At 34.5% G+C, this 72,089-nt stretch overlaps 3 protein-coding genes across 7 annotated transcripts; all 3 read right to left on the bottom strand.

Moving 5' to 3' along the window:
* Positions 1-1,126: 1,126 nt before the first annotated feature.
* Positions 1,127-7,920, bottom strand: LOC117914348 (casein kinase 1-like protein 10). Of its 2 annotated transcripts, none has more exons than XM_034829651.1 (14): positions 7,189-7,920; positions 7,070-7,110; positions 6,182-6,251; positions 5,921-6,069; positions 5,743-5,838; positions 4,855-4,925; positions 3,954-4,015; positions 3,762-3,825; positions 3,591-3,675; positions 2,917-3,043; positions 2,686-2,759; positions 2,539-2,602; positions 2,099-2,232; positions 1,127-1,895 (listed from the first exon to the last, which is right to left on the bottom strand). In XM_034829651.1, exons 1-14 carry the CDS (start codon positions 7,262-7,264, stop codon positions 1,614-1,616), a joined length of 1,395 nt encoding a protein of 464 aa, XP_034685542.1. In that variant the 5' UTR covers positions 7,265-7,920; the 3' UTR covers positions 1,127-1,613. The 2 variants fall into 2 exon arrangements, with proteins under 2 accessions (XP_034685542.1, XP_034685543.1); XM_034829652.1 differs by having other exon boundaries at positions 2,539-2,599.
* Positions 7,921-28,481: 20,561 nt separating this feature from the next.
* Positions 28,482-43,323, bottom strand: LOC117915061 (uncharacterized protein At4g14342). 2 transcript variants are annotated; one of them, XM_034830626.1, is made up of 5 exons: positions 43,183-43,323; positions 34,206-34,291; positions 33,997-34,120; positions 31,259-31,319; positions 28,482-28,822 (listed from the first exon to the last, which is right to left on the bottom strand). In XM_034830626.1, exons 1-5 carry the CDS (start codon positions 43,186-43,188, stop codon positions 28,791-28,793), a joined length of 309 nt encoding a protein of 102 aa, XP_034686517.1. In that variant the 5' UTR covers positions 43,189-43,323; the 3' UTR covers positions 28,482-28,790. The 2 variants fall into 2 exon arrangements, with proteins under 2 accessions (XP_034686517.1, XP_034686518.1); XM_034830627.1 differs by lacking the exon at positions 31,259-31,319 and having other exon boundaries at positions 28,502-28,822; positions 43,183-43,317.
* Positions 43,324-44,262: 939 nt separating this feature from the next.
* LOC117914387 (serine/threonine-protein kinase tricorner) lies at positions 44,263-70,019 on the bottom strand. 3 transcript variants are annotated; one of them, XM_034829717.1, is made up of 14 exons: positions 69,821-70,019; positions 68,698-69,063; positions 57,760-57,934; positions 48,988-49,071; positions 48,662-48,903; positions 48,342-48,561; positions 47,903-47,982; positions 47,728-47,812; positions 47,121-47,252; positions 46,914-47,027; positions 46,774-46,821; positions 46,019-46,103; positions 45,563-45,619; positions 44,263-44,727 (listed from the first exon to the last, which is right to left on the bottom strand). In XM_034829717.1, exons 2-14 carry the CDS (start codon positions 68,913-68,915, stop codon positions 44,615-44,617), a joined length of 1,653 nt encoding a protein of 550 aa, XP_034685608.1. In that variant the 5' UTR covers positions 68,916-69,063; positions 69,821-70,019; the 3' UTR covers positions 44,263-44,614. The 3 variants fall into 3 exon arrangements, with proteins under 3 accessions (XP_034685608.1, XP_034685607.1, XP_034685609.1); XM_034829716.1 differs by having other exon boundaries at positions 68,698-69,059; XM_034829718.1 differs by having other exon boundaries at positions 68,698-69,034.
* Positions 70,020-72,089: the final 2,070 nt, after the last annotated feature.

Genomic DNA, 72,089 nt, shown 5'->3' with positions numbered 1-72,089 from the left:
GACTGGAAATTGTCAAGGAGGCTTAAAATCAAGAGAAGTGCGTTTCGACAATAAACCAATGTCGGCATTACTTGTCATCAATTTGAAACACGACAAGTCCTGGAACAAAGCCATGGAAGATGAGTAGTGTGATTAAGAGGCTGAGACATAAATGTGAAAAAAACTGTGACATATTTAGAATAAATGGAATTCTACTCCTGTAAGATCAAAAGGCGGTACCGCTGTCAAGGACAGCAGGAATGAATTAATTCTGGTTAATAGTTCAAGTACCCTTAGTTACTTTGTACTTGTAATAACCAGCTTTAGAGATTTTTTACTTTGCTTTCATTTTTAGTTTATTTTCTTTCCACACTAGTACTAATCGTGGATGGAAGGTGGCTGAGAGAGAGATGTTGTAGGTAGATTACAAAGACGACCCGATCAAGTTGTATTGGAGGGAGAAGACCAAAATCAGCAGTCATAATGCCCCAAATTCACCCTCATTTCATATTCAAAGATCGATGAGGGAGCTATGAATCCACCACCCAACATGTCCCCATCAGACCACAAATCGTGCAGAGGCACAAAGAGTGAGAATCCATATGCGCATATCAAGGACTTAGAATAAATTTGTTTCAACTTCAAAAAATGTTCAAGTGAACCTGACGAGGATGAAAGTTATTCTCAATCACTCTAAAAGGTGAAGGCGAAGAAATGGTTCGATACCTTGAGGTCTAGACGTGCGAGGAACAGGAATTACTTCAAGCTGCTTTTTATCACAATGCGATAAGTATAGAGTGAATTGATTAGAAACGTAGATACAAAAATTTATTAAACATTTAATTATAGCTTATAGTTGAAATTACTTAAAAAGAGAATATTATAAATACTGAATTGATATAGAGATGGTAAGAGGATAACTTTTATAATTCAGCAAAGAATATTAATCACACATAATTTCCAAGAGCAAGTAGTGCAACCTTGCCTGAGAATGAATAGGGTTGTGACCACATAAACAGAAGAGGTGAATGGTCGTTATCCATGACAAACCAAGGAGAGGCTGCAACCAACCTACTTGCCTGTTGAGGAGCAGCCCATGTGGCTGACAAAGGTGATAAGACGAAAGGTAATATAAGCAGAATTCTAGTGACGGACCAACAAAATAACCCATGTCATTAAAGAAGTAGGACCCATAGAGCCAATACCATGACCTGCATGAGACCGACAAGAAACAACGTAAAAAACATCAAGAAAAGACGACTGCGTCTCACGTAGGGGGGGCGTCGAGCGCTGTGACCCTTCAGATAAGTTTCTCATCATCATATACCAGAGGTATTTATTACAACTACTGAAGTCTCAAATATATAAACAATTCCCTGAAGTGAGATATTTTCTCTGTTTCTTGGATATAGTCTACAAGGCAATATAATGGCACGAACTCTCAAAGAGGAAGAAGGAAGAGTCTTGAGTGCTTTGACTGAGCTTCTAACTGCGCATGTGAGCCCAATAATGCATAATTCACATATACAGAGCCATGGTAAAATTATCAAGGGTGCTGAGATTCTGATAGGACACTAGCCAGGGGAATTTCCCCCTCCCAATACAATCAACTTCTTACAAGATCAATCTCTCCCTCATTTCTTCTTCCCAGAGCCAATCGTTAGGAGCTCAAAGCTCCGTAGCGGATCTTCGCGCCCACCTCTTGCTGCAGAAGCACGAGTGAAAGATGATGATTTCGATTCAAAACCAGGTTGGATCCTTTGAGTCGTAGACAGGCGGCCACTGCCTGAGACCAGACGGCTTGCACGAGTCTCAGTAGGTTCACCAGAGGAGCTTGGGCGGCTGCTTGATACAACAGCCCTCTTTGAAGTACTGCCATTTCGAGAGGAGCTCCGGGGTCTTTCAGAATCAGTTTGCTGAAAGAAACAGCCCAAGTTTAGAAAAATGGGCAAGGGTTGATGGTGTAGTTAAAACATTTGGACTTCTTTTCAGGGGAAAATGACAATTAGGGTGTCTGCTACAACTTAAAACCAGAACCAAGTACAGAAATGGAAGGGACAAAGTAATAAGAATTTAACTTCATGCACAATGTGCACATCTTATTGTTGCAGCAACTCACCACATCCTTTGAAGATGGTACATCCTCCGAACCTCTGTGCCTGGACTGGTCACCATGATAACCAGAACCTGAGTTGTTCCTTCTAGAAAATGCCTCAACTGCACCTGAGAATCTATCTCGAATCTCTTGTCCCACTAGATGAAAGAAGTATTTGAATCAGAAATAGGAAACAAACAGAAGTTTTTTCAAAATAAAATGAAAGCACTATAGACCACACCATCAGTGATGTTCAAACCATCTCAGAGAAATACCAAATTCTTCAGACACATCAACTCAATTATAGAAATGTAAATTTAAATCCATGACACAGAAAAAGAAAGCAAGTAGTTGAGAGAACACATCCATAACTTAGAATCTAAATATCTAGGTTGGCAATTAAAATTGATTAAATAGAAACCTTGACCAACACATTTCTGAACCTTTCTGTGAAAGAAACAAACCTGATGGCCGCTCCATTCTTTCTGCAGATGGTCCAGGATTTAAAGCTGGTTTTCCACTAGGCTGCTGGAAAGGGATGTGAAGAATAAGAGAAACAATTTATAAAAGAATAGTAAGTTACACAAGCCAAGCAACTAAGAAGAGCTTACCCGCACTCTAGAACTGGATCCAATTTGCGGATACTTGAGTACGGTCCAGTCAAATACATAATCAAACTGATAACCTGCACCAATTGTCATTCTCAAAACTAAGATTAAGCAATTGCAGCACTTCTATCAGTCTATAGTTAAGATCAACTTGCAGAATAAATATTTAAAATAAAAATAACAAGAAATGAAAATAATATTCAGATATTGGAATACAAATGTCTATAAGTCTACCTTCACGAATAAATAGGTCCCGGAAAAGCCTCTTCAGGTATGAATAATCTGGTTTGTCATCAAACCGCAATGATCGACAGTAATGGAAATATGATGTGAACTCTGATGGATATGATTTGCAAAGTACCTGTGAAATTAGCATTCCATGTAAATCCGGTTAATAAATATGCAAGAGAAGCTAGCAGTGGGGATATATAACTCAACAACCCAGTGACTTAGTAATCATACTTAAGACCTGTTTGGGAGAGTGTCTTAAAAGCAAAACAGAATGCTCAAAGGTAAAATGCAAATTTTAAAATTTCTTGAATAGAATTTCTCAAACTTGGGCTACACATTCCCAACATGATTCGTAGACAAAAAGTAGGGAACACAATGTGGGGAAGCAAATATTTATTTCATTAAATTCTTTAAAATGCCAAATTTTCTAATAAAAGCCCTTTCTAAAATACATTCCAAATCATAAAATCAATTTCATAGAAATAATGGTTACTTCTTCCCCTACTTGTACTGCTAAAAGTAGAAGTTAAAAGTTAATCTAAACAGGCTCTTAAAATATTCAACATATTACTTGCTCCTACTTCTGCTGCTAAAACTAGAAGTTAAAAGCTTAACCCAAACAGGCTCTTAATATATTCAACATATCATAAGTGTCCTATCGGAGCAAAGAACGGCACCTCTATGGGAGTCAGCATCTTCTTTTCACTGATCTTGTCATATTTCTGTTTTTTAGTACCGGCTTTCAAGCCCTGCCATGGAAGGCTGAGGCAGGAATATAACAAACTGAGTTAGAAATGCGAAAAAAGATTCAAAAGAATACAAAAGTGACGTCGTTAGTCATTTTCAACCTTCCCCTCAAAAAATACATTAGCACATAACCAAGAGATTCCAGATCATCTCTCCTGCTTTGTTCTGCAAGCAACATTCAATCACATCAAAAAACAATCATACTAATGCAAGGTTGCAAGAATCTGAATATATGATAGCATGAGCAAAAAGCCATGTTTTGTTACAAGTTGCAATAAGTCAACTTCACTCACCAACTCCGAGGTGTGTGTTAACACTTGCATAGCGAGCTGTTCCAGTGAGATTCTTGTTTTCTCTGAAAGAAAAAACAAAATGAATATGCATGATGTTTATCAAAGGCCAATCATTTTGCAGCTAAAACATCCTAACCATGCATTATAGCCTTCATCATCAAGGTCTAGATACTGTTGTCTAACTTTTCTTTAGCCTTTTTTTAACAGTAGATCATTTGGTTATTGCAACTGGATTATACAGACACCAAGGCCTACCTGCTTGATGGCAAGTAACCCTGAATAATGACAACCCACAAGTACACATAATAAACAAGTACTAAAAGCAAAAATCCCCATTCATCAGTAATCTAGGATCCGTTGCAACAATCACCATCCATTTAATCTGGTTTTTGTTTGTGTCAGAAGGATAATAATCACATCTCTTTGACATATCAAAACTCTTAAATAAGCATAATAGGCTCAGAATTTCAAACTTCCTTTGGAAGTAAGATAAAAAATGACTACCAAATTGAGGGTTTTCTCTAGTTCAATAAAAACAGGTGCTTGAGAACCTGGAAAAGTATGTCATACCCCTGGGATGCTTAAAATCAGCAATTATTACATGATAGAAAGGAAACGCAAAAAACGGAGGAAACATTACATTACTCTCCTCTGTTCCTTCTCCCTAAAATCATTATAACAAAAATTAAAAATAGACATGCATGCCAAGCATCTCGCCATGCATATGGATATAGATATATGGAAACTTTCACATAAGAATGCATCAGAAAACAGAGACTAGCTTGCATATAGAACAGCAATATTACAATTGGAGTTTAACAAAATGGGACACAAGGTCCTAAACAGAACAGCGAGAAATGGTTATATCACATTCCCTAGAAAACTAAGGAATGTCTCCCACCTGTAAGGTATGTGCTTGTGTGTCTGAAAATCCCGGTACTTCTTAGCAAGGCCATAATCAATGATGTAAACCTGTGAGAATGTAAACAGGCAAAAAAAGTTAATCTGCATTTATTCAGAACAATTTTTATGACAATATTGGATAATTATTTTTTGGGAGTACTATATAGTTCTAGACAGCCTTTGCATATATAGCTTGTAGTTCTGCAGAAAATTCCCAGTTGGCATGGGCCAAGGTCATTTCTCAAAGCAGCATAAAATTTATTGTCAATCAGATGAGCTCAAGAAAATTTGGGTTGATCATATGGCAAGCATGTATTGGCCTAAATATAACTAAAAACAAGAATTAGCAGACAACAGAAATACTTACATTCTCATTATGATAATAAAAATTCAATAAAAGCCCCATTATCCCACCATTCATTTCCTAAACTCACATGCAAGGTGCATTAGTCACCTAAACATCTAGAGATGAGTATATATAATTAAATAAAAATTATGCAAAATATTTGTCCAGAATTTTAGAACATGAGATATTTGCTTTGTCACTTTAAAATTAATTCTAAGGAGACAATTTAACTTCTCAGCATTGTGAATAATTTTGTGCCAGAAACCTCTCAGACCATACAAATTATTAAACTCCAAATGTGAGTATGCTAAAGAAGTTCCACTATAAACTTTAGCAGTTTATCTCATTAATTCTTACCCATATATGTCAAACATAAAAGTGACATGAGATTTCTGGCACTTTTTATATTCAAAAAGATTTTATTGCCAGTGAACATCAAACAGAGAATCTTACAACCAACTGAAAGTGGTCAAAACACTTCTATGTATGGAAAATGCAGACATTATGCAAGCAATCAAAGTATTCAATAAAAGAGTGTACCTGATTTGCTTTTCGTCCTAAACCCATTAAAAAGTTATCAGGCTTTATATCACGGTGAAGAAAACCCCTTGAGTGCATATATTCAACTCTATTAATCTACATAAAACAGAGGAAAAAGTGTAAGTATAGAAGCTACACAAACAAAACACAACTATGTTGGAAATATCAGCTTGCTTACTAGTTGATCTGCGAGCATTAAAACTGTTTTCAATGAAAATTTCCGATTGCAGTAGTTGAACAAGTCCTCAAGGCTTGGTCCAAGAAGGTCAATGACCATGGCATTGTATTCACCCTCAACTCCAAACCATTTGAGATGGGGAACGCCAGCTTCATCCAAAAAGAAATAAAATAAATACATATGTATAAAATAGACAAATAGAATTGACTTTGACTCAACAAAATAACCAGACATGTATGAATAGAAAAAATAGGAACTTACTTCCTCCTTGAAGAAGCATATACAATTTGGACTCATAGTGAAGTTGAGGGTGCTTTGTCTTTACAGGTTCCTACAGAAAAGAGAGAGTGTTAAGTTAGTAAAGTGGAATGAAAAGAAAATAACCATGGAGAATTATTAGTGTCCAAGGGCATTTACAACCTTTATGACAAACAAGCAAAACTATGATCAAAATCAAACTGAACAAAAGCTTAGCCTGATACTGTTCTTAGGAGGAAACTTATACTATAAACTGCAAGTAAAAACTAGTGTGAGTTCAACTCACAAGCAATTTACAAGTGAAGGACTGCTTCTTTTGTGCTGTACCCAACATTGTTCATTGGATAAAGCTCAAATCTTATTAAACTTGAAACTTCTATAAACACCAAAAGTAGGAGTAGCATGCAATTAAAATGGGTATCATCTAAAAATATCTATATTGCAGAGATGATATCAAAACAGACCAACTAACTTAACAATACCCTCTTTAAGAATGCACATTTGAAAAAAAACGATAGTTAATATGTTTAACTCAAAGGTTCAAACCATCCATGTCCATAGGCTAGTCATCTCTTCATGGGTCCTCTAGACTACCATGTTTTATCTGCTCTTTTAAACCGCTCACAAACAAATTATTTTGCAAGGCTTATTCTATTCCAAAAGAAGATCATTCCTTTCTTCTGATATTGCTACGAGCTAAAATGAATAAAATTAAACTCAACAAAACCTTATCTCAACCATCTAGAAACAATTAAAGAACTTGCTTCCAGCCAACAATTCTCTTGGATATAACATCAAACAGGAGTTGTAAACAACATTACACTTGATCGTTCAATCTCAATACCATCAAATAAAATAAGGAAATCTTCAGCATATAAAGAATTCACGTACCAGCTTAACAGCCACTTCTTCTCCAGTTTGTACATTAATCCCTGAAACAAGTCAAATCACCATTAACACAAACAATTCCCAGACCAACAAAGCTACATTTGATGGAAAAGAATCCCCACCTAAGTAAAGCTCTCCGAACGATCCACTCCCGATCTTGCGGCCGAGCTTAAACTTCCCACCAATCACATGATCCATGATGCTAAATCCCAATTAAAATCAAAGCCCCAAAAACAAAACAATCTCGACCCTTTCCCTCTTAACCCAAAAGACCATTCACCATTACAAATCACAAACAAACCTTTCCCCTCGATACAATTTCGATGCCCTTCTCGCAGACCGATCAAATCTCCCAACAACTCTCAGATCCATCAATTCCCAACACACACAGTGGCACAATAACCTTCTTAATCGCCCACAAATCAACAAATCTGCACATATAGTTTCACACCAACACAATAATAATCAAAACCTAACATCGATTCCGCATCGTCGGTGAAGAGAAACCCTAAATCCCCGCCGCCTACAGGAAGCGGATCGAAACCCTAGGTTTAGGATCAGCGGACCCACATTTTCTTAGCAAAGAATCTGCGGGGAAAAGAATGGGTTTTATACAAAGATTACAGGGAATGCAAAATTTGTGGGAAAATAGAAAAGTGGGAAAAGAATCTAAAAAGAAAAAAAAAACAAAGATTTTGGATTCGAAAATTGAAGCTTTGGATCTGTATGGAGAGAGAAAGACAGAGGGTTTCTGGAGATTCTGAGGAAAAGAATTTTGAGATGAGATGAGGAAGAGATGAGGAGGAAAGCAAGGAAAAGAGATGGAAAATGGAATGATAATAAAGAAGGAAAGTGGAAAAAGCCTGGCTGCTGATATTGTTGGGTTTTCATATTCTTTATTTCATTTATTTATTTATTTATTTAATAATTTCGTAAAAGAAGAGGAAATGTAAGAGAAGGATCTACCCTCTCCTTTTTGTAACACATTCTTTTTATTTTTTATTCTCAACAAAAATTGTAATGAGGTTTAAAAAAATAGTCTAATTTCTAAAAACCAAAATTAATTAGAATGAAATATTCATTAGAATAGAAAAGAAGTAAAGAAAGAGAAGTAATGATGGAGGAAAGGACCGGTGAGGAGCTAAATTGTCTCACCTTCCTGCTTTTGGGCGAAGACAAGGTGGAGCAAACAAATCAGTACTATCCATCTCTCCCATCTCTCCCTCTTTATAAAAATTATTATTAATGTTAACCTATAGAGAAGGGTATTTAATATTTGGGCAATTTTGTTGGCATTTGTATTGCTTGCATACCAAAAAAATATGTAGTGTTGTTTTCAATGGTTTTATAGATGGTGAAATAGTTGGTAACCGATATGTTGTACAAATTTTTAAGTGGGGATGAGTTGTGTGGTCCAAATTTTGACCCTTTTTATAATTCATATATTAGGCCATGGACCCTCCTCCTCTCTCTCCCTACCTTTTCCATCTGCATTATTATTATATCTTGTCTGCATTCTAGGCCTCTCTATCTCTTCATTTACATCATTTTTTTCCAACCCTAAATATGTCCATTTGCATGATTAGTAAATTTAATGGTTGGATGATTAATTTTGTGTGTTGTATTAAAAATGGGTAAATTGCTACAAATGTTGTGAAAAATATGAATAGAAGAAGCATTGGCTTTTCATATGATATGTGAGTGGGGGATCTCTTTCTTTATATGTTCAACATTTTTTATATAGCCATTGAAATTATAAGATGAATTTTGTCCTGTTTGTATTGAGAAGTTGGGGTGGCTTGCTCTAATGTGTATGGCATCTAGCGTAAGTCTAGAGTGCAAGCCTAACTGTTGGTTGAATTGGGCTAGGCCCGGGTTAAAGCAAGTTGCACCGTAAGCCCAAAGGCAGGAGAATCGTCATTTATAAGGTTCTCCCTTGAATGAGCTAGGCCATTAGGACCACCTAAAGTTGGTGAGAAGTGTTAACAAATATAGAACACGCATTCTTATATAGTTTGTTGGTTAGAATACTTTAAATATAGAGCCAGTGATGATTATTAATTAAACCATTTTCTATAATTCTATTGACTCATTTAGTAGCTTTTTACTAATCCAATCATAGGATTATGCCACCACAATTTTTTTGATGTATAGATGATGACAAAAAACATCTACTATGGGAGTTTGAGTAAATTGGGTGGATTCTCTTAATTAGTCATTTTTCTTTTAAAGCAACTTTTATGAATTCTACATTCTAGTGTTTGTTTGAGTAGAAGGGTTGAACTAATTGAGAAAAATTAAGAAAAATATATTATCTTTCATCATTTTTATTTAATTAATACTACTATTATTACTACTACATTGTTAGTGTGGTGTGTGAAGAGGCATGTGCGCCCTCTCCTTTAAAGATAATATTGACTAATTGAAGTGAGGTAGCTGGTTAGGCCAATAAGAGGAGACAAATGATAAGAGAGAACATAATTGGGAGAATCATGTTGTCCCCTTTTATATGCAACTTACATGGAGTGTTAAAGGTTAAGATTAGGTTTGTTAGAAGTTATGACCATACCAATGGTTGAATAGTACATGCCATCACACCTTGTTAATGCCCAATCAAGAAATGACTATTGGTCACTTGATTTTGAGGTAAGGTCTTATTCACATTGTAAGCATGAGACAGGCATCCAATCACATTAAATACGCAAATTGTCTTGTCACTTATGGGATCTAAAAGAGACAACATTGTGAGCAGAGACAACATTGTGGGCACCCCCTACCTGCTCATCCTAAAGCATCCTCTCTTGGGCTTACATGTACCCTTATGGTGATAGGCTTGCCAACCTTCTATATCCTTATAGTTCCTATTACACCCCAAGATTTAAGACTATGGTCTAGTATAATGTCCAAGGTTCACCTAAGTATTTTAGAACTTAAAGTGTGAATTAAGGAAAAAGTTAAGAGTTTGGGCTCAAATTTTTTTACTTTCATGCCTTTGGAACATAGTTGTTTAGATTAAAAAACTTCGAGTCTGCTCTATATATTGACTTAGTTGTGTTGAAATTTCACTATGTATGAGAAATAGGCTATTTGTAAAACTTTCTCAATTTAAGATAAAAAGTGATGGATTTTGTTGTTTCTATGTTGGTAGAACTAAAAATAATCTTTTGGAAATTTCATTTTTTTTTGTAAATTCTACTCATGCAAGCCATTTCCATAATTTTTTTTTTTCATAAAAGTTGTCATTTAAATAATTTTCATAACTAGACTAGAAAATCAAATTTTGATTGAATTAAATTTGGTTTTTGAAAATATTTTTATTTAATTCAAATAGGGGTACTCCATTATTTACGTTATAAATTAAAGTAAATGGAAATATAAATAACAAAGTAAGGACATTTATTTCAATGTTCACAATGTAGGGGCACATAAAGGTTGTCTCAAAGTCGTGTGGGTTATCTATGCAAGTGTGTGAAATTTTGGAAGAATGACAACTTCGTATAGGCTTGCATTGGTACGTTGCTCAAAGTTCCTTCCACAAGGTCAAATTGCTTAGCGCTTAGTTTGCATAATGTAAAATGCTTGAGAAACTATGTGGACTCAACTTGTTCATAGGTTTGTGTACACAAACTTAACTTTCTTAAAGGTTTGCATATGTGGACTCAACTTGCTCAAAGGTTTGCATACAAGGATCTAAGTAGCTCAAAGGTTTGTGTACACAACTCTAAGTAAACTTTTAGGCAAGTTTGCATTTTCTGCTATTTTTCATTTTCAACCATTTTAAACTTGTTTTTTCATCCTTGTAACACCTAAAATCTAGATTTAAATATTCATTCAATAATTTTAACTATGATAAGTTCTATTAACATCCAAAAACTTGATTTACATAAATCAAAACCAAATTTACAACACAAAAAGAAGAATCGCCATCTCATATTCTATTACACAATAGTATAGTACATTACCAAAATTACAATTCTCATTTTTTTTTCCATATATGACAATAGGTAGCATGAAACACTCAAATAGGGAAACCACCCTAAACACAACCAACAAGATGTTTGTAAGTTTCACATGATACTTCAACTATTTTTCTCCTCTTGAATTCCTTCAACTATGTCTAAAAAATCATTTTTAAAAAGATGAGCAATAACTTAGTGGTGTAGAGTTATTTTACAAAAATTGAAATATATAAAATACCAGTTTAATGATTTTCAAACAAGAATTTATTTAGAGGCAAGTGAACTTTTGAAGGCATGCATTTATTTTCACTACTATCAATTTTCAACCTATCAAATACTTTCTAGAAGACTTTCATATACCTTTCTTGGTATCTTGTTAGTTGTTTGTAGAATTTCAAATAGTAATTTATCTACTTATTAAGCAAGTTGATTATTCTTTAGCATTTAGTTTTTTACTTTGATTTCCCTTTTCAATTGCAACTCTATGTTTAGAGAGAAGTACAAAATTCCAGTGTTTTTTTTTTTTTTTAGTTTCTCTCTCACATTTAAGACTAATTATTAAAGACAATAATTTCAAGCTAGCAATTGAATCATCTTTAATTGTTGTCGTGTGTCATTTAGTCCTACTAAGTGTCTTAAAACAACTCTCTCCTCACACTTGCCTTAGCCCCTTTTTGGATAAATCTTGATAATACAAATGACTTCCAAAACATCCACTAAAATGTAGAAAGGTTGGCTAAAATTTTCAATCACACAACCATGCTAGTTGTTGACTAAGCTACCAACTTCTCTACTACTAAAACAAGTAGTTTGTCTTTAAAAAAAAAAAGAAAAAAAAAAAAGAGAAATCTCACTACATTAATCTACTATTAAAGTATTAATTTACATCAAAAGACTAAAAAAACAAAAAACTAATATTAGGTTTATAATAACTTCAAGACATTGTAGTTACTCCCTCATTAGAAGAAAAAATTGAAAGTTAACATGGTGATGGGCATGTTTCCTAAGAGATTTGCTAGGTGTAATGCAATGATTACATCCCTTTCGATTTCCAATGCCATTTTTCTTCACATATATAAGGTGTTTTCCCACTGATATTCTTTTTCTTTTTGTATTCTCTATTTCTTACTCTCCATTTCTTTTCACCCATGTATCGTTACTTCTTGAGTAGTTTTTCCTATTCGCTACACTTTCCCCCCAACTTCAAGGTATCATCCATGGCTTTTGGGTTGTTGCTTCCAAATCCCACCTTTTGTAAAGGTTATGAGCTTGTATTGTAAAAACTTGTTGTGACCTTTGCATGCAGAGGAAGGATATATCTTGTAGAGTATTTAAAGGTTGATTCTTGCTTGTCTCTTCCTTCCCTTTTAAAACATTTCTTCAATTTTACGAAAGTTTCATTACATTGCATTAACCCTAATACCTTCGATGATTTCATAGCAGTTATTATGATGAATATGACACTTAAGTACCGTGGGGACTATGGGAGCTTATGTTCATTTACTAGGTCAAAAGATATAGTTCTAACACTTGGTACATCTCCATTAAATAGGAATCAAGTTTGATTTCTAATATTCTCAACTCCTAGAAGAAATTGGAGAAACAAGGATTCCTTCTAATCATGGGAAAATGTGAGAGGTCACATAGCCTTGATAAAGGCCCTTCTTTTTCCCTTGGATATTTAGTCTTCATTTTACTCATTTGGATTTTGACTTGTCTTTCATGTTTTATAAAGTACAAAGGATAACTTGTGACTAGTATCTAGCACAACTATTTCAAGAGATTAGGTAGGTCATTAATTTTGATGTGTTCTTCAAACATTTAGCTTTTAACTCTCGTCTCACCAACTAGATAGGCTATAAGCCATTTGTATGGAACATATCCTAGTTGGCTTAGTTTATGGTGTCACCATGTCAAATTTTAGGCCCTTATCTCAAGTTCCTACTCTTGTCCTTAGTTTTAAGGAATTTGTGCTACTTTTCCATAGTAGCATGCCTCTAAAGGAAATGGAAACACTAATCCTTATTCTCCTTAAACCACTCGGGATCTAAGGGCTTGTTTGGTTTCTATTTTCAAGAATTATTTTCTGTTCTTGAAAACAAAAAACACAAAAAACTTGTTTGGGGAAAGGGGTGTGTTTTTGTTTTTTATGTTTCCTGTGTCATCAAAAACCATTTTTTTTAGAACAATAAAAATATGTTTTCATTGTTTTTTCATTGTTCAAAGAATAGATTGTCTTTCGTGTTTTCTCCTCTATTCTTTTTGTGTTTTCTTAGCTATTTTTTTGTATTTTCATAAAGGTGAGTTCCACCCAACCACCACACCCCCACCCGCAAACTCTTTCTTCTTCCTTAAATTATTGAAATTAATATACTTACACATGGTGACAAACTCATCCTTTGTTTAAGAAAATTATAACTAGTGTAAACATTTCAAAATGGAATAATTTTTTTTTCAATTTAAATGAATTGTGCATATGAAAATTATTTAAATATTTATAATATCAAGTTAATGGAATAAAACACTTTATTAATTAAAAAAAACTTTCAAACATGTTTTTTATTTTACTTATTCTAAAAAACTTTTTTATTAACTCAACTAAACATGTTTTTTTTAGAACAAAAACTATTTTCCAGAATTCAATTCCCAAATGCAATTTTTTTTTTTTTTCTGAAAACACAAAAAACTGTTCTCAAAAACTGTTTTCCAAAACAGTTTTAAAAAACAACAATCAAACAGGCCCTAAGTCTCATACTCTAAGAAAGTGGTTAACTTAATACCTCATCCTTTAGCGATATTTCTATTGGGATTAAGCCTCTAAACACAATACATGATGTAACAAATTCAAACTTAATTGTCTTCTTGTTATCCCTTTTATGCATTGACATTGATTTGAGCATTTAGTTCATATATTTTACATTGTGCATGACATGGGTGCATTAGGAGTTACATGGAGGATAAAAGTTATGAGTTCTTTGTAAATAGATAAGTTATTCACAGTTAGTTTATGGATTGATTTGGACAATCCATTAGAGACTATAGTATACCACCTCCTAATTGGAATGATGACTTGTCTTGGTCATCGGGATGAGTTTTCCATGGTAAATGCATTAGTGTATGTCATGCACAGTAGACATGACCTATAGTGAATCATGATGTAAGGCTATTAATTGTTATAATCTACTAAGTTATTACATTGCATGGACTCTCAACCTTAAGAGGATATTGAATCTATGTCAAAATCAATAAAGTGTTTTGACCTATGGATGAGATCTTAAAATGGTTATATATTTCTATGAATTGGGTCATTATTAATGGAAGTTGTTGATAACAGGTATTCTCAATGATATCTCATTGGTTTAGGACTATATGTCCCCTTAGGTGATACAAAGGACATGTGATCATGAAACATGTGGTCGTAGTAATTCCTTTAATGGAATTTGACATATGCTCCTTGAAGTTGGAGTATGTCAATTGATGACATAATAAGTAGATTTTTAACTCAATGATTTGAGAGGTAATCTTGATAGGCGATAGCACTGCTTTATTATATTATAAACACCAATTCATGGAGGGTTTGCATGCAATGGATAGTAGGTTACAAACCTGAGTTTTGTCTCATTATTATCTATATAAGATACTGAAGTGCAGTTAATTCTCTATAATGGGATGTTGAATTAACTTCAAAATTATATTCTAAGGGAGCCAATACTCCTATGGGTCCCAATGGTCCCCTATCTAAGTTCATATACCATGTTGGCATGGTGTATGAGGGTTGGATTAACTCTTGGTTCACTCTTGTGCATAAAGGCATTTTAGTAATTATGCAAGGTTGCACATGGGATAGTGAATAAGGTCTTTGGATTGAGAAAATTGATCAATTAGATGGCCTATGTAGTTAATTAATCAATTAGGACCCATTTTAGGTTAGAGTAAGTGACCCAAACCCATGTGGGCTTAAGTTATTTAAACTCGGTACAAGAACCCCATAAATACCCCTTCATGGGGTTAAGGTTTCCTAATGGCCTTTTGACTTTTGTCTTCCAGATCCAAAGAGAAAATGAGAGTCTAGACATCCACATTTCCAAAGTTCATTCTTTAGAGTGTCATGGACATGGTTCTAGTTGCCGGGCAAAAGACTTTGGGCATAGGACCTCTAGAGCATTCATGCACATTCTTCATCAGATGGATTTCAATCTAGGAACATCAAGATCGTAGGTATGAGTTTTAATCTCTATATTTTTATTATTCCATATTTTTTAAAACCATTTATTTCCATTGTGTTAGATTTAGAGATCCTTAGGGATAGATGCATGCACCCTACAAGATCCAAGGCATGGGAATTGAGTAATCCAAGTTTCCTAGATAACACTTTCTTGCTTATTGAGAGTATTCGACTAGCATGTTTCAACTACTACCTCTTATGCCTTTCCCTCACTCCTCTACCTCAACCCACTCTTCCTTGGAAAAGAAAAAAAAATCCTCATGATTGATATTGAGGCCATGAAGGATCTCATATATATAGTAGAAGATTACTTCATTCTCATGTTAGAAGGTGGAAAGTCAATTCCTTCTCAGTTTAAACCTTTCTAAATAAGGGCAAATCATGCTTAAATCAAGTCTCTCTTGTTCCCTTGAGAAGAAGGTTGCCCCTTATTGATAACTCCTCATTATAAAAGGAAGAGTTATTATAGCATTATCCTTGATCATCAAGGATTGCCCAAGAAATGGATTTTTTTTATTCTTTGAAAAATGAATCCAAACGCTTGATCCCTAAAGGGATAGATGCATCTATAGATCTTAGGTGTAATGAAAACTAAATAAGTCTTTTAAAATTTATTTTAAGGTGATTAAAAGTAGAATTCATACATCAAATTTAGTTGTTCCCAAATCATTTTTCCAGTTGATTAAAAAAGACGTCGAAAACCTAGGGATCTTTCATTCGATAGCTTTCTCTTAAATCTTGGTAATGGAGATTGGTAGACTTTGTTCTAGAAGGATAAAGGCTAGGGTTTGCTCTCTTTAGAAGATAATAATGAATCATGATAGTCTATCCATAAACCTAAGAGGATTTATATATGAGTTCATCTTAGGCTTGGGTCACTTAATCTACTTCATTGATTCCTAATGAATTTATTAGCATGATTAAACTCCAATTAATTAATTAATTAACCAAATCTAAAAAAACCATTCATAAGTTGTGCAATCCTATATTTTTACCAAAATGCCTTTATGCACACATATGAGTGAAAACCTAAATTTCCCTCAAAATAACATGTCATTAAAGAGTGTCAGTTTGAGTAAGGACTATTGGGACCTATAAGAAAATATCTCCCTTATAATTCGATTATGAAGTTGACTCAACATTCCACCACATCAAGTCAACTATACTCTAGTATCATATGATATTAAATCAAGATGTAAATTAATAATTTAATCAATTTCTCGAGTCTATTACCTACTAAACATTACATGTAAGCTTGTCATAAATAGGTGTTCATAATTTAATGAGGTAAAAATTATCAACCTCTTAATATTACCTCTATCATCCTTGAGTCCTCTTATTATGTGATTGACTGATATACTCAAGCTCATAATGGGAAAACATAGTACTAATAGCAAAGGCAATATTTAAACAAAAACAAAATGAAATCTACTAAGAGTAAACAACTCATTTAACTAAGCAATTAACTACTCCTAAAAACTAATACATATGTTGAACTAAGAACTAATACTAGCAATTGGATTCTTAGCAACGATGGCAAATTTCTTCACTAATCCTCTATGATATATAAAATATTGAAGCTTTAATGCAGTAGCCAAGAAAAACTAATAGATTTATTATAGCTTATAGTATCTTGATATTATCCTCAAGGAATCAAAATAAATGGTGGATTGTGCCTATGACAAATTAACTTGTTGTTGCTTTTATTTAAGAAACTAAGCTAAGAATTACTCATTAAAAGTATGATTTTCATATGGAAAACACAAACTTGATTTAAGAAAGACAATACATAAAAGCCTTATAAGTTTTTACAAATTAAATTTTGATCCAAAGTAGATAAATAACATTTCAATATCTAATTAAGAATTATAGTCTTTCCAAGATTGAGTCATCTCTACAGAGCATTAAATCTAGAACTTTGATTTTCAAACTCTGAATCCCAATTCTTAATAGTTATTCAATAATGAATGGATCATTGGTTTCTTATCTTAACACCCTTTATTCATCTAATAGTTTCTCCTCAATTAGCAATCATAGAGGATCACACCAGGTTAGCCATTGATCATATCCTCTTATGGATCGATAGACCCCTAGCATGCATCTACTACATCTTTAATAAGGATAAACTAACAAAAAAATTAATTCCTAAAAAAGCTTAAAACTTGAAACCATTAACCATGAAAAAATATACCTTTTTGCTACCCCATTTCTAGATTATTCATCTTCAATACTACATCTCAAGAAAGAAAGAACTTATCAAATCATGGCTAAAAGTACCAATAGAATAATCGTTGGTTGAAAGAACCAACCTAATAATCATTATTGGCATTCAAGGAACAACAAAAATTTAGGAAATTCATCGAAAATATATTAAAAGAAAATAAAAAATAACCTTATGTCTAATGATATAATCATCTTTGTCTATTTCTCCATGCATGTCCTTCCCAAGAACACTAATGAAAGTACTTGTATAATTGTCTAACCTTAACCTTAACTAAAGCAATTCTAAAATGACTCAAAAATGATCAAAAGTTGAAAATGAACAATCCTCAAAAAAAAAAAAAAAAAGGTTGAATTAATCATATGTCATAAGATTATGGGGTAATGGGAATTGAAGCCTTATAGTAAAAAATTGTATCAAAATGTCGATATCACATTGTACACTAAGGATCAATGCTATCATAAAAAATCTTTTGTTGAAATGAAACTGTGGTATTGATTTGATGATTGAAATTTTCTCTTTTACAATTTGTTAGCTTCAAATTTAGAGTTTCAATAAATTTAGGTTGGGACAAGTCCCATTCAACTTTAATTCTCCCTAAATCAACTTTTCCATGGAATTATACTCAAAAAGCACTTTTTCAAGTCTTTGTCAAAATCTAGATTTGGTATCTAAGTGGTGTTGAAATGGTTTAATAAAGACATCCTCAAATCTGAATCTTCTTAAATTTAAATAATACATGTCCCTGCTATTGAATTTAGTACTAAAATTTTAATACCAAGCTTTGTTGGTATCGACTTCTATTTTAGAACATATTAATATAAGGGACGATGTTTGAGTCTATTTAGTTCCTTCATCAAATTTTCAATATTGAAATGATTCTAATACTAGGTGTTATTAACAAATTTGGCATTGTTCATTATTTTGTTTTTGTATCAAAGTTTTGCACTAATATTATGATAAAAGGCTCCTTTGTTAAGGTTCCATCCATTATACTGACCAATTTTGATTTGAGTTTCTTGGTATCAAAATAATGTAAAGAATCTATTGGAATATCTAGATTACTCCATTCCAAGTCCTAGATCATAGGGGTGCATGTAAGACTATCCTAGGGATATCTAGATTTATGTAACAGAAATATTCAAAATCATGAACCTTAGATCTAAGTGCATAGAAAACAAAAACTATGATTTGGATGTTTCCAGATCAATTCCATTCAGAGAAGAGGGTAGTGCGGATCTCGAATATTTTACAATATTTTGCCCAATGGCTCTCTCTTAGACCTTAGCATATGAGAATGGTGGAATACTCTATGTAGGGATCGAGGCTAGGGTTCTTATTTTTTTTATATATAAAAAAAAAGAACTGAAAAAATATGTAAAACTACCAACCCTAAATCCTTAAGGAGGTTTATATAGACTTGCATGTGGACTTAAGTGACTTAAGCCTAACTTGAGCTTGAGTCACTTAATCTAGCCCATTGGATCTTAATTAATTAATTAACCATATTGGACTTTATTTAGTTAATTAGTCCAATCTAGAAACATCATTTATAAGTTTTTGTGCAACCTTGCATATTTACCAAAACACCCTTATATACACACATGGGTAAAAACCTAACTATCCTTTAAATAATGTGTCCCTAAAGAATATGAACTCAAGCAAGGACCAATAGGACCCATAAGTAAGTGTTGGCTTTCTCATAATCCATGGTGAGGACCTTTTTCATGGGATCTAAGCATAAGAGAAGTGTGATCTTCTCTTCCTTGATGAAGGTGGTGAGGACCTTTTCTTTTATGAAAAGTGAAAGAACAACTCTTGCTAACCTTAAACCCTAAGAGGGTTTATATATATAGCTACTAATTGGACTTAAGTGATTAGGATCTGCTTAGGTTACTTAATCTAGGCCTAATAGGTTCTATTTAATTAAATAGCTCATTAGCCTCCAATTAATTAAATAGCCTAAGTAGAAACTATAAACCATTTAATTATAAACATTTATGTAACTTGTGCTTATGCAAAAGCACCAATGTGCATGCTTATGCACCATTATACACACTTCTAATTAAAAAGAAATTTCCCTCAAACCATGCACCACCAAATATGTGAACTTGAGCTATAACCACTAGAACCATTAGGAAAATATCGATTCTTCATAATCAAAATTTGAAGTTGACTCAACACTCTACAAAAAGAATCAATTGCACTTCAACATCATATAACATTAAATCAATCAATAAATTAATAAATTGTTAATTAATTTTTGGGTCAACGACCCACTATTCATTGTATGTAGTTTTCCCATAAATTAATGTCTATAATCCAATGAAGTACTAGTTATCAACTTCTCAAGATTATCTCTTTAATCTTTGACTCTCAATCTATATATATCACGATCAATCAACATATTTTTTTCAATGAACAACATATGTTAAATTCCACTTAAGAAATTACTATAACTATAAATTTTCTACTCATGAATTATTAAGATTACCCAAGACGACATACTTTCTCAAACCCATGAGATATTATGGTTTCTCTATCAAGAATATTTATTGTCATCTACCCAAAACACCAATCACCTCATTCATAAGAGATATATAATTGCTCTAGGATCTTAATCATAAATTAAAATCATTAATGACCTCAACACTGACATAAAATTCTCTCGAAATTGAGAACACGTGCAATATAGTAGTTTGGAGCAGTCATGACAACCGATAATCATTTTATCATGACTTTTTATATGTCTTATTTAATGTATGACCTTACTCATTAGTATACCTACCATGAGATATACATCCTGATGAATAAGACAAATTATCCCACCAATTAGGAGGAACATTACAACTTCTAATATGACTTGAATATACTTATTAACTAGTAAGAAACTTATCACTTGAATCTTTCGTACAACTCTTGATATACTCAATTCATGTACAATATAAGTGATTAAGTTTAAATATTCAAATATACTATAATGATGCAAATATGATTAAAAAAAAATTATTTCAATACAATGAAATCAAATATTACATTATGTCACTACTTTTAAAGGCTCTATCTTAACAAATGAAGCTTTTGACATGATATTAGCTCATATTGCTCTATTTTCCATCATTTTGTCGATTTTCCTTCCAAACAGCTTTAGATTTCTAAATCTCCTTGAGAACATTTTCTTATACTCTTTTCTTGTTACATTTTTACTAAATTCACAAATTAGCACAAGAAGTTTAGACTTAGTATTAGGATAGAGCCCGTGAAAACATGACATGATATAACGATATGAGTTTTCACTTTCATTTCACTATCCCACTTATGCATTCTAATTGATTTGATCATATCGGTTTACATCACTAGCATTGTACATGACTTAGATGTATTAGAAATTGCACAGAAAATAGAAGTCATGAGTCTTTGCAAGTTGATGAGTTGTTCATAACTAGTTCATAGACTTAGTAAATTCATATAAAGCTATAGTGCACTACCTCCTGATTGGATAAATGACTTGTCATGGTCATGTGGATGAGTTTCCCATAGTGAGTGCACTAGTGTGTATGGCTACACATTGGACAAAACCTACATTGAATCATGACATTAGCTATCAAGTAACCAATATTTCACCAAGATACTATACTGCATCAATTCTTAACCTTGAGAGAACATTGAACTAGTGTTGAAGTCTTCAATAACTTTAACTTATGAATGAGATTGTAAGGTGGTCATATATTCTGTATGGATTGAGTTATTTTTTTATTAAGTCATATAATAATCGGAATTCTCAAAATAAGCACCATGATATCTTATGGGTTTGAGATAGTATGGGCTTGTTTGGTTGCTGTTTTTGAAAATTGTTCTGGAAAACAGTTTTTGAAAATAATTTTTAAGAACAGTTTTTGGTGTTTTTAGAAAAAAAAAAAAAAATTGTGCTTGGGAACTGAATTTTGGAAAATAGTTTTTGTTCTAAAAAAAAAAAAAACATGTTTGGTTGAGTTAATAAAAAAGTTTTTTAGAACAAGTAAAACAAAACACATGTTTGAAATATGTTTTTTTTTCTTTTCCAATTAATAAAATGTTTTTTTCAAGTAACTTTATATTATAAATTTATAAATAATTTTTAGATACAAAGTTCACTTAAATTAAAAAAAAAAATTATTTATTTTATTAATTTTAAAATTAAAATAAATCAAACATGATAAAATCATTTTTATTAACATTTTTTTCTTGATTTAATCTTTAATTTTATTAAAAAATTATAGTATATTTTATTAAGATGAAATAAAAAATTTTAAAAAGAATTAATTTAATTTTTACAACTAATTTTCACCTAACAAGCTTGTAAATAAAATAAATAGGACATGAATATAAATGCAAGGAGATGGTCACTTTTCAAGGGATCCCACGACTGAAGATGGTGTTTTGCTAGGGTTGACCAATAGATTTTACCACCTAATATGCTTTGAAATTTGCACTTTAAGTATGAATTTTTTTTTACCAACCATGTCCCTTCAAAATATCTCTGCCCATTCCACTATTGAGAAAAGTGTTTACTCAATATTATTACCTTATTTAGAAATGACTACCCTCACCCTCAGCCGTCTCTCATCTTCTTCAAAACTGAGAAAAAGTCACCTACAAAACCCTCTCAAAGCAACTCATTTTCTTTCTCTTCCATGTCCTTAAGCAAGTTTTTTGTTTTTTTGAACAAAACAACTCAGAAAAAATCAAAACTGAGAAACGGGAAAAATCAAGAATTGTTTTTTTCTATTTTCATTCTCGTTCCCCACTTTTCTCAGCATCCAAACAGGAAAATATAAACGGGAAAAAAAAACTAACAACACATGATAAAAAAAGGCTTAGATTTGAAAAAAAAAAAAAAAAAAAAACACACACACAGAGAACAAGTGTTCTCTTTATGGTTTTTTTATGTTTTTTAAACAGTAAAAAATGGGCAAAACACCATTTTTTTTCTCTAAAAAGTGCTATTTTGAGAACACGGAGAACAAGAAAAATAAAAACAACTTTCTCAACCAAACAAGTTTTTAGTATTTTTTTTGTTTTCAAGAACAGAAAACAGTTCTTGAAAACACCAACCAAACAGCCCCTATATCTCCTTGGGTGATCCCGACTTGTGATCATGAAATCCATGACACCCTTGTAATTCTTTTAATGGAATTTAATGTATGCTCTAGTAAGCAAAAATTTGTCAATTGGTCACATAATAGGAGGATCTAAGACTCAAATATGGTATATGGAATTTTGAGAAGTTGTTAACTTCCATCTTGTTAGATTACACACATGAATTCATGGGAATTTTGCATATGGTGGTTAGTAGGTCACAAGCTTGAAAATTTGATTAAATTAGATTTAATCAATTTATTTTTTTGATTTAATTTAATAGGATGTTGGAGTGTAATTGATTATTTGTAGTGAGATTTTAAGTTAACCTCAGAATTGTATTATGCGGGAGTCAGTATTTTCCTATGGGTACTAATGGTCCTTACTTGAACTCACACTCCTTAGTGGTATGTTATTTTGAGGGATATTTAGGTTTTTATTCATATGTATGCATAAATGTGTTTTGGTAAAAATATAGGGTTGCATAAAATGTTTATGAATTGTCTTTTTGGATTAAGCTAATTAATTAATTGAAGCATAAAAATGCTAATTAGTTAATTAAGACCTAGTGAACTAAATTAAGTAATCTAAAGCTAAGATGAACTCAAGTCACTTAAGCTCACAAAGAAGTCTATATAAACCCTATTATGATTTAGGGTTAGACACTCTAATTCACTATTGTCTTCCAAAGAGAGAAAGAAAATCCTAACCTTCATACATTTAGAGAGAGCAATCCACACTTTTCTATTGTCAAAATCTAATGAAGAGCTATTAGGTGAAAGATCTCTTGGTCCTCGAGATTGTGTTCTCTATCAACTGGAAAAAGATTTGGGAACATCCAAATCTAAGGTATGATTTCTTCTTGTTATCTTCACCTAAGAAAAGTTCTAAAGGCATATGTAGTTTTCTTGTTACGCTTAAGATCTTAATGCATGCACCCATTGGAGATCAAAGGCTTGGATAGGGTTTTTCCACGATATCCCAACAACTAGTATAAGAGCCTTATATTAGGGAAAACATGATTAGATTAATTCTAGGATATGCTTGCATTTATTTTGCAAGGTTTTTATTTCTTCCATACCTAAGGAATGAATGCATATAATTATATTTTGAATATATATCTTGTTGCAATAGATTGAGTTGTAAGCTTTATTTGAAGAGCATAGACTACTTGTAAAAAAATTATTTTTTTCTTCCATAGAATGGTTGTAAGCTTCATGATGGGAGCATAGAATTTTTTCAATGAAAATTTCTTTTTGGTTCTATGGTTGTAATCCAAGATAATCCCCTTTTGGAGTTGCAATCATGAGAAGGATTGATATTTAGAAGATTTGAAAGCAATCCAACCACAAAATATGGTTTTTTTCTAAGAAGAAATGAAGAAAAGACAAACAAAAACCATGACAATTTATAAGCTTTGACTTTTAATATTCAAAATTCAGGTAGTCTCCCATGAGTTTCATGAGGCAAGCCATATATAATTTTAAAGCTTAAGAAGTTATGAATCCAACAATTCAAACAATTTGCGAATCAGTTGAGACAAGGGAAATATGACAGATTGAAGTAGGGTTATGCAAAGGACAATGATACTTTGGAATTGAGTTTGAGCCTTGTGTGTGTGTGTGTGTTTTGTCAGTTTGGGCTCATTTTTGGGTCTTTTGTTAGGCTTAGTTTTTGGCATCAAGCTTGGATGTTTTTTTCGGGATGTTTTGGATGTTCGATTGCAAAAAGGAAACAACTAAAATTAATCACTATAGGATTCTAGGACCATGAGAATCATTTTTATTTGGTTTCCATGTATGTGTTTATTTCCTTATATATGTCTAATTATATATGGATGTTAATGTGTGAGAATATGGATGTATATGAATTAAAATGGAAGTTTATTTATAATCCTTATTTTCTTATGCATAAATAGTCCTTCATATGCCTCTATGCACATACTCTCTTTCTACATCCTTTATACTCCTTTACCTATCTTTTAGTTCAAGATAAACATTAGATCATCAACTAGGGTGCTAAAATAAGTTTGAGTTAAGTTGAATGGTTTATGCCTTAGATTGAGTGTAAATCATATCGTTTGTGTAAAAGACATTATGGAGGTGATAGAGAGATATTCATTCAAGTTTGAAGGCAATGTAGAAGTCAAAACAAGCCAAAAAAAAAAAAAAAAGAAAAGAAAGAAGTATGCAAAATAGATTTTGGAAGGTGAAAAGACTCTTTTCAAAGCCTAAATTCTAAGTACATAAACCCTTTCAAACTGAGGATTGCATAGAGGATGAAAAGTAATAGTTGAATTCAAAACCAGCCACCAATTTTGAATTCATAACTCATAACTTCAAACTCAACATTTAGGACGGTCAACAGTTACTAATTCAAAATGATTTTGACTTCACCCACAAATTTCAAAGTCAAGGGTTGTTTAGGGTAAAACAAGCTTGAACCAATTCAAAATACACTTTCCAAGCATCTATCCAATTCAAAACAACTCTAGAATATTTAGAATTCATAATTTTTCAAGTTTTTGGAAAACTTATGATGCAATTTTGATAAAAGTGGTCAATGAGAGTGTGCTATATGTCATGGTTATGCAAAGATTAGCTAAACACTTTTAGTTTTAGGGTTTTAGAGTTTCAGATTTTGGATTTTAGAGTTTTTGAAGAAGAAAACAATAGGTTGGTTATTTCTACTATGTTTGCCATTTTCTTTTTTATTTAATACTTGTTGATTTGGTTTCCTATGAATTGTGTGCATGAAAAGACACCCATGAGGGGCTGAATAGCCATCTTAGGGTGTGAAACATGAAAGTCTAATGTTAGAACAAAAGGTGAACAGTGGGAATATGGAAAACCTAAATGGATTTGTCTAATGGTTCAAGGTAAAAGCAATAAGACTATAAAACTCTCGTAGTTTGGAGTAGGAAAGGATATGGTATAGTACTTCACTAAGGTGGCAACTTTAAAGTTGAGAGTTGAACCATAATCAATTTCATTAAATTGATGATAAATAGAAATTAGAATTTTAAAAGAAGAAAATTAGGTTTCAAATGTAAGACGAAGTTATAGAACTCAAATTGACCACATGATCAACCACGAATCCTAAAAGCCCTAAGATTACCATAAATTAAGAGTCTTATTCACCCTAACTTCTATTCTCCAAATTGGATTGGTGAATCATAGGAATTAAAATCAATTATTTTCTTTGTTTTCTTTAATTAATTTCCTAAATTATAATCCATAAAACCATCTTTTTACCTTTGGATTTAAATAAAGTCATCAACCTAAGCTAATATTGACAAATTTCATAATCATTCTTTGAAGACGATACCCAACATATTACAAAGCTGTTGCAACTTGATCCCTAAATTTTCTCAACAAGATAATTAGTCTGGGTATTTAGGGACAAGAAAAATAAATTAGGTCAGCTTCTTGTTGGCCAAATAAAGATATTGGGTCATAAAAACTTCCAACAATCCTCAGAAGTTGTGACTAAAATTTTGAGGTAGTTGGTGGAACCAGGCCAAGGCGTGGCTATGTGGGATAGCGGAGAACACTTTGCATAGGAGTGGGTCATGACTTGTTGATAGTGCATGAGTTGGTCGAACATACATTGTACATAGTGAACTTTGGCATTGCAAATCAACATGATTGCTCCTATTACAGACTGAAGTTTAAGAACCAGGTAGACAATATATTGTCCAACATCCTTACGGTTGATCTAAGTGGGCCTTAGAGCTAGCCACATCGCATAAATGGTTTAAGGTTGCTTGGTCATAAGGGCGGGCCATAGGTAGGCTCTTGGAAGGTGTGCATTTTCCTGTGCAACTCTGGTTTTCACTAAGGTCATATGCACTATCAAAGGGCATGAAAGGTTAGCATGACTATCTACTTCTATCACTAGGGTTTGGGTGACATTAGGTTGTAGAGGTCGTTTGGCAATGTCCCTACCTCCAAGTGACCAATCTTAGTTGGGGGCTCTATTGTTGCTGAGTGAGCTTTGGCTATCATGCTCACTTGAGCAATCACTTCTTTGTTCTCATGATAGTTTTTTAATCGTTCTTCGTGTTTTCTTCATCCATTAATTGTTCTTCACGTTTTCTCCATCAATGTATGATACTCAGCCAACTAGACCTCCATGGTCTTTTGCATCACTATGAGATGCTCTTCTAGAGTAGGAGTGGGAGTCCAACCATCCTCCATGTAACTCACACAATTTCCTATCCGTTCCCACAGACGACTTCAGATGTTTATGCACAAGCTTCCAAAGTAGGTCAATAAACGGGCAAGTTCAATAGCAGCTTGGCCTTGCTATCTGGTGATCAAGTTAGCAAATGTATTCAATGAGGATGAACTCCAACAAGTAAGGGGATTCCCTATTATGCCCCTTTAACAATCAAGTTAGTACGAGGTACCTCAATAAAGTGATTGGCTCAAGGCTAGTAGCCTAATTCTAATACCCATGCAGTGGTTGATAAACAATTGAGAATTTCCCCGTTGATAAGATAGGTCAACTTCCAAACGGCCTCCTTATGTGTCAACTCCTAAGCGTGCCAATTAAAGAATGTGTTATGCCCACCCTGACATGCTATACTCAAGCGTTGATGCTTAGGGTTTGTGAATATACTTGAGCTATGTTTGATTTCAAAAAATTTGAGGGAAAATATGAGAGAAAAAAAATAAAAAGGAAAAGTGGAAGAAAATAAAAAATAAATTTAAAATTAATAAATTATTTTATATGTTTCTTTAAATTCATTTCACTTAATTTCTTTCATTATATAAAGATTAAGTAATTTTAAAATATATAAATTTCTAACTAATTGTAATTATATTTAATTTTAAAAAAATTATAATGGAATCAAATATGAGAAAATCATTTTTCTTTATATATATATATTTTTTTTCTTTTCTTGGTACTTTCCGAACTAAACATAACCTTAAAGAATTTCCCATAGGCAAGCTTCAGCCCAACCCTTGTTGTCGTGGGTTTCTCGACCTTGACACCTTGTTGAGCCTATAGTAGGCTTATGCCTCTGGGGCTTTTCGGGTTTGCTTGGGCTTGAGCCCATTTATGTGGTTAGAGTGGGCCACTCCTTCACTAACCATCATCAAAGCTTCTACATAGATCCCATTTTGTGCGTTTCCGGTTATTGGAGCATACCGTAAAATAATATCTTCTTGGCATCATTTCAAGCACTTTCCATACAATAAGACTCCTTTTCCTACTTATTACGTCTCTACTTATGATTTCCCTACTTGTTATGAAAATGTTAAAAAAAAAACGAATGATGAATATTAACGCATGTGGAGAAATTTTATTGATTTCATTATTTGAAGACAATTTTTTTACTAAAATTATTAAAATTCCTTTTCATTTCATTTATATCTATTTATTTGGGAAAAAAAAATAGATGTAAAAGAAATCATTAATTTTATTGAAATATTTTTATTACATTTTGAACAAAACATTAAATCATTCAAAATTTTAAAACAAAATTTAATGTGAAATATTTTATTTGAGAGTTCATCTTAAAAGTCTTCAAAAATTTTGAAAAGTTTTTGTCACTATTTTATTTAAATTATTAAAATTATTGAAAACTAAATTTATAATGTATCTTATCAAATTAATTTTCATTTAAAATTTATTTTACAAAGTATTAAAATTTTCATTTTCATTATTTTTTTTAAGATTTTAGTTTTCTGCAAAATTAAAATAACTTTATCATTTTTAATTTTTAAAACATAAAAATTAAAATAATAAATACGATTAAAAAAATTAAAATAAATTGTTCCCTCAATTATTAGTGATTTTTAAAATAAAAATTAAAAGGGAAAATATGAAAAATATAAAAAAAATAAATAAAAAAGATAGGTATGATCAATTTTTTTTTTAAAAAAAAAAAAAAAAATCGTCAATTAATAAGGTAATATATAATACCTACTCGATCAAATAGATAAGAACCTAGCTGGGTTTGAGAACTCGTATCAATGTTCATCAAACAAAGTAGTACAAGGGTCTTTGACAGGTCTGCCCTTAAAACCAGATGGAAATATCCTATGCTGCTATAGCTCCGTTGTTCCAATTGCAATATTAAAATTCTCCACAAGTCACATATTGCACATCAAAGCACATAGGAGGTACACAAAAGCCTGCAAAGATCCTGCTTCAGCGTCTGCCAAACAACACAATCAATCGTCCTCTCTTTCAGGGGGGAGACCGCAAGGCAAAAGCATTTTCTGTTTGGGAATTACACATGAAACGAAGAGAATTAGATGATGTTATAGACACCAATGTGGGCTGTGGGCAAAGCATGGATAAACCATTGTTCAATATATAAGCAGGCATAGTGTTGTGAAAAACTAGTACATCCTGAATTTAACACCAAAAGCTTGTACTTCATATTTAGCATACATTTTGAAAGGCAATTATCATGTACACAGCTTCTCAAGTATACATTGCAAAAATTGCTAAATTATCATTGCAGACGAGACATTGATGTTCAAACAGATGCATAAAGAACCAGAGGATAGTTCGGCAGCCTACATATATTATATTACAAATATAGTAATAAATTGGAAGAACAATAAAGCAAATACTATATATTTCAGAAATGTCAAAGGAAAAAAAAATTGTAGTCAAATGAGTTATGATTACAAATTCAAAAGGAAATACCTTATAGTAAGCAAGCAATGAGGTCAGAAGAAGAACAAAATAATACAGGAGAGAAAAAATAATAATAATAATTCTAACATGCCCAGAAAAAAAAAAGGAAAAAAAAATTGTAGCCTAATGAGGTTATGACCCCTACTTCAAAAGAAAATGGCATTCCAGCAAGGAAGAGCTCGGACCAATAAGAGGAGAATCATGCCTTGCATTCCCACAAGTAAATACGACTAAATTTGATATAAACAGGAACTGGAAGGAGGACAAGAAACAAAAATACATATTCTCAGGATAATAAGCAATGCAATATGTGAGGAAGATACATGTCATTCTGATATTTTTATTGAGACCAAGCAGGGCATGCCAAAGAAAGGTAATTCATCTAAAATGTGGATTGTAATGCCAAAATCTGAGGTGGGTGAGGAAGAGGATAACAAGACCATATTGACATTCTTGATGTAAAAAAACAGAATACCTTAAGTTGTCACATCCATACAGGTAGGATTTCCAGTTTTTCCATCAAATCAAAATACTCGTAGCGGTTATTCTTGTGACATGTTTCAGATTAACCATTGTGAAAATATACATGATAAAAGCTGAGAAGTTCATATATGATCATATTTATTTCATCCAAACAGAATCAGACATTATAATAGACCCTATTTTCTGGGGGGAGAGGGAGGAAAGAAAAAAAGGAGGCAGGAAATTTGTTGAAACCCAAATGGGCCAGAACAAGTTGAACCACAACAAATGGGCCTAAATGATGTTAAATTGACTGGTTCAACATTAACAAGCTGAAATGCAACAAAAATCCTACACAAGATGAAAGCTCAAATGCTTCAGTTTGCCATAAAAAAAGGATCAAAATGGACCACATTTGGCCATATTCAAGAAAATATAAGGCATCAGATAGAATTTAACATAGCAGTGTGGCTAGGGAAGACCATTCTTGACAAATTATTTTGTTCCCTAGATTTGTACACATTGAATCCCATTGTTAACCATCTCATGCACACATTTTTTTAATGGTTTCTTATATATATATATATATATATATCATATATTCTCTTTGAAAAGAACCCTGTTCTTCCTTGTCCTTCCTCACCTTGGATATCATCTATGACACCACTTAAAGGAACCTCTGTTCCTGCCATGTTTCTGCTTATCCTTAAGAAAGTGAAATTCAAAGCCGATGGTGATGCTAATCAAGAAGCTCCAAGCATCAGAGACGGCAGATGGAAAAACCAAGCTTGCCATGTTGTTCAATGAAGTTAACCAACCAAAGCCAGTGGCAGAGCAGGAAATTTATTTTAGAAGGGCAAAGAGTAAGACACTTATTCAGGAGGCAATAACTAATAGAAGTGCTAAATTCAGCCTAGAGGTCAGTACATTTTGGCTTATCAAAGATGTCTAGGGTTCATCTAATACTCTAATCAATATTTTGTTTTAAATTTTTCAAGAAGGGCATGTGCCTCCCCTGCTTACCTGCTTTCATCCCTGACTACAATTCAATTGACAGCAAAGCTAGGCTAGTTGAAAAATTACTCACATACGGCAACCAGAAACCAAGCTTGGAAGCTCCAGGTATTGGGTTCTCACAACTCCACATCTAGAATCATGATGAAGGGGTAAAATGAGACTGGAAAAGTCTTGTTACCCTTTAACATCAGTAAACAAGTCAATAATACAACAGGGAGATGTTTTCTACGACATGGTCAGTATGAGACTTATTACACTATCTTCACAACTTCTATTTTCTTGATCACTCAGTTGCAAATGAAATTTACAATTGCCTGTCACAAAATCTTCCAATTAAAAAGAACTTGAACAAGATTAAAAAACCCAAAAATAAATAAATAATCCAGAGATACATTCAACAAATAAGAAAAAATAATATTTATGTCTATTGGAAAATATCATTCCTTGGTGCTACATGCTAATTCCCTAACATTCACTGATAATTTCCAGCAGGTTGGAACAGACGAAGATATTCATTATAAAATTCTAACCCTGATCCCCCTTTTCTATATCAAATCCACCACCTATGGCTGCCAGCACTAAGTATTGGTACTGCAAATTACAAAACAGAAAGGAAAAAGGTAAGTCAGGTAGAATTAGCATTTGTGAAAGATGCACAGTAGAAAATTCTCCTATGCAAATAGTTTTGGCTTTAAGAATATTTGGGAAATTAGGGCACAGTGAAACGCTTTTTTGCAAGCCCCTTAAAACATAATTTGCCTTGAAAAAAGGAAATTAAAAAGAATAAATCTTCTATATTGCAGAATGAGAGAGAAGGTCAACACATGATTATCTATCAAATGCTCTCCTAAAGGTTGAGGAGGTCCCTAAAATACCATATAATTCATCTTCAACCTTATTAGCTACTTCTGAAATCAGAAAACGACTTTTCTAAATGTATAAAAGAAAAACTTCAAACAATTTGCAGCAAAAGTGGGTCCCTCAAGGTGAGGCATTGTGAATTAGTTTTAAGGCCATAGCCTTAGTATAGGGTAATTGAGGCCTAAGTCTCACCTTGCTGAGGCTTACAGCCTTGAGGCTGTTGAGGCTTCAAACACTCATGTTTTTAATAGGTTTTGGTCTTTCTTTGATTTTTGGTATATATTTTATAAGAGACTTGTGCCTATTTAATAAGTTTCAATAGGTTTGAACTTTTGTTATATATTTCACAAGTTTTAAGTCTTAGGTCTAGGACTTGGGTTAAACCTTTTACAAATAAGAGCTTAACCAGATTCAATTTAAGCCTTTAAAAGAAACATTTTTTTTAAATAAATAAATAAAGAGAGAGACAAAAAGAAATAGAGGGTTGTTGGTTGCTATAACGGTTAGACTCATATATAATCATTATCATGTTATTCATTGATAAAGGAAGAAGACCATTACTATTGAAGGATGAAGAAGAATGAATGGACATCAACACTGATTGGGAGGATGACAATGCAACTAGATATGATGTTGATTCCTTGGAGATTCTACTAGTGATAATGATGGCGGTGCTAGACTATTTGATGAAGTTATAAAAGAGAGTTAGATTTTGGAAGAAAGAAAGAGAAACTAAATTAGAAACTATTGATATGACAATTAATTTTTTATTATGAAATTTAAGGTTTTCTTATTATTCTATTTCTATGTGATTTTTATTGGCATTTTTGTGACCTTTTGAGAATTTTTTATTTCCTTTTTTAAATTTTTATTGTTTAAGTGGAGGCTCATGCATAAGTTCTACATTGAAGCTTATGCCTTACCTTGTTAGAGTAAAATGCTGTAAGATTGTCTTTAGCTTTTTAAAACATTGAAAGAAGGTTCCAAGATGCACCCACTTGACAAAGAACTACATACCTCATTACTTAAGTAGTAGAATTTACACTTTAATGATATCTTCCCTGAGCCATTTATGTACTCCCTTTCCCTTCTAATATCATGCTCATCATCAATCAAGAAAATTTACCACCAAGTCCATTAAGACACAAGGCTTTCTCAGGCTGGGCTCACATAAATGATGCTTAAGACCAATGGCAGCAGCAGCAGCAAGCACAATATATATGGCACAAGTTAAAGGCTCAGCAAGGTCTAGGTGAACACAAAAGATATTGAGCTGATTTTTTACTTTTTATTTTTTTTATTATATATCACTAAAATAAGAAATACAAGGCCTGAATACAGTGGAATTCAAAGAGATTTCATGCAGCTAATCCAAATAGTTGGAATATGGCTTTTCTAAGTTGAGTTTACTTAAAAATTGCCAGATGCGAATCATGTGATGATGTACTTTTAGACCCACATTCCATTGCAAAGGACATCTGATGGTAGCAATGCCACATGTAATCATGCAATGACACCCTCACTGAATTATCATCACTTCAACTTTGCAAGACCTTATCCCAACCAATGGGGCCAGTAACATGAACCTTTCTTTGCTATGTTGCTCTATTTAAGGCCACAATTAAAAAGGATAAAAAAAAATCATAACTGTCCATCTTGTCTTTTTTAAAACCCTGACCAACATATGCCTTTTGGCTTCCAGCTTGTCCTTGTAGCACCTTCAACTTGAATCAAATCACTCATTGCTAACGTCTCTTTGTGTTTTTTTTTTTTTAAATGTGACTAAAGCATCAGGGCAATTTCCTCTCATCCTGTCTTCAGTCAGTACCCTCTCCAACTTCTCACAAATGCACTTGTTTCTAATTCATTGCATCATCTTTACTCTGTCCATGCTAACTGCCCAACATTATGAGCCATGATGACCTCTTCATTCCTCACAACTTTATTTCTTTATCTTCTTTTTCAGAAGACAGATAAATACTCCCCTCATAATAAGCCAACATACCCAGGTATAGACATATTAAACCCACCAATGGGTCAACTTTTTGACTGCTAAACAATTGTTTTTACCTCAATAACAATTTGGCTAATACTTAAAAAATTGATCTCTTTCCAAAAAGGAAGCCAAACATTTCTCGATCATTCAATGGCCACACAACCTATTACAGACATTTATTTTTGTATGTAATGTTTTTTGCCCCTGGTACCATAGATACCAATAAGTCACATATGCAAGGAAAAGGAATTCTACAGGGTGTGGAGCATAATAGTGCATTAAAAATATGACAGAATGAAAAACAGCTAATAGTAAATATGATCATAACTTAAATTCCTTTTCTCAATTTGTTCATTAAACAACAATTTTAAAGAAAACTACAATACAACTACTATAATACATAGAGCAAACCTGCATAAAATTGTAGCGCTCTCTTCCAATTGATTCGTTTTCAGCAATAGCAAAATACGCCAGTAAGGGGTAGTGGCCAACATATGATGCATAGCTATCACGCTGGATATTCACTGCCCATTCACTGCCCACACAAAACATCAAATCTAAGAAAGAAAAACCTATGAATAAAATGATGACAACCAAATCTAAAATAATAGGTTACTTACAATCTATTCAAGTCAGCATGACCAGTTCCAACATATTTTGCTTGCAGATGCTCAAGCTGGGAGTTAATATTAAACCTATCACTGGCCTGTGCAATTACAGATGACAATGTTTATCAATTACAAGTAAACATGGATAAGTGCTTGACACAATTCAAAGTATTTCAAAAATAAAAAATACTACACACAATATATAAAAGGATGCCATGACATGACTGAGCCCAACACAAAAAATGGATAGCAATAATATAAATAAATAAGAAAACAGAGATACCTAAGTTTGACTAATTCACCTAAATTTCTGTAATAACTTGGAAGAAGGTGAAGCCTGACAAATATAATATGCTATATACACGTATAAAAAAAAAATGATGCCTTGAAATAGAATCAACAAAATTGCTTCTCCAACAGACAAATGAGATGTCATGTATGTGTGTGCTGTTCTTCTTTGCATCATACCGAAATCCTTAGTACTCTAAATAAGATAAAATAGCAAAATTACCTCTCCAACAGACACAGTGAGATGCCATGTATGTGCGTTGTTCTTTTTCACATCATACCAAAATCCTTTGTACTCTAAATTGGATAAAAATAATATACTTCTTATTTTTATCATCCAGATTTGCTTTTGTGGAAATAAAGTATAATGGCATGAGTGGAGTCAAAAAGAAGCATATACTTTATACATTTAATTTTAGTTAGAACTAGTCAATAGAGTTAATGATAATATTTCAAATATTTTTTCACAAAGTTTTATCCCATTTTATATTCAGTTAATTAGTTTCTAATAGCTTTTATTCTCTAACTGATATAGTTGCCTATGTACAAATTTGTTGCTTATTAAGACATAATAAACAGGATCTTGAGATTTATTAGGGATTTTAACGATTGGGAGTTGGATATGGTAGGCAACTTGCTTCAGGTGTTGAGGGGTCTCAGGATAACTTGGGAGGAAGATTCGGGTTTTTGGAAGGAAGGGGGAAATGGGCAGTTTAGAGTAAAGGAAGCGTACAGTCGGTTGGAGAGGCCTCTAGAGGTCGTTTTTCCGAAAAATAAAATTTGGGTGGAGAGAGTTCCAACTAAAATTATGTTTTTTGCGTGGGAAGCCACTTAGGGGAAGATATTGACTCTTGATAGGCTCCAGAAGAGAGGGTGGCAGCTTCTCAATCGCTGTTTTTTGTGCGCTTGTGAAGAGGAAAATGCAAATCACATTTTTATTCATTGTACAGTGGCCAAAGTGTTGTGGGATTTAGGTTTGGGATTAGTTGGGGTTCAGTGGGTTTTTCCTAAAACTGTAAAGGAGGTTTTATATAGTTGGGGGGGTGCTTTTGTGGGGAAAAAAAGGAAAAAACTTTGGAATTTCATTCCGTTATTTATTTTTTGAACGGTTTGGAAGGAAAGGAATAGATTAGCTTTTAGGGGGAAGGGGGGAGTTAGCAATTCAGAGGCTTAAATATTCTTTTGTTTGTAACATTTGGGGATGGGCTAAATTGTATATTGGTGAGGAGCCGCATTCCCTTATAGGTTTTTTTTTTTTTTTTTGATAGGAAACCACGCATGAATATATTGATAAGATAAAATAGTACATAAGGAGGATGAGAAGTCCTCCCGCCAGAATTAAAACTAAACAACACAAGAAAATAACATGACACTACACCGTCTCATTGGAACTACACATTGCTAGCCAATCTAGTTGTAAAATGTTAAGGGAAATGCCCTTAAAACCCACTGAGCAAAAAGCCCAAAACGAAGGGATGAAATGAATAGAGTCCCAAAGATTCTCTGAATTCCTAGCTTTGTCCTCAAATATCCTAACATTTCTTTCCCGCCACACAACCCAAATTAAAGCTATGCACGCATTTTGCCACAAAACCAACCCTCTCTTGGACTTGCCAAAACCTTTATAATTGATGAACATCATGTCTGAAATGCTTTTCGGAGGGACCCAATCCATCTAGGTTAGCTAGCTGGAATAGTCTGTGCCACAACCCCAACGTCATAGAACAATGAAGGAATAGGTGATCTATTGATTCTCCTTGCCCTATACACAACTTACAAATGTCAGGGCTAAGAGCTTTGTGGGGTCTCTTCAATTGTAGCAAGTCATTGGTATTTACCTTCTTGTGTGCCACAAGCCAGACAAAGGCCTTAACTTTGAAGGGAACTTGAGATTTCCATACAAACTTAGAAGGGAACAAAGGAGATGAATCAGACGTTTGGGACAAGGCTATAAAGAAGGACTTGACTGTAAACAGTCCTAAAGACAATAAGGACCAAGATCTCGCATCTGAAGCGGAGGTGGAGAAATTCATGCAATCAATAGAGCGCATGAGGCGTTCTAGATCTTCTATCTCATAATCGGTTAGATTACGACGGAAATTAAAGTTCCATGAGAAAGGGCGAGCCGAACCAAGAATTGAATATATGGGAACACTTTTATCCATTATTACTCCAAATAGTCTTGGATATTGGTCTTTGAAGATTTGGTCCCCCCACCATAAATCTTCCCAAAAGCGAATTCTTTCCCCGTTTCCTACGACCAACCGAGTATACTTGGAAAAATCTTGAAAGACTTGTGCAATGGCCTTCCAAGGACAACGATGTGACCACCTGACTAAAGTGTTGGTATCCCAACCATTTGAGTGTGTCCCGTATATGCTGAGAATGACCTGATGCCATAGAGTTGTACTCTCCCTAGGATACCTCCACAACCATTTCCCTAAAAGAGCGCGATTCCTTAAAGGAATCTTCCCAATCCCCAAACCCCCTTTTACCCTCGGCTTACACACAACATCCCAACTAACAAGATGGTCTCTTTTGCCTTCCCCAACCCCTGACCAAAGAAAGTTCCTTTGCATCCTCTCAACTTTTGCAGCCACTGAAGCAGGAATCTTAAACAGAGAAATAAAGTAGCAAGGGATATGGGATAGACATGAGTGTACGAGAGTTATCCTACCGCCGAAAGATAAGTAAGCCTTTTGTCACCCGTCTAATCTCCTAGAGATTCTCTCAATCACTGGGTCCCAGAATCCACAAGCAGTTGGATTCCCTCCCAAAGGAAGACCTGGATAAAGTATAGGCCAATCTGAAGCCTTGCAGTCAAGCAACAATGCTAACCTAGAAAGATGATTCTGATCAAGGTTGATACCAAAAAGATTACTCTTGTCAAGATTGAATTTAAGCCCAGAAACTTGACCAAACACTAACAATAAACTATTAAGAGTTTGCAATTCTTCCTCACTAGAGTTAGCAAAGAAGATGGTATCGTCTGCGAATTGCAGATGGGACACCCTACACCTATTTCTACCTACCCTGAAGCCCTCCAGCAAACTTCTTTCTTCAGCTTTCAACAACATTCTACTCAACACATCTACAACAATAGTGAACAGGAAAGGGGATAAAGGGTCACATTGCCTTAAACTTCTAGATGCCTTGACCCACCCTTTAGCATTACCATTCACTAGAATAGCATAAGAGACCGACGACAGACAACCTCTCATCAATTTCCTCCATTTAGGACTAAATCCCTTCTTCTCCAACACATGATCCAAAAAATCCCATTTAACATGGTCATAAGCCTTTTTGAAGTCTATCTTGAATACAACTCCTTCCTCCTCTGATCGCCTTTTCTCATCCACAATCTCATTGGCTATAAGAACTGCATCCAGAATTTGTCTCCCTTTAACAAAAGCACCTTGAGTGGGGTGGATGGTCTCCTGTAGTACTCCTCTTAGACGCCCTGACAAGACTTTTGCTATTACCTTATAGAGACAAGTGATCAGGCTGATAGGTCAAAATCCGAGATCTTCTTTGACTGACACTTTTTGGGCAAAAGAATTATGAAGGATGCATTGGTGTTTTGATTAATAATCCCGCTATTGTGAAACTCTGCAAACACCCTCACTAAGTCACCTTGATCACATCCCAACAATCCTGAAACACTGCTATGGTGAAACCATCAAGCCCCGACGCCTTATCCCTATCTAACTGAAAGATGGCATTATAGATCTCTACTTCGGAGAAAGGGGAATCCAGCCTAGAGGCACTCTCTTCTGATATAGGGGACCAATCAATACCTTCTACTCTCCAAGACTCACCTGGAGGACTCGAGTATAGCTTTTTGAAATAAAGTAATATCTCCTCTGTGATGCTCTCGGAATTGTCCAACACCAAACCCCTTTCATTCTCCAATAATTTGATGAAATTCCTGTTTCGTCTCCCGTTAGCCACTTTGTGAAACAGCTTTGAGTTGCAATCCTCGTCTTTAACCCATTTTACCTTGGCTTTTTGTCTCCAATGAATTTCTTCCCTCATTATTATTTCCTCTAGCTCCCCTTTTCTTACAGCTCTTTGAACAGCTAGATTAGAAGAGAGAGCCCCTTCTTGTTCATTGGCATCAATGATAGCTATTTCATCCAAGATGGTTTTTTTCCTTTCCTTAAGCATTCCAAATGTATTCTTATTCCAATCTTTCAATTTTGCCTTAAGAAATTGTAACTTCCTCATGAACTTGTGACTTTCCCAACCATTTCCTTCAAATTCTGTCCACCAACTGCTAAAGCACTCTTTGAAACTATGATGTTGCAACCACATATTCTCAAACCTAAAAGGTGTAGGACCCCACTTGAAAGGATTGGTATCCAATACAATCGGCCAATGATCTGATGTCCACCTAGGGAGAACTTCTTGAAGGCTTTGAGGGAATGAGAGCTCTTACTCATTTGAATAGAGAAACCGATCCAATCTCTTACACACCGGTGACTCTTGCATATTTGACCAAGTAAAAGAGGCATTTCGTAATAGGGGATCATGTAATTCACTTTCTCTTATAAAGCCATCAAAATCCTCATGCTAGAAGTGAATCTAGAGCCTCCCAGTTTTTCTGAACTTCTCCTTATAACATTGAAGTCACCATCCACACACCATGAAGGAGAAGTAGGGCCAAAAAGGTCCGATAGCTCCACCCAAAAATCCTTCCTAGTTAAGGGGTTGTTTGGGCCATAAACAGCGGATAACCACAAAGGACCACATCCATCCAACAAGAACTTGATTGAGACAGAAAAAGATCCAATTACCACATCCTCACTGCTCATTTTCTTTGAGTCCCAAATGATTAAAATCCCTCCTAAAGCCCCGCACGCCGGGAGAGCAGCCCACTCTTTATTCGTAACCGACCAGAAACTTCCTACAAACCTTCTATCGCACACCTCTCTTTTTGTTTCCTGTAACATCACTACATCTGGATTCTGAAGGCGCAAAAAATCCTTAACCACCCTTCCCTTTTTCCTAGATCCCAACCCCCTGATATTCCAATTTATGATCTTCATAAAAACACCTCACTGACCCTATACCACCTAACCAATGTCAACAGAACTCAAATGTCTATGGCGACTCTGTTCTTTCGCCTTGAATACACCTTAATATCCAAGGAGCTTAAGACCTCACATACTTTAGTCATTTTGCTAGGGGAAAGACCTTCAATTTGGAACCCATCCATCTGGGAGAACTCAGTGTCTCCCTGGCTAGCTGTACCCAGAATAGGGGCCCCATGATGCGAACTAGGATTGGTCTTGACATAATTACAGCTTTCAGACAAAAGATCCAATCTAGACAGTTGGGGCACCGCAACATCACGGTTAGGGATGCCAACAAACCCAATACTAGAGGTCCCAAAGTCATCATTTTTTGAAAAAATTTCAAGTAACACTCGATTTTTCGTAGGAAACTGGGATTGAAAGGCTGGAATAGAGAGATCGATGGCAGAAGAGCTCAGGTGTGGAGAAGCCACACCAGAGAAAGGAGAGTGAAAAGGCAGATAAGGCTGAGAAAAATGGTGAGAAGATACCTCGAGAGTTTCCATTTCCGTCATTCCACAGTACCCCTCAAAGTTGAGCCCTTTTTCTCTGGATGCGGGATTAGAAAGGTGATCCATGACTGAAGATCCACTATGAGAACAACCCACAAATCCCCTAAAACCTGCTCCGTCTCCTCCTTTAGCAGTATTGCGCATCTTCTCCTTCCCTTTTGACAGACAAGGAGCCCTAAGAAGATTCCTTTGCTCCGCGTATTCCTTCATCGGCATCATTCCTTCCTCGGAACACCCTTGAACCAACTGTGTTCCCGCTTTGAAGTCGTCTTCCATTGGAAGAGTATCACTGAGTAGCGTCGATCTCTCATTCGTGAGTGGCTCGCTTCGGCTTCGATCCCCTTGTCGACATTCAGAGCTTGATGGAAGCAGAGCATTCCACAGCTTCCTTGAACCGCGCTTCATCGCGGAGTCCCTTTGTTGATCTTTAGGATCCTTGTGGCCCGACTTCGCCTTCCCCTTTGCAGAGAGGTAAGCACCATGAAAAGGGCCCTTCGACTGTCTGTCTTGATGGTCCCCCTTCTCTTGGCCCACCAACTGAAACGGGCCTTTCCCATGGGTTTCCTTCTTCCAACCCACGTCAATTTCAGTCCGTAGGTTAGGCTTACTAAAAGGATGGGCTCTTGACTTAACTTTGGAGGCCCGAAACCCATCCAGGAGGGTTGACTGGGCTTTGGCCCCTCCAACCTGCTTTGGCCCAGTAGATCCAGCTCTCTGCCTTTTTGAATCCGATTGCAATGGAGGTTGGGACCAGCTGTATCCCACTAACGTCTTGTTCTTTCCACATGTCCTCCCAGGAGCGTTCTCAACCTTTTGCCCACCTCTCCACTCCAACGTTCTGCCAACTGCCCCAACATAGGACCCCTTACTAGCCGTTGATCTACCTTCCTCTTCCCTCTTGCTGCCACCTGTCCCCATGTGAGTCTCAGCCGGTTGCCGAGTTGACTCACCCATCTCTCTAACCTACCAACCTTCATTCTTCACGGCTACTGCGACTGAAACTGTGAAGTCCCAACCCCCATCTACCACCTCAATCAAAGTCGGGAGAACCGATCATTCTTTCATTACGACTTTCACCCTTGCTTTACTTAGATCAAAAAGTTTCAATGTTCGCCAATCGATCTCTGTCACCGTCCCCCACTGCTCCATAATTTTCTTCAAGTGAACCTCAGACCATAAATGAAATGGTAAACCCCTTAACTCTATCCAACCTTCCTTGAATCTCCCCTCTACTTCTGAATTTTCCTTTGGCGACCATCTTCTCAACGAGACTATAATTCCGCCCTTAATCCTGATGGACCTTGAATCGTGTAGTGATAAAGTTTCCTCTAAGGTTTCTACAAAAAACAATCCTTTTCCTCTGGCAAATGGGACGATTGTCACCATGCCTTTATGTCCTAGCCTTCTCGCCATGGCCCGGCCTGCCTCAACCCAATTAACAGCACCATCTTGACATTCGCACACCACAACCCTCGCCCATCTCCCAACTGGAACGAGGCCGCCCTTCCTCGGACCTTCATCTCTAACAACCTTCGCATAGGACCGTTGCAGGGGACCCGCATTTTTGTGCATAATCCTTCCTTCCCTACTCTGCCTTCCCTTTTCAACAAAACTCGAAGAGGGGACCACCAACATTGAGTTCAACGCAGACTTTAAAAGTTCTCATCCCCTACCATTATCTCCCTCAGGTATTACCAGAAAGGTTGACTTCTTGTCAGAGGCGAACTCTGATAATCTTATAAACCTGCCATGAACATTGAAACAAACCTCCAGAAGATGTACTCTGGTTTTTCCTCTAAATTTTCTGTTGAATCCCATACAAATCTTCATCTCAATGGCCTTTGTTAGATGTTCTATCAACCAACTAACCTCCTCCTTCTCAACACCTAAGACGAAAACAGAGCCTTTACCGTGCTCTGTTATCGAACACCAATTTCCTCCGACCTCACCCTCTACCCTGACCCAGAATGTCTTCCTCTCCACAGAGACCTTCAAGCTCCTTACCATTTTGCTTGAGGTGAGAATCATATACTGGATTCTACATTAGTTAAAGTCTATTTCAAGAAAGGGAATTTTCTTAAGAAAAATGGAGAGCTAAGCCTAGAGGCGTACACTGCATTCCCTTATAGGTTTCCTGGAGTGGTTAGCCTCCAAATAAGGGGTGGTGAGTTTTTGGTTTTTTGCTTGTAAGGTCTTAGCTACCATGTATACTCCCTGTATACTTTGGGGCTAATTTGCCTCTTTTGAATGAATTTTGTGCTTACTTATCAAAAATAAAATAAAATAAAATAAAATAAATAAGATCTTGAGAGCTCAACCATGTTTCCCAAACATAGGTTGCAATTGCCACTATTGCAGAAGCCTTAGTTTGATCCTATTAATCAGTCTATCTACGACCTAACAATCAAAGAAATTCAATGAATTAAGAGTTCCACAATAAATTCCAAAACTCTTTCCATCATGTGGTTTGCTTAATCCATCAAACTGTACTAAGAATCTCCCCTCCATTTTCTCTTGTTCTCCCTTTACTTTCTTTCATTTTCTTTATAAGAAAACATCACCCAAAATTTAGGATACTCTCTAGGAATTTAGTATAACACCCCCTTCCTCTTAAAAACCTATAATTTAGGAAACTTCTCAGATTTGGTACTTATTGAAAGTATTTATCATCCTCCTTTGTCGTCGCTATTTCCATGCAATAAAATAGTTGTTTGTGATAAATAAAAAATAAATAAATAAAACCCTTTAAGCATAACTCCAGCCTTAAACACAACCGAACCAAATAAAACTCTATTTATTAAAAATTCAGTCCCAATAACCCTATGAAACTTTCTCAGCAACATTACCAAATTTTCCGGTCTACTAAACAATATATAACACCGAAACTCGAATTGAAAACAAGTCCAAAAAATTAAGTCTCCGGCACAGAAACCCTAGATTGGAGAAGGCTGAGGAACCTGACGCAAACATTAAGCGAGTAAAAGGAATGGAGAGTTAGAGCTTAGGGTTTTGGATGCGTTGTTCAAGGGCACTGAAATTTGTGGGAGATATAAACCAAAAATAAAAAATGAATAACATTAAAAGTCAGGAATAGGAAGAAAAACTCTCACTGGCCTGCATCTTAGATTGAGAAAATCAACAAACGCCGAGAGATACGGAGAAGCCTAGATCCAGACTCAGATGAAGTGGCAGTGCCGACGTAGCCGAGAGGAAAGGTACTTAAGCCGCTTCAACTATCAGAAGGAAGGCCGCGCCTTATCAACTTAACCTTAGGTTTTAATTTCAACAGAAAAATATCATGTAAATTAATGCAGGGATGCCATTATTTTAAATTTAAATTTAATTATATAAAAGATGTATTTATATAATTTATCAATAATAATATTTTTTTTTTTAAATTCGGAGATTGATGTTATAGATTTTTTACATATTATCATATTAATTTCAAAAAAATTTCCATTTTTTATTAATAGAGTGTTATATTTAATATTTTATTTGTTAAACGGCGGTTGGTAGTGAATTAAATTTGTATGAAAGCTATTATTCTTGAGGATTGACTTTAGTATATTTAATGAACTTTGGTCATATATTTTCTTATATTAAATTTATGTATTTGACGACTCATTATTAACAAATATAATTAAATGTAAATTGGTATCGTATAGATTTAACGTGGATTTAATTAATAGCACTTAGTATTAATTATTTCTAAAAATAAAAAATAAGAAATATAAAACAAAGGGTACTTAGAGTTTGTTTGAAAACTGTTTTTAAAAACAGTTTTCTATTCTCAAAAACAAAAAAGTACAATTTACCAACCTGTTTTTTTATTTTTTATTTTTAGGAATAAAAGACTAAGTATTTTCAGATAATATTTTTTAATTATTTTTTATTAGAACTATTTTAAGAATTAATTATACAAACAATTAAAAATAAAACACAATATATAAAATTTATTTTTAAAATATTAAAAACAAATTAAAATTTTTAAATTTCTAAACATATTTTTATTTTATAAAAATCAGAGAATAATTTTTAAAAACTATTTTTTAAAATTGTTTTAAAAAAGTGTTAGGAAACGTATGTTTAATATCTCCAAAACATGGCTGACGCTTTCACCTGTCACTCCAGTAAGCCTCTAAGCCTCATGGATCAAGGATAAAGAAATAAGAGGTTTCAGATTAGCTTCAATTATTTCCTAAGAAGAACGAACTGGTATACCTATCAATTAACCAAACCTCAAGGAGTTAATTACATGGGAACCCATGACTACGGGTTTTGTAAGAAGAAAAAAAATTACAAGTGAAAATTGAACGAATTACACTATATATTTTTTTTCACAAAATACTTTACAAAGACCAACACCCAATCTGATACAAAGCCACCTGCAATCCTCCAAAAACCCACGCATTCTTTTAGGCCCTAAAACTTCCGGTGTCAACATAAAAACTAAATGCAGGAAGCCGGCAAACAAAAGTTATTCATCAGGGACAAGTTTCATCCTGTTTGGTTGGATCTCTGATGCCATTTGATTTGAATGATAAGATTAATGGGGTCTATGGGGATCACCATGTTTTTGAGACACTTCTAGTTTGGGGGGTAAGAGGTTGAGAAAGCTCCCCTGGACAGGTTCATTGGCAGCTGCACCAGATTCATCATCTGCAACATGAGAGCATATGTGATGAGGAACAAGCGAATAAGGCCTAACCTCTGGATAATTTCTCTTTATTATTTTAATCATTCATTTGACACTCTCGTTGAGCACACCGGTGAAACTGCAAATTGTCAACCAAGAAAAAAAAAAAAAAAAGGATTGATGTATGACGAGAACGTGACAATAGTCACTTCAAACACACCAGCCATGGCTAGCAAGAGCCACTTCAAAGGCTCAAGGCATGCTTGGAGTGGGTGTCCTTGCAGGACAAAACTTAAAACCTAAAACCTAAAACCTTAATGAAATTGGTAAGACTGCAAGAAGAAAAAATCTGCACCGAAGAATCAAATTTCAATAAGCATTGCTTTCAAAGCTGAAACCAAACGCATTTATTCGACTAGAATTATCTTATCCAAATATAAACAATAAGACAGCTCCAAAATAATTAGCAGTTGGAAACTTGGAAAAATGACTATCAATTGTGAATTTTTCATCAATATAGAAAAAATCTGCAGAAGAAACTGGTTTATGCTGATTTGAACCAACATGCAGCTAACCAACAACCAAGGAATGCATGATACCTAGTGGGAAAAGGACAATCTTCTTAAACACATACCTTACAGCTAGAAATTTTATTGCATGTTAGTGTAACAGCATCCTATTACTTGACTCAAACAACATAAACTGCCTCAGGAATTCAAAACGTGTCAAAGGCAATAGTTACTGTAATGATGTAACACCAATCACCAATAATTATGAAAAGTAACATGCATTTTACAGAATAAACAGTGGTTATCATGTTCTAGTAAAAATTGAGGGAAAAAAAATAAAAAGGCTCACCAAAGAGGGACTTGATGGAGGGCCTTTTGGTTTTGGTGCTCTTCTTCTTCAATTCAGCTGTAAGGAGCAATTGTAAAACAAATCATAAATAAATATCATATAGAAGCAAGAATTTTGGTAAAAACTTGAGAATTTGCACCAAAAGAAAAAAATGTGTAAAATGGCATTTTTTTCCCCAATTATCAAGAGAGTGCTGCTTTATGCTCACTTAGGAGTAGTAATTAGAACATCTCTTCTATATATTATTTCTTAATTATAATATATTTCAATACAGTTACTGAACACTCATATACTATAATATCATAGATAACCAGGCAGAGTTGGACAAGCACTGCCTCCAATTTAAACAAGGAGGTCTTAGGGAATAATGAGAGAAATTGAGGAAAAAAGCTCTGCTAAAAGGATCAAACAGAAAAATATAATAATATGTATGGAAGAATAAGGGAAGATAGATACCTATCCCAGGTACTGGCTGATCATTTACAATTTCAAAGTTTTTATACGTGTAGCCTACAAAGTTGATGTCTTTAGATGAAAGCATCTGCAGCAAAGTAAAAGTAAAATACAACAACAATAAATCAACATGTAGCTCTTAGAACATGATATTATAATCAAAATTTTGATAGGAAAATAAAAAGAAATTCATAGGAAAAAAACAGGGGCATAAACCTATTACTCAGGAAGTATAAAGGGTACACAAGGCCAAAGAAGAACAAAGCCACAACTATCTACCCTGACTACTACATATGCAAAACATCAACAATATACCAATCTTCAATGACAAAATCAAAGGTAAAAGAACAAAGTTCAAGCTGCACAAAGAAGGTTAGATTCAAGGAATGAACCCTTGGGATATCTACTAATACTCAGTCTCGTCCAAGATTTATCAAACCCTGCAGGGATAAAAGTACACCTGACAAAATGAACTACACCAACTGACACTGGTTTGATAAAAGTAATGTTCTCCACACAATACTTTTGATGGCCCAATGCAACAAAATTACTGACATAACAAAATAAAGTGCTGGAATATGGTTGTCTCTTGTCAGCCACTTGAAAAGGGGGTGCTTACCAGTTTAGCAATGAAACAAAGCCAACTCAACTAGAAATAGTGCTAGCATTATGTGCTAACATAAGGAACATAAATAAATATACAATTCCAGAAGCTCTCTATGTTTATGACGCCCATTATGTAAGTTTTATGCACTAACCTTCCTCCATGGACCTGCTTTTGACGAAGTCTGAATTTGGTCATCAGCCTGCCTCATAATCAATAGGGGGTAAATCAGCAACAAAAACATCTCCAAGCAGGAGTATCCACAACACTCATACAAGTAGAAGCACTCCTCACCTCTTCAAACTTCTCAAAGTTTTGGGTATCTAACTCATCATTGACCTCAGGAATAAATGCAGCTTCAATTTGATACAATTTGTCCCAGTCAACACCTTCAAACCAGGGGTGAGCCTGAATTTACAGAGCCAACCACATTATTCCTCACTTTGTAATTCCATTGTGAACCAAATCCAGTAATTCAGAATTGAACACACCACACAACACCTTTATTTCATCTGCGCCTTTAGTTCCAAGCCTCTGGTCAACATTACATAAGAGCTTACTAATAAGGTCCTTTGCTTCTGGAGATAACTTTGCTTCTTCTGGAAATTTTAGATGAGTTCTCCAGTTTACTATCTACATAAGTGACAAGTGACAATGTTGAATCACGGAAAGGAAAAAAAAGGAAGGAAAGGGAAGAATTAAAAAATTAAGAAAAATGAAAAAATAATAATGCAGCATTCTGTAAGAGCTGAACAAGCTTTCATTTATCAACAACCATTAAGTGAGTCTGGGTGCCAGGATCTAGTCCATTAGCATTCAAGTAGCTTTGATTACAAACATCTTCTATTTGCTATTTTTTGTATGTTCTATTTATTGAGTTCAAAGGAAATTATTTATGTGTGCACATGAAATAGAAAAAATGCACTTTCAGTCAGGTTTTTCTAGTAAGAGAAGAAACCTAAGATTTAGAAAATGAAGACAGGTTTAATAGAAATTTTTGGAAGATCATTAGCATGTGAAGGAGATAAGCATTTTACAAACTCATTGGTGCAATTGTAGAAACATTTACACAGACAACATCTTTCAAGATCAGCATTCCAAGAACTACCTTCCTACAAGTTGTCATAGGTTCATCTGAATAAAAAGGTGGATATCCCACAAGCATTTCGTACATGATAGCACCAAGAGACCACCTGGAGAAATTCAAACAGATGGTTATAGGAGGAAACTAATCCATGGGGAAAACAGATCATAGAAGATGATGACAGTTTTAGAGAACCAACCAATCACACTCCATCCCATATCCTTTCTTAAGCAGCACTTCTGGAGCAATATAGTCAGGGGTACCAACAGTAGAATAGGCCTGCAGTATTCCAATATCAAAAGTTTAGTTGATATAAACCCTTATGCAGTTAGCGCAGGGTCCTGCATAAACATTTCTTATAACAGAGGAAACAAAGTGAATTTAGGGCCTTGCTAAAATACTTAAGGCAACAGAGATCTATGATGGTCTTTCAAAAATATTTCAAGACAGTAAAATCTTGTGAAGTACAAGTGTTACAACAATTGAAATGACATCCATTCCCCAATAATAAAACCTTCATGATGGGGAATAAAGGATAAAAAAAAAACATGCTAATAGGAAACCAGATGCTTCATCTAATAAAATACCATTATAGCAAAGCAACAGAAAATTCAATCAGGTGAAGGTAAGTAAATCACAAGCATTCTCCTGTTCCTCTGCCAATGCTGCAATTGCTCCTGCTGTGTGCGTCTCGGTGCTGCAGGGCGCCCATCACTTTGAAGGGCCCCACTTAGGTTGTTTCCTAGAGAAAAGTCCTTCTCATGAAGATTACTGCAATCCAATGGTTTACATAATCCAAAATCTGACAATTTCATATGTCCATATCTATCGAGCAGTAAATTGTCGGGCTTGATATCTCTGTAATAAGTAAATATGGAGAGGGTTATTGCTTCTTAAGTCATGATCAGAAGCATGCATATGGTTCCCACATACAATCATGATAAAATCTTACACAAACCTATGAATATAATTATGCTTATGGATGGACTCGATAGCAAGGACGGTTTCACCAACATAAAATCTGGCCTCATCTTCAGTCAAAGTATCCTTTCGCATCAGTAAAGTCATCATATCTCCACCAGGTAGATATTCCATTACAAGATAAAGAAACTCTTCATCTTGGAAGGAACAATAAAGTTTGACAATGCAATTGCTATCAACCTCTGCAAGTAAATTCCTCTCAGCCTTCACATGTTCAACCTAAATATTAAGAAGCAAATCGGGCAATAAGAAAAATAAATATAACACACAATAAATTGTCTGCCAGGCCAACAGAAGTCATACCTGGCCCCTTCGAAGCATCTCTGATTTCTTAAGCTTCTTCATGGCATATACGTGGCCGGTTTTCTTCTCCCTGCAGACTCTAACCTACAGAACAGAAAAGTAAGAACAAGGGGAGCAATCAAGTTAAATGAAATGTTATAACAGCATCAAAGAGAACAGACAGTGCAGAAAATTTTCCACAAACTGCTTATCTACAGTATTTCTATGTTCTAACTATGAAAGGAGAATCATTAATATCACAACCAGCAACCTAACACTGGCAATCCACCCGTGAATCCTTCCTGATTCATGCTCAAATAGGTTTACCTCAGCAACAACCTTTCAACCTAGGGACTGATCCTGCACCTACAAATTTCAAACTCTTTACAGATGAACTCAAAAATCCAGTCCCGCTCAAGCAACACAAACACGCAAAAAATCAAAGAGAGAGAGAGAGAGAAGAACACTTCCATGAGTTTGTGATGTAGGACAACCCTAGGATGGTTGCCTACACTCAAGGGTAGGTGGGCTAGGGTTTTATTTTTAGGGTGTAAGGAGAGGAACAAGGAATAAATTTTATGGTAGAGAAAATTATAAGATAAGAAATAGAGAGAAAGAAGAAACAATGAAGAAAAGATGGAAAACCTTAGAGTCTCATTAAGGCCTTCTAGGAGTCTCACCTAGAAGAAAATCAATGGAGTCTCACCATTGAGAGTTGCAACCTTGCAATAAAAGAAAACATAATATTATTCATATCAATTCATCCCTTTGATTTACATTGATTAGCCTATTTATAGGTTTCTCTAAAAAATCCAAAGTCTACTAGGACTCTAATAATCTATCATGACTCAAATTCTAATTATATTATAACTCAACTAGCTAATCCTAATTAGACTCCAACAAATACCAATCTCAATTCAATTCTAATTAATATTAATCCTACTTAAAGTTTACTTAGGTCTTCACTTTCTTCCTTGAATAAACTTTAAAAGGCTTTCCCCCATCAATTCTCCCTGGCTTGAAAGAACTCGGCTTCGACGAGTTAGATGCTTGATACAATTCATAGAGATCGGGGTTAAGCTTCTGAAAATCCGTTGTCGTAATCCATGTATTCTCAGTGTTGTTTGCCTCGCCATTTCACAAAAAAATTTTGGTATCCACCTTGTCGAGTAGACACAAGTTGATCATCAAGAACATACTCGATCTCAGGACGTGGGCTAAGAGTAGGTGGTAATTGAAGATCCAACTCTTCACTTACATCGTTGTGATGGCCATGGTAGATATACAAATCTTCCACATTAAATATTATACTAAAATGCAAGTTTGAAGGGAACTCTAACAAATAAGCATTCTCACCCAACCACTTTAGTACCCGAAATGGACCCGCTTTCTTAGCTTGAAGCTTTTGATATATGCTCGGATGAAATCTTTCAGGTCGTAAACAAACCATCACTAGATCACCTTCTTGAAACTGAATATATCTTTGATGTGCATCTGCTACCTCTTTATAGTTCTCATTACTGATTTTGATTTTTTCTCATACCTTTTCATGTATATCTCGTATATGACGTGAAAATGCATCCCCATCTTGGCTGGTGTGGACAAAAGTAGGTAATGGTATAAGATCAACAGGTTGCTTAGGTTTCAGCCCATATGCCACTTCAAAAAGTGAGTACCCAGTAGTACGATTAGTGGAGTTATTGAAAGCAAATTCGGCTTGTGGTAAGACATTATCCCAATTTCTCAACTGATCTCTCACAATGCATCTCAAAAGATTACCAAGACTACGATTGACAACTTCTGTTTGCCCATTAGTTTGAGGATGAAAAGAACTTGAAAATTTTAATTGAGTACCTAGCTTGGCCCACAAGGTTTTCCAAAAATAACTCATAAACTTGGCATCGCGATCAGAAACAATGGATTGTGGTAATCCATGCAATCGAACTACTTCTTTAAAGAATAAGGCAGCAACATAAGAAGCATCTGAAGCATTCTTACATGGGATAAAATGTTCCATTTTGGAAAATCTATCAACCACAACAAATATAGAATCAAAGCCCCATTGTGTCCTTGGTAATCCAAGTACAAAATCCATGCTCAAGTCTTCCCAAGGTTTGGATGGAATTGGTAATGGTGTATATAACCCCGTATTTTGCTTTGAACCTTTTCCTACTTGACATGCTCGACATTGTTTGATAACCTTCCAAACATCCTTCTTTAAACTAGGCCAAAAGAAGCGATCTTCCACCAAAGCAATGATCTTATCTCGTCCAAAATGTCCACCCATTCCGCCTCCATGAAGTTCCCATATGACATGATCACGTAGAGAAGTCCTTGGTAAGCATAAACAATTTTTATAAAACAAAGTACTCTTCTAAAATCTAGAAATCAATACATGTTACTTTTGAACCACTCAAAAGAGAGGAATAAACATCTCCAAGATCAGCATCATTGTCATAGCAATGCGTTAATTCTTCAAATTCAATTGTAGTGGTTGACATGTTTACTAAGAGAAGGGCCTTCCTACTAAGGGCATCAACTACTTTATTTTCAATTCCTACACAATGCTTTAAATTAAAGGTAAACAGTTGAAGAAAACTACTCCATTTTGCATGTCGAGAGTTAAGCTTCTTTTGAGAATTAAGATATCGCAAGGTTTCATGATCTGAATACAAAACAAATTCCTTGTAACTGAGATAATGTTGCCAATGCCTAATTGCTTGCACCACCGCATAGAATTCAAGATCATATGTGGAGTATTTTTTCTTTGCCCCATTGAGCTTCTCACTAAAGAAAGCCACAAGATGTCCCTCTTGGCTAAGAACTACTCCAATTCCCACATGGGAAGCATCACAGGCCACCTCAAATACTTTCTCAAAGTCTGGTAGACGTAGGATAGGAGGGTTCACCATCTTGGATTTGATTTCTTCAAATGCCTTGTTGGCCGCCTTGGTCCAAATAAATAAACCAGGTTTCATGCATTCAGTAATTAGGGCCATAATAGAGTTGAACTTTCGAATAAATCGTTGATAGAATGTAGTCATTCCATGGAAGCTTCGCACCTCATGAATATTTCTTGGTACTGGCCAATCAACAATAGCTTTGATCTTCTCTAGATCTGTTTCAACACCCTTAGAAGACACAACAAAGCCAAGAAATACAACACTAGGGCTTATGAAAGTACATTTTTTCAAATTAATGTAAAATTTTTCAGCCCTAAGAGTGTGCATTACTTGCTTCAAGCGTTCCTCATGATCTTCACAAGATCAACTATAGATAAGAATATCATCAAAATAGACAACAACAAACCGTCCAATAAAGGTTTTAATACCTGCGTCATAACTCACATGAAGGTACTTGGAGCATTGGTTAGTCCAAACAGCATGACTAACCACTCATACAATCCATCCTTAGTTTTGAAAGATGTCTTCCATTCATCCCCTGGTCTAATACGTATTTGATGATATCCACTTCTAAGATCAATCTTTGAGAAGATTACTGATCCAACCATCATATCTAGCATGTCATCAAGTCTTGGAATTGGAAATCGATACTTGATTGTGATTTTTTTTATTGCACGACTATCCACACACATCCACCATGATCCATCCTTCTTTGGTGTTAGTAGGGTAGGAACTCCACAAGGACTTAGGCTTTTCACGAATAAAGCCTTTAGTAAGTAATTCATCAACTTGCCTTTTCAATTCAGCATGCTCTGTTGGATTCATTTTGTAGGCTGGCAAATTTGGTAATGATGCACCGGGAATCAAATCAATGGCATGTTGTACATCACGCATAGGAGGAAGTTGATTAGGTAACTCTGCAGGCAACAAGTTAGAAAAGTTATCAAAGATTTTACGTACGTTTGCTGGATATTCCTTATTTTGTTCTTTAAATTTTTCCACTTTCCAAGCCATTAAAGCAAAATAACTTTAGTTTCCTTGCTCTCATTTTCAAATTGACACATAGTAAGTACCTTTTTTGGTTGTGCATTCTCCTCTGACTTCTTAATTGGAGGGACTTCTTTCATTGGACGAAGGATCTTCTTACGTCCGTTGTGTATGAGAGCATATGTATTTTCATAGCCGTCATGTTGAACTCTTCTATCAAAGAGCCAAAGTCTTCCAAGTAAAATATGACTTACTTTAATGGGTAAGACCTCACACCATACAGACTCTTCAAGGTCCTTACCAAAAAGGAATGTTACTAAGCAACGAAAACTTACCGGGATAGAGGTGTCATTAACCCATGCTACTCTGAATGGATTTGGATGTCTCTCTGTTTTGAGGTTTAGCTTCTCAACAAGTTCTTGTGAAGCTATGTTCAAACTGCTACCTCCATCAATGATCATGGTGCATAATCTCCCTTGACAGAAATACGTGTCTGGAAAATGCTAGTACGTCGCCAATCTTCTTCTCCTTTTACTTTTGGGACAGCTAATAAAGGTCGTACTACAAGACTATGTCCTTTCGTCATACCATCATAGTAGTCACATTCTTCACTAACTTCATCTTCATTGTAGGTCTCTTCTTCCTTTGGGTAACTTTCCAATTCAGATTTTGCTTCTTCAATACAAAAATGTAAACCTTTGGTTGGACACACAATAGCATAATGACCATGCCCACCACACTTAAAGCATAAAGGAGTCACGTCTACTTTTCTATCTCCAATACTCATTGAAGTTTTACCCTTATTACCATTCTTATGAGCCACATTCGAAGTCTGTTGAGTATTGCCCCCACCATTCACATGATTAGAAGTTTTGAAGTTTGATGTGCTTAAAGGTTTGCTTGCTGTCCTGTTGGAGAAAGTGCTCCCAATTTGTGAACTTGGACGCCTGGAAACCCGAAATTTGAGGCCTTCTTCTATTTTGAGGGCTAATTGATAAACGTCATCTACGGTATAAGTGTCTGCAGCTATCATCTCAAGTTGAATCTCCATTCGAAGTTCAGCTTGGTAGTGGGCTGCAAGTTGAGCATCACTTTCCCGCACTTGATTTCAAATGCTCAATTCATGGAATTCTTTTGTATATTCTTCAACGAACTTGGTACCTTGTTTAAGGGAAAACAATTTTGTATACATAAGTTGTTCATAATCAGTTGGGAGAAAGTGTTCCTTCATCTTCAACTTCATCTTGTCCCATGTGTCAATAGGCAGTTGGCCAGTTCTATGAACTTGATTCTCAATATTATGCCACCATAGACGTGTTGCTCCTTTCAACTTTGCCTTCACAAAACGAACTTTTCTATTTTTGGGCATTGCATACCAATCAAAGTAATCTTCCATTGACATAATCCAATCAAGAAAAGCTGTTGGATTTAGTTTTCCATAAAATTCAACAACTTCAAGACTACCTTTTTTGTCACATCATCATCTAGCTCAAAAAGTTTGGCCCTTCTTTGATTCCCCATCATAAAATTGTCTTGTTCTTCGCATGATCGACTTGGCAATTGTCTAAATTGATGACTTACAATCTCCTCTTCAATTGATCGTTTTTCTTGACTCTTTTCTAATAACTTCATGATCTCATCAAGTTTGCTATTTAGTTGTATTATAGCATCTTGATGGGATTGTTGTGTGGCTGAAATTTCCTCCAAGCGTATTGTAGCAACATCTTGATTGCTAGAAGTTTTTTTGGAACTCATGCTTGCATAAGTTGCTCTGCTCCTTAATTGCATATGCTTTCAAGCCAAGAACTTTGGCTCTAATACCAAAATTGATGTAGGACAACCCTAGGATGGTTGCCTACTCTCAAGGGTAGGTGGGCTAGGGTTTTATTTTTAGGGTGCAAGGAGAGGAATAAGGAATAAATTTTATGGTAGAGAAAATTATAAGATAAGAAATAGAGAGAAAGAAGAAACAATGAAGAAAAGATGGAAAACCTTAGAGTCTCACTAAGGCCTTCTAGGAGTCTCACCTAGAAGAAAATCAATGGAGTCTCACCATTGAGAGTTGCAACCTTGCAATGAAAGAAAATATAATATTATTCACATCAATTCGTCCCTTTGATTTACATTGATTAGCCTATTTATAGGCTTCTCTAAAAAATCCAAAGTCTACTAGGACTCTAATAACCTATAATAACTCTAATTATAATTATAACATTCAAAGTCTATTAGGACTCTAATAACCTATCATGACTCAAATTCTAATTATATTATAACTCAACTAGCTAATCCTAATTAGACTCCAACAAATACCAATCTCAATTCAATTCTAATTAATATTAATCCTACTTAAAGTTTACTTAGATCTTCACTTTCTTCCTTGAATAAACTTTAAAAGGCTTTCCCCCATCAGTTTGTGTCAAGAACAATCCAATTCCTCTTTTCAAGACATTTGAATTGATGGAAATTTGGGAAGCCAGTTAAAATAAATAAAAAATTAAAAAAAAAAAAAAAAAAAAAAAAAAAAGAAACAAAATCACCACTGACTACTGGCACCTGCAGAAGGGACAGAACATTTTGGATTTGTATCCAGCAGAAAGATGTGCTACCAGCCCTTAGCAGAACTGTTTTAGAATGTATAAGATGAAACCCCAGTTTAGTGTCATAATTCATTTCTCAATTGATCATTTTCTTGTTGTCAACTCACAAAGGCACAGCACATGCAGTTCTAATAAATAGATATAGATATAAATATAGCACAACCAATACACACATGCATATACAGACGGACGATTGATGAACAAATTTGTCATAATCCTTTGTAATATCTTTTTTAAGGAAATATTTGTTTTTTCTATAAAGTGTACAAATCTCATCTTGCATAACGGCACCCAAAAGGGGATCTTTAGCAGTGGCAATAAATGTAGTAGGCTTGACTGTCTGATGTGATGCTGAGTTTTTGACCTGATGAAAAGGTGAGTTGGCTGGTGAAATAAGCAAGTTAACCAGGTGTTGAGTGGATGAATGACAATGTGGCAATATAGATACAGATATAGCTCAACCAATACACACATGCATATACATATAGAGCATTGATGAACAAATTTTCCATAATCCTTCCTATATATTTTTAAGGAAATAATTGCTTGTATGTTAAAAAACACATGTATACAAAATTGTAGATGTATAACACTTTGGGTAGTCCTAAAAAGGAGCCATGTAGATCTAGGCATTCTTTTTCAAAGATCTTTATGCCAGGTAACATATATGCACTTAGAAAAAATATATAAACATGGAAAGAGTGCTATATAATGCCTTTTGCCATGATGTGTGTGTGTGTGTGTGTGAGAGAGAGAGAGAGAGATTGCTAACTGCAAATATTATTCAGCAGGTTGAAAAGCCAAAAATTAATGCACTGTTTTGTGTTTGAGAAACTTGGGGAAAAGAAATGAATTTTCAACCCGTGTTTCTTAGTTTTTGGTTCTCAAAGAAAAAGAAAAAAAAAAAAGGGAATCTACTCATCTGGGACTTGTATCATCATCTAAGTAGCTGAGTATCTCACCTCTAAGGGGCTTTTTTCAGGACAAAAAGGGGCAGTAGAAGCATAAGCATGGATCCACTTATTTTTATTTGCAAGCAAACCAACATATCTTTCTAATGTGCAGATTGTAGGCAAAAGCTTGAGCTACCATACTCATTGAAAGGCAAAGCAAATTATGGAAATTTTTAAATGGTCCAGGTTTTAGGCAGCTGCCCACTGTTTTGAGTGTTTTTTTTTTTTTTATAGGAAACGACAAAGGAATATATTAATAGAAAAGAGAAATACAAGAGAAGGATGAGAAATCCTCCCACCAAAGAAAACTAAACTACAAGAATACGAAAACAAGAAAATACAATGTGATAACGAACAACTCTCTAGACTAGACCAACCCAAAGGAATTACACACCCTTTTAGTAATCAGAACCAAAAAAATAGAAAATGAGGGACTTCAATTTTTTTTTCCCTGAAGGCTTTAAGGCAACTTGAACAGAGCTAAAAGAAACAGCAAGATGAACACAATAAGCACTAAAAAGATAATTGCCCACTAACATCATGATTGCCAGAGTTATATATGCTGAGTTTTCTCGTCCCATTTGAGCTGTTTGCACTTTCTTGGATAAAAGCAGCATAGTCTAAACAAATCCACTTTTCAGTTCTAAAAGGAAAACATAAAGTACTTTTTTGGTTTTAAGTTTGTATTTAACAAAATCTTGAACCGCCGTACTCATTGAAATGCAGAAGCAAGCTATAGAAATTTTAAAACCTTTCACATTGTACACAGCTAGGCAGTAACAATTTCCCAAACAGCCCCTTCAGAACTAAAACAAGAAAACGAGACACCTTAAAAATTCTTTCTTTTTCTTTTCCACGGTTTTTTGGGCAATCAAACTGAGGCTAAAGGAAACAGGAATCTGAATGCAAGACATAGGGGATGGGGAGGTTGGGCAATCTTTGACAATAGTACCATAAAGAAATATTCAACTGACAATTGATACTGATGAGTTTTTATATTTAGAAAGCATGGCATGATCATTGTTATTGAATCCATTCCACTCTGAAAGGTAAAAAATATTCAAACACAAGTATGTGGCATGTCAAATAAGAAATTCCAATAATATCTTTTAGAAAAAATTCAAAGAAAAAAGCAAATTTCATACACATGGTTACACACACATTGCAAATAAAGTAAAACGACAAAAAGTTTTAGTAAAACAAGTTTAAAATTTTCTGACAAAATAATTTTAGCAACAAAATCTAAATATGTAAATTTCAGTAAAGATTTTCAGATAGATGAAGCATGTAATAACCTGGAGGGCTCCAAAATGCAGGAAAAATATAATCCAGTATAAGGCAAGAAAGTCATACCTCCCCAAATGCACCTTTTCCTATCATTGTCAATGGCTCAAAATCATCCGCACCCATTTTATGCCTCTGGAGGCGCATATATTCTGTTTCCTTCTTCTCCAAATGCTTCAGTAGGTTATTTTGCTCTTCCTCAGAGACTTCAGCATCAGCTAATTTCTTCTCTAGTATATTACGTCTGTATGAACACACATGTAAGAAAAGACCATCATTTAGAAGTAACAAATTCATAACAACTCAACAATCACCCAATGGTATGAATATCTTTGATGAGTTCTTTATCATACAATACATTATTCCAGATAAGCTGTTTGAAACTATTCCTGTATGATAACTTATGCTAACACTGAGCTGTAAGAATTGATCATACCATAAGCAATATATATAACCTTCGAGAAACTGCTAAAGATTACTTAAAGAACAATAACCATACAATGAACAATAACATAAGCAATATATATGACCTTCGAGAAACTATTAACACGTTACTTAAAGAACAATGACCACACAAAATAAATTTCTTTAGAACCTTAATTAGCACAAGAAATGCCACTAGACTTTGATAAAAGTACAAAGAAAACTTCATAAAACTATGCTTAAGGGACCCAACATTGTTCCATTAATTATGCTTTTCCATACTTCATTTAGGGGTGTAACTCCCCCAAACAGGCATGAAACTGCTTCTGAAATAGTGTCTGTAACTTCATCGCCATAGGATGCAAAGATGCAACATATGGAGATTATCAATTTTCTGTTTATTGGTCATTTATAAGAAGGATAGATGAATATTCAAAGATAAAAGAGTTATTTGTTCAGTGAGTGTTCCTTTCCCAAAATTTTATGGAATCTGTGACCCAATTATAGCTTCCTCGTTGCCCACCATAGAGGCATGTTAGTTCAGTTTGCACATACTCTTACACAAATACACTTGCTTAACATATAACTATATTATGAAGATAAACTAAGCTACATTAGTCTTGTTAAATAAGAAATTTTTTAAGGTTGTTCCATTTCTAATTATGGTAATTTTGTTTTAAATCTAATGCTTATTTGGTAAGTTAAGTCAACATCTTTGATGGGGAACAACATTGGAAACATCCTTTGATGACTTGGAAGGAGAAAGGCTGGTTCCAATGTCCAAGCCTTAGGAAAAGGTCATAAGAGTCTATATACATCTCTATAGTCTTTCAAGGTAAGGAAGCAGAATTTTATTGAAGTTTCAGCATCTATTATGCTTCCTTCAGGGGTGTGATTACCTTCTTCCTAAGTGTGATTGCTAAGAAACCCGAAGTGTGATTGCCTAGTAACCTTGGTGTAATTTTTTAGTTTCTTCATCTTATTCTATAACACAAGAGAGTCATATAGTGCTATAAATTTAAGATCCTGCATCAATATTCTATCGTTACTTCAGGTGATATTTTCTCCTTTGCTTCTACAGATTCATTTTCTAAGCTTTAATCTTCCAATAATCCTATAACCCTACAAGTAAATAGAACCATAAACAGCCATCCAGACACTGATTAGTAATACAACGACCTGGAACAGAACCAGCTTTTCGGTCTTCATTGTTTATTTTGATGGGCTATAAAATCCAGTCTCATTGAAACTAGTCCAAGTCTCGCATGGTAAATCCAATTGTCATAGCTATTGTTTGAATTTCTGACATCAAAAAACCCAAAATAGTCAAATCCCAACCCTTTCTTTGTCCAAAAAGTTCCTCGATTAAACAATGTAGAGCAGCCTTCAAATCTCGCAGGTATTTTATTTATCTTTCTTCTCTTCGAATCAAAATTAAATGTGACCTTGCAGACAACAATTAGCTACAAAAAAAACCTTTAACACAACCAGCCCTTTCTCTCCCATCTTAGCCATACTCTTCCAAAAAACCATAAGTCAAATATGTATCACATACAACCTAGAACTTCATATCCATACTCACACACCAGGTTATTTGATAGGTTCTGCATTGCACCATACAGAGTTAGAAGCTGCAGCTCTTTACATGATGGCTCTACATGACTAAAATCGGTAGCTCTTGCTGCAAGAGTTTCAAAATGTAATAAAAGAATAAGTAGTAAAATTTGCTTCTTTTTGTACATAATAAATTAATATACTTTGCTTCGGCTATCCAAAACAAACATAGCACAAATAATTTTGGGAGTTTGCATGCCTCTAGGCAAAGCCTAAGGAACACATATCACAAGCTTTTTCATGCCTTTAAACAATCTTTTGCCTCTCTTTTTCTTTAGCCCCTAGATGGGCCATCCTATAATAGCAGTGGTTATATTTGACACAGAGAAAGGAATTTGAATGGTTATATTCTCCTTATTTGATGTGCAGTGGGTCCTGCACTCCTCAATCAAAAGGAATTTGATTGGTTGGCATGGTGCTTTTGTGAGTAAGAGAAAGGAAAAGGCTTGGAGGGCTGCCCCCCTTTGTTTAATGTGAACCTTATGGAAGGAAAGAAATGAGAGAGTGTTTAATGACACAGAACAATCCGACCAAGCTTTAAAACTTTCTTTTTTGTACACTTTTGTGAATTGGTGTGGGGTGCATTTAGAGGATCATTCTTTGTCCATGATTGATTTTATAGAGTGGCTTTTGTCTAGTTAGGTGAAAGGTTTTCGTCTTTCTTTTTGCCTAGTTTGGGCACTGTTTGTATATTTTGTGTGTACTTTTTTCGCCGCTTCTAGGCATTACTAATACAAACTCTTATTTACCTATCAAAATAAAATAAAATTTTGACATAGAAAGCTATTTAAAAAACCAAGAGAATTCTCTCTCTCTTCTTTGTTGAAGAACTTTTTTGTGGATCAAAGTACCCTAACATCAAAAGCTTGAAGTCTCTTCCCCTCTTTGTCAAAGAACCTTGACATTTGAAGGCTTGAAACAATAGATATTTTGCTTCGGCTATCCAAAACAAAAGTAGCAGACAATTTTTGGAGTTTGCACGCTCTCTAGGTGAAACCCAAGAGCGTGCATCACATGCCTTTCAATGGCTACAGAAAAATCTTTCCCTCTCTTTTTCTTTGGCCCTCAGATGGACCATCCTACAATACTTATGGTGTTTTTTGACTCAGTAAAGCTATTTAGAAAACCACAGAATTCTCTCTCTTCTATATAAAAGAACTCTAATATTGAAAGTTTGGAGACACTCTCCTCACCCCCAACAACCACCCCCCTGGGGCGTCAAAGAACCCTAACATTCAAAGGATTGAGGACGATGGGACCTGATTCTCCCTCTTCTTTTCCAAAAAGCCTTAACATTGAAGGCCTAAAGGATGGAATTCTCTTTGGTCTCTCTCTTTGGCATAACTATTTAATCTCTTTTCCTTAAGCATGACAAGTAGTCTGTTTAACGCTCTTTCTGATCTCCCTTCAACACTTTCTTTGATCTCTCATACTCCCTCTGATCTCTCTCCCTTCATCATCCTCTCTGGTCGTACTCTTTAATAATCTTTTTGATATATCTCACTCTTCAACACCCCTTTTTTCAATATTTCCTGATCTCATTCTCACTTTGACACTTTTTCGGTGATATATCACTGATATTTCAGCAATATACCTCCAATCTTCCAAGGATATCTCCTGATAAAGTCAATATATGAGGAGATATCCCCGATACTTACACATGATAATAAGTCATCAATGTATCAACCATGTTTCAGTGTTGTCCAGACAAAATGATTCTCTCTCTCAACACTCCTCCCTCCCTCCCTACTTTTCTCTCCACTGAGAAAATCACATTCAGGGAGATATTCCCAAGATTTCCACCCACCAAAACATCATCAATAATTCAGTGACATCTAGACTGGTAAAGAGTTTGTCTCACTTTTTCTTCTTCCTTGTCAAAGAACCCAAACACTGAAGTCTTGAGACAGCAGAACTCTCTCTGATCTTTCTCTTCGGTATGACAGGTATGCTGTTTGACACAACTCTCTCTCTCTCTCTCTCTACAGCAAAGAGCCCATTTCACTTTTTCTTTTCTCTGTCAAAGAAGCCTTCTCTTTGGTATAGCAGGTACATTGTTCAACACTCTTTTCTCTTTCTTAAACATGTTCTCTGATCTCTCTTCCATACTTTCTTTGATCTCTCTCCATTCCACACTCTCTCTGATCTCTTTCACTCTTCAACACCCACCCTCTTTTCCACGCTCTCTTATCTTGCTCTCACTTTGACACTCTTTTTCGGTGATTTATTGCTGATATATCAGCATAATTCAATCTTTATATCTACGAAGGATATCTCCTGAGAAAATAACATAATGGGGGAGATACTACCAATATTTCCACCCATCGAAGTATCATTAATATGTCAGCAATATTTCTGTGATGTCACGACAAAACAATTTGTCAGGAATGCTGCAGCAGTGGGTTACTGCTGATAAACTGACATTTCTGCTATATTTTGCAGAAACTGTCAAACTTTCATCTATGGATGAAATATGATATATCAAAAGTTTTACATGGCATTAGTTGCAATAGCTTTAGATACATTGGTTACTAAGCACACATTCCTAAGAAATTTCTATTTATAAGGAAAGTATATATAGAGATTTTATAATCAAATCTATTTCTAAAAAGAAATTGAATAAAGAAACAAAAGAAAATTCTAAACAAGAATAAAATGTTGAAACCCAAAAGATTGTTAATATTTGAAATATATATGACAAGATATAGCTAGAGAACTGAGGCATTTTGGCCTAAAGTTCAAAAGGACTAAAACAATCTTAACCAACCATATTCAACCTGTGCCACATGGCATCAAAGTAGCAATTAATAGTTTGAAACATCATTGACCCATTGCAAATATCATACAAAGCACCAAATCAAAATTATGTATGAGATTGTGTACTTGCACATGGGTATTGCATTTATGTGGGTGTATGTATCTTTGAGAGAGAGAGAGATGAGAAAGAGAGATTTAATCTCAGGCTTAGTTGGAAAGTTTCGATTTTCTGTTTTTTCACTATTTCCATGTCAAGCTTTTGTATTGATGTTCTTGGAGCATAACACAAACAAAAAAACAAAAAGTATTATAATCACCACCAACACATTGACTGCCCAGTAAAAAGGGAACTTAGATCCACACATATTACAAATAAAAGAATTCATGGTCTGATACTGCCAACAGGCCTGACTATTACATTAATATAACTGCGGAAAGATCCCAGGTTCATTGACATATGCCTACATGATAATTTAGCATCATATATAGCAAGGTTTTATGTATCAAAAACAAAGGAAACATCAACCTTCAAAATTAAGAAATGTCAATTAAAGTACCGATTCTGATGTAAATATCAAGAAAATTATAGTATGTTTAGGAAAATGGAAAAACGTGAAATTTTAGTAGACATTACAAAGTCCAAAATTGTCTGGAAGCATTAAAAAGAATGACAGCCCAAAATGATATTAGAACCCTAAAGATGCAGATCCAGCTCACTACAACCTGGAGGCTAGAGCGAACAGTCAAGTTTGGCCCACCCTATAATATAAGCTAGCTTGTTGGCATATGCAATACATGCAAAAAATGAAAAATAACTTGGCACTGCTGTTTTAAGATCTATAATAAAATATGGGTAGCATATTTTGACTCAAACTTTTGCTGAATCCTTTACACCTTCTGCATTAATGCAAAACCTATTATCTGACAATGTAAAGTAGGTTTTGGGCTACCCTCAAATAATTTAAAACAAAATAATTTTAGGGGCATTCTCATATTGGCACACCCCCAACTACAGGTTTATTCAGATTGAAGAGAACATGATAATTTTTGTCTTTGTTTCCCATTCACTAAATTAATTTCTTTATGACACCCATTCCTAATCTATCATATATTGGTAAAGCTTAGAAATGAGATTGTGTAATTTACATTTCAAAAGAATCAGCCTGTAGTAGACGAGGGACATTTTTTGAATACAGATGATGAATGATTCAAGAAAACAACCTGAGATTCTAAATGTAAGTCCTGTAGAAAAGAATATGAATAGTAGAAAAGAGGGATAAGAAGCGAAGGTAATTGAGAAACAGGAAGGTAGAACCTACCTCTTACAACTGGTTACCATAGTTGAAAAGGACTATTTTCCCAAGAGGAAACAAAACTCTACTTCACTAGTCACACTAGTAAAAATAAGCATATTCATGCCTTCATCTACTCTTAATTTTTTAATCCCTGATGGCTTAGGCTCTTACCTCAATACAGAAATACTCCTAAAACATCTTGAATGTTTTCTAAAACCTTTTTTTTTTTTTTTCTGATAGACGTGAATGTTTTCTAAAACATGACTCCTGCATATTTGGGAAAACAAAAAAAGAAATTTACAAGAAAATAGAAAACCAAATTGAACATGAAAATTAAGATTGAAATTGAGCTTTCTTCAACAAAAACCAAAACCTGAAAAATCCTATACTTACTAAAGCTCAGATTTGCAACTTATTCAGAGAATGCTATCCCACTTCTAATTATCCAATGGGGCAACTCCTTGCACATACTTAAGGGAGCCATTTGAAACATGATTGAAACACTAAAAATGGGGACTATCAAGCTAAAGATAGAGGAAAGATCACTCTCCAGCTGGGCCTTACTATATAACCAACCCCATGGATACCACTCAATCTTTTACCCTGATGCATTGTATACCCTCCACCAAGTCATCATAAGAAAATGCTGCTAATCTTTCCAAAGTGAGAGGAGTGAAGACAGACTACAACTAACACAAAAGCCAGTCTGGTGGTGTGGTATGGAAGGCATGGACTCTGCAAATCTCCCATGCCCCCTTCACTAATAAAGGAAGAAAGCTTCAACCAGAACTCCATTTCTTTTGCTTGCAGATTTAACCGTCTGTCTATATTCTTCATGGTTCCCTGCTTCCTAGGCTGGTTCTCATTTGCACACACATGAAACAACCCAACAAACAGGAGAAGGATGTGCCTCATGGCATCTGAGAGTGATTCAAGCCATATGAAGGGAAACTTTCATGCACAATTTATTTGTTGAAATATTCTGGTGGGTAGGGGGTTTAGCAAAGGAGCCAGACAAGTTCACTGCACTAACCTGGCCCATGCCTAAATGAAGGTGAAGTAGTGGGCCTACTCGTCCCAATAGGCTAATGCTGGCATTCGCACACCAGTGCCTAAAATTTATGAATGTATGTCATATGTTCACAAACATAACAACAAACAAGACAAAAATTGACTCAATCTAACTAGTAATGAAATTTAGAAACCTAAAATACCCAAAGCATGCTGTTTACAGATAAATGTAGATCCGAAGCTTTGAGGTGGGGCATGAGTATCTTTATCAATTCTGCACCAACTATGCTAAGGCGTGTATGGACTGGATGAGCAAACAGGACAAAAAACATTGTGGGCTCCATGGCTAAAATTTTCTCTCCTATGTAAAGGCCTTTGTAAGGGCTGAAAGTTTTCCAAACATCCAATGAAAGTTGCATCATATCTGTAGCTGATAGTGACAACAAGGCCAAACCTCACTTGGATATTAACATGTTTTAAAAGAGAAGATTAAAACTTTGGAGTGGCCATGCATCCCAACCCCAGCACATGGTGTTGTTCCTGGAAATAGCACACATCAGCCAGAGGTTTTCCCCTAAATTCATGTAACCAAAGGTATTTGCTTTGAGATGATATTTTTACTTTCATTCTCTCCAAATAAATGGACCTTGTTTTTACCATATCATCAGGGAAGAACTGTCAAACTAGTATGTTGTTTTTTACTCCTCTTTACTTTACTTATTTTTCATTGTTCTTCTATTGGAGTAAAGTTCAAGGTTGCTGTGTCTTTTGTGGAAAAAAAAGGTGCCCTGAACATTAACCAATTGATAATGCTTCCTTGCCATATTTCTCAAAATGTCTGATCCCTAATTTATCCTTGAGGGTCAAATACAGAGGAATATAAGTAAAAAATAGAAATCTAGGAAGTAAAATACAATCAATTGAAAAATCAAGATTGATATCAATATGGAGAGAAGAAAGCATTATTTCTGAAAGAAAAAAATTGGAAAATATTTCAGTTCTGCATTTTTAAGTTCAATGATTTGTACTTATAAGTTAGGAGCAAGAAACATGTGCAACTCAAGTACACTGGGCATATTGAGGGAGTACAAAGGACTAAACAGCTACAAGAAGAAAAACAAAACACGACCCTAAGCTCTACCCAAACTATCTATGAAATCTAATTAGGCAATAGTGTCCACCCCCACCAATAAATGAAACCAACCAAATAAATATTTTTTAGATGAATCATTCCCTAACAACTAAAAGCCCTTTTAATCCTCAAAATCCTCCATTTCACTCTTAAAAACCGCATAATGAAATTTAATACACAATGCTTGAAAAATCACAAAAAGAATGATTTACACACACATGCTTGCAGCTAACACAATGATATGACATACTGATTTGCATATCCACCTATCAAACCAGGAAATTGATGTGTTTGAGTTAGCTGATGTGCAAGCCGAGTCCATTGGATGATAATTTGCTCAGGTTGGAGAGAACATATCAACAATGTAAAAGTGACCAGCCTGAACTAAAGTTAATAGAGCAAATTTGTAATTTGATGTTGAAAAATAAAACAATAAATATCTTGGTCATTTAAAATTGAGCTCAGGTTGGAAGGACAAGTCAAGTACTGCTAGCTCCATCCATTCAATAATGCATACGCTGAACTTTTTCACATGGTATTTATGATCTGAATAGAACCAGAAGAAGCAAGCCTTATCCAAATGGTGAATCAGCTGTATGGATGGATAGAAGGATCATGAAACAGGGCAGAAGGCAACATCAAATGTTCTCAGTAATGTCTCTTTCTCTCTCAAGTTTTGATTAAAATGTTCAATGTTGAAAATAGGCCTTATGATATATTGGAGAGAACACTAAAAATTTCCAAAAGTAGCTGAAATTTCATATTTCAACACATTGTTCATAGACATGCTAGTATGCAAGTGTCTATGAAGAAAGAAATACAGGAAATGTTGGCAAACATGCTTACATATCAATAATGGAATTTCAGATGATTGAACGATGCATTACTAGATTTATATTTGAAGGACAGCCCCCTTCTAATATATATTCTCACTCACCATAAAGAAAAAAAATAACTAAAAAAAATTATAATTCCCGATAAAACTTGAACTTGTGGAGACCAAGAGTTAACATGGTTGCAGCAGTTTTTTCCCCACAAAGGAGGTGGACCAGGCAGCATGATGATGGAAGCAGTGAAGGTATTAAAATTAATTTGGCAATGTACTAGTTATAATGACTTAGTATTGGATATGGTGGGAAGTTGGTAATAGTGGCTTAAAGTGGTGATCATGGCGGTGGTTATGAGTGGGTGCTGAAGATGGTAATGGGTGTGATGTAGAAATCAGATAACTGGTGACAGATTGATGGTGGCACTGAAGAGGTGCTCATGAAGAGAAACAGTAGGATTGGCCTATTTGTTGGACATGATGCTGCTAGTCCTATGATGATGATAAGTTGGCAGAGGCATCAACAGTGAAGATGGTGGCGACAGGCCACTGAAGGTGGTAGTGATGACAGGACAGTAACAATGGTGATAGTGCCCCTTTTCTATCTTGTTTCCCCCTCATTTTTTAACCATAAATTGTGACCTTTTCCTAAATGTTCATTTTATTACTAGAGCCTAGTTTTGGATCAAAGGTGAAATTTCAAATCTACACCAGGGGTTGTAGCTCCCAGTATGATTGCAATATTGGATCTCCAATTCCATCCTCCATTCCCAATTTCCGATTAGCAAATGAATACCTAATATTATAAGATAACCCAAGTTCTCTCTCTTTGTGAATTTAAAATGATAATATAGCACCAATGTCCCAGCATCTCCCAGAACAGAAATATAAATTTATTTTTTAAAACACAACGAATAGCAATTAAATATTCTCATAGTAGCATCCTCAGCATCCCTCAAAAAATAAATCTTACTTAAAAACACCAAAACCAAGGACAATTGTGGTAGAAAAGTGAAAGGGATGAGCTAGGAATTCAGAGAATTCTGGTCAATTTCAAAAGGATTACCCATAAAAATCCAGAAATAAGAGAATGCCACTGTTTTCCATTTGCAGTATTATGTAGACAGACTAATGGTATGTCAAATAAGTACATTCAAGTGTGAGGAGACCACCACTTGATAAGCCAGAGATGGAATATACCCTTCTCTCAACACTTATCCAGTTTGATCAGATATTGGATCATATTTCTGACCAGTCAAAAAGGACATGTATTCAATTGTTCTAAGAAACAAAAAATCACAACTGGCATCTCTTAGGTATACCCCAATTCTAGCCTAATCACCATGCATCATCCATTTCAGTAAAATAGGAGGTTACCCACAAAGTATATTAGGCATTACCATTTGTCACATACTATCCTAGTACATTAGCACAATAATCTCACAAGTTCCTTCAGTTCAGGAGCCTAAACTATGAAAATGTTTGATTCAAAGGAACTCATAGATAATTTATTCAAAATTGAGGGACAAATATGTATACATGATATGCAATCTCCCAAGACAAACCAACATGTGTCATTGTTATCAAATATTGTCTCATTGATAGCTGCCAAAATTTAAGTTTGAGAAATGTTCTACAGGATGAAATTATAATAAATAGATTTCTATGGTCAGTGCGTATTTATGGAGCATTCAGGAGAATCAGGACAACAAAATATAGGACAACATATTATCATGATGAAAATTACAAAGTTGGCTTACAGGTGTATTGTACAACTATGTAGTGGCAGTAAAGGAAATAGTGCACATTTGCAAATAATTGAACAGAAAGAAATTTCAAAAAAATAAAAATCAAAGATACTGTATCACATCTTCTGACCAAAATAAATGTGGGGAAAAAAGCAACAAATTCTACCAAGTACATTTATAGATGAAGAATGGAAGCCATACCGCTCCTTCCTCTCCTGAAGATTCTTCATCTGCTCCTTATAATGGTTTTCTATATACTGCTTTGCAGCTGCAACCTTCTGCTTGGTCACATTTGAGGGCGCTTCCTCACTTGTCACTGCTTTTGACCCTTCTTTTCCATTATTTGTAGCTTCTTTCTTTGAAGACTTGGCCTTATCTCTTGATTTAAGCTTATTGAACCAACATCCTATTGACTTCATTTTGCTTTTCCTTCAACTAATGCCTCAAAATCTGCACTTTCAAACTGCTTTCTTTCTCCAATTACAAGGAGCGCATCATCAATTTACGGTATCACGTGGATCTCCATACACTCTTAATTCTGAAACAACCCAATTTCATCCGATCTGTCTTAAAAGAGAGAAAAAAAAATCAAAAATATTTTACAAAAGATAGAAATCAACATAGTACAACCCAAATTAACATAATCAATCATCCCATCAACTCATGCCAAACAATAAGACAATGATTTATAACCTAAAAAACTTGGCATTTCCGTTTGGTTGACCAGAAAATAAAGGAAAAATGAAGTTACACCTCCTCAACCCCATTTCAAGGTGGGAGTAAAAGGATGTGGTAGGTGCTGTGAAAAAGACAAGATTGACAAGGAGTCAATAGATTATACAGCTCCAGACAGAGGCAAAAGGCTACTCATAATCCACTCCAATTACTTGAAATTAAGGCTTGATCAAGTCAAATTATTCACATTTCTTCTCTTCTTTTTTTTCCTTTTCTCCGAAGAGCAAAAATCAAGAAAAAATCACCTCAAACAACCCAAGTAATTGTATCACCCACAATTGAGTCCCCAATAATTAAAACCCCTAAATTCAGCACTCAAATTTCCTCCCTTTTCCCACATTTTCTCGCCAACCAAACAAAACACAAAACGCATCGAAATCCATAACAATCCACACATTCAACGAAATTCCACCCACACACACATCTCCAACACCAAAAACCCACAAAATTAAACCCAAAAGACATCAGAAAATTTGAAAAAAATCGTCCAAGACCGTAAAGTCAGCAATCCCAGTACAGCAGAAGTAAAATCGAAGTCAGCAAAAATGACAACAAAAAGAAAGAAAGAAACGAAGAAAGCAGCAGTTACCGCGTGAGAAAAACTGAGTGGAAAAACCCTAGCAAAACGCGGAGACATAAGAGGCCGCCATTTTCGGCGTGGAACGAACTAGAGCCAACACTTCGAGCTTTGCATGATGATGATCTTCTTTTCCTTTAGAAAGTGCTGTAGAAATGAAATCCAAGGTTTTTTTTTTTTGTTTTTTTTCTTTTTTTCTTTTTGCTTTTCGTTTTCAAATATGTTTTTGTTTTGTATATTGCAGTTACTGTTTTCTTTTGCTTTTATTTTATTTTCGGGATTCGCTTGTAGAACGCAGCATGGTGGCGTTGAATCTCTCGCGAGAAGTTTCCAGTCACTTTGAAGTCCGCGTTGACAGATCATCTATTTCCTCTTTTACAAAATTTTATTTCATTTATTTATTATTATTAATTTTTATTTATTTTACACGTCAGAAATTTGTAAGAATAATAATTTAAAAGAAAGAAAATGCTTTTAAGAAATATCCAAAAGGGGAAATACACCCTCTTGAAATTTCATTCAAACTTTTTCCAAAAATAAAATGATATCCACAATACTTGCTTAAGAAATGGAGCAGCCCATGAGTCTGAATCATTTGGAATGATTGAGGAAAATTTTGAGATTTTAAATAAAGGCCAATTAAGAAATAATATTTTTTTATTAATTGTTTTATTAGAAGTAAAATATTTTAAGTATATGTTTATGGTGGGTAAAGTTTTTGAAATAGTTAATATAAGAAATTAGAGAATATTTTAAATTTTCTAATTTAATTTTTATTATATTTTTAATTTTAAAAATTAATTTTGATGAGTTTTAAAATTATGTTTGATATTTGATTCTAAAAAGAGTTTTCGGAATATTTTAAAATTGGTAATTGATTTTAAAAAGAATCTTTAGAATATTTTTATAATTACGAAACTCTCCATAAAATAGAGATATTTTATTTGAAAAAAGGTGTGACAGATTTTCATATACTCGTAAAAGAGCATAGTCATTCATAAAAAACTTTCAAATTTACAATAAGCATCAAATATCTCATCGTGAAATTTATATTTTGAGATATTTATTAAAGAGCACCGAAAAATGTTATATCCAAACATAAACAAGGAGTGTAGGGGTGATGATATAAGACCATAAGGAGTAATGTATTCAATTTTTTTTTTCTCAAGATTATTTAGCGATTGAGAAATCACAAGTAATTTTTTACTAAGTAGTCTTTTCCCGTTATATCTTGTATTCATTTAAATGATTGATATTTTATTAATATTTGTATGAGATTTTTTTTCTATCTTTAAAGAATTAGCATAAAAGGACAAATATAAAATAGACAATGAAATATTAATTTAGGGATTAATTCAAATTGTTTTTATATATTATTTAAAACTCATTTTACTTATTTTTTTTTTCTTTTTTTACATAGAGAATAAGACTACTTTTATTTCTCAAAAAAAGTAAATAGAAAAAATAATATTAAAATAAATAATATTTTCATATTTCATCTTATCATGAAAAATATGAAAAAAAAATATATTAAATATAATTAAAATTATTAAGACACATGTATATTTTTAAATAATTTAACTACGAAAAATAGTTAAAGATAATATATAATAATAATTTATTAACTTTAATTTTTTTATTTTACTTTATTTTAGTTTTTTCTCTTGTATTTTTTTTTTAAATTTTCTAAAATGTTTAAATAATTTTAAAATATATAAAATTTAATTATATTTAATTGTTTTTTCATATTTAAAAATATATATTTTTCTTATTTTTAAAAATCCCATCTAAGAATTAAACATTTGCATCAATCTTATAAAATTTAAACCTAACGATCAGACAAACTCACCGCCGTACGGTTCTCATGCATAAAAAATAAAATAATTAAAAAAAAGAGAAAAAGAAAATATGAGACAAGCAAACGAGAAATTTACGAGATGGAAATGGAAATGGATATGGAGACTCAAATTAAATATAAAAAAAATGTAAAGTTTTCAAAAGGCGAGTGAAGAAAAAGAGAGAGAACTCGCGTGGTGAGCTGGACCACTTGAAACAAAATTAAAAAATGAAAAAAGAAATTCAAGAGAATAATTGCCACAACAACGACCTTTACTTAACATTCATAGCCTGGATGTCCGCCAGCCTGCATGCTAGCCACGTGTCACGCCGGAAACCCCTCTCTGCCCCTACCTGCTCCGCCCTCCGCAGCCACCCACCAGTCGCTGTTCTCTCCTAAAATTCCTGACATCATCACAAGGTGGGTGTCTCTGTCCCATTATCA

Source organism: Vitis riparia, chromosome 5, assembly GCF_004353265.1.
Source record: "Vitis riparia cultivar Riparia Gloire de Montpellier isolate 1030 chromosome 5, EGFV_Vit.rip_1.0, whole genome shotgun sequence".
Classification (NCBI taxonomy): Eukaryota; Viridiplantae; Streptophyta; class Magnoliopsida; order Vitales; family Vitaceae; genus Vitis; species Vitis riparia.
Note: the sequence above shows the minus strand (reverse complement) of the source record. Positions and strands in the feature narration are given on the sequence as shown.

Excerpts from the sequence above, each read along its gene's own strand:
- LOC117914348 (XM_034829651.1), bottom strand. The coding sequence starts at position 7,264 with ATGGATCATGTGATTGGTGGGAAGTTTAAGCTCGGCCGCAAGATCGGG. Across the intron at positions 7,111-7,188 it reads GTTCGGAGAGCTTTACTTAG|GGATTAATGTACAAACTGGA; the intron begins GTGGGGATTCTT and ends GACTTGTTTCAG. Across the intron at positions 6,070-6,181 it reads TATGCTTCTTCAAGGAGGAA|CTGGCGTTCCCCATCTCAAA; the intron begins GTAAGTTCCTAT and ends TTTTGGATGAAG.
- LOC117914387 (XM_034829717.1), bottom strand. The coding sequence starts at position 68,915 with ATGAAGTCAATAGGATGTTGGTTCAATAAGCTTAAATCAAGAGATAAG. Across the intron at positions 49,072-57,759 it reads GAAAAGGTGCATTTGGGGAG|GTTAGAGTCTGCAGGGAGAA; the intron begins GTATGACTTTCT and ends TCTGTTCTGTAG. Across the intron at positions 46,822-46,913 it reads ACTTTGAGAAGTTTGAAGAG|GCTGATGACCAAATTCAGAC; the intron begins GTGAGGAGTGCT and ends ATTATGAGGCAG.
- LOC117915061 (XM_034830626.1), bottom strand. Across the intron at positions 31,320-33,996 it reads AGCGCTACAATTTTATGCAG|TACCAATACTTAGTGCTGGC; the intron begins GTTTGCTCTATG and ends TGTAATTTGCAG. Across the intron at positions 28,823-31,258 it reads TATAGAAAAGGGGGATCAGG|AAAATGCTTTTGCCTTGCGG; the intron begins GTTAGAATTTTA and ends ATTCCCAAACAG.